The following is a 72,089-nucleotide window of genomic DNA, read 5'->3' on the forward strand; positions in this document are numbered from 1 at the left end:
CGTATCAGTTTTGGGATGCGACTCAGAGACTTCAGTGGCCTGAACTACAGCTGCAGTAAGAGATGTCAGACTCTCAACAGCCCCAGCAACTTATTAGCATTGAAACAAGTGTCATGAATCAGATAAACCTACCTTAAGTCAAAGTTGGTGCAATAGCCCCGCTGACCGCTGCACTTTTCACAGAATAATAGTTTGAAATATGATTGCACAAAACTGGAAAAAAATTTAGATACATGGAAAATTGTACAATTCAGCTCATTAAAATTTTACAGTATTTCTGGTTTCAAGAATAAATACAAAGCTTGACACACATTCATATGTGGTGATTTTTGAAGGGTAGATAGAAAGGGAATGGAGTTGCCTTCTACTGAGAGCAGCAGCAGAGCCTTTTACTTTCCCTGTGAAAAGCCACTTGAATTCTGCAGCTGAGATTGAAGCAGCTAGCAGGGGTTTGCATGTGGAAGGGCTTGATTTGTGAATTATGTAAGAATTCACAAAGTACTGGGCAGGTTCCAGATGTAACAGTGCCAGCTGATTTCCACCATTCTTTATAGTATCATACCTTCAGTGGTTAACAGGGGGTCACAGAACAGTGGGCTACTGTCAAATGTGGTTTTAAGAGTGTTTTGCCCTAAAAAGGCCTAATGAAGCATGAAGTGAGAGATTTGGGGGTAGTGAACAAAACCTACCTGCCCTGAATGAGTGAAAAAGTGTATTTTAAATGGCTTCTATTGGAAAAGATAAAAAGAGTTACATGTACATTCAAAAAAGATGTAGCACTCAGGACAAATGAACAAAAACTCAGCCACATGGCTGGGGTATGAACAAGATACCAAAGTTCTTTCTTGCTGCCATTAAAAAATTTCCTGTGTTTTAACTGAAAAGTTCTTTTGATTCATGACAAAGACATGACTAAAAGCTTGCCAGGGCTCATTGCAGTATTCCTTCACTTTCCATTAGCAGTCTCTTGAAGCACACGACATGGTGGTTTACAAGAGAAAAACATCAATGCACAGAATTTAGAATGAAGCCAGGCAGAAAAAAATCCATCTTTAAAAAGTGAACCCATAACTAGCCCAAACTGTATCCAGTAGGTTCTATGACTATGTAATTATCACCATATTATGATATCTAAGTGGTAAGAAATAATTGAAAAAATAATTCTCTTTGACCCAAGAGAAGGAATTTAAACAGCTAAACAAATTTTGTTAAAAATGAACTTTTCAAATTTTGATGGACGATGAAATAATGGGTAACTCAGGTAGACATTGTAAGAATATTTTTCAATGCTTAAAGAAACTGATTGAACTGAGTGTTTTGGGCAGTGTTCAGGTCATTAAGTTGTTAAAATGCCAAAGGAATTAGGGTCATATAATCAAAGTTTAACGAGAAGTTCAAATTAACACTTTTGATTATTGGTGCACTACCTGAAATGGTTTAGAAAATGTACTTTTTGGTGTTTCTTCGACACCACTTGAAATCTGTTCCAATACTTGCAATCTTGTTCTGTAAAGGATTAAAATGTGAAAAGAAGGAACAGTTGTTTTTCTGCTACTTTTATCTCCCCTTCACCATTTTCTTGGATGAAGAACCCCAATCTCCTTCCAGCATAAATGGAAGCAAACTAGGTTTAAACATTTGAAAAGATATAAAGGTTTATTAAATGAATCCAGATTTGACAGATATTACATTAAATTAAACAGCAATAAAGTTTTACTAGGGTTTATGTACAGATCACAGTGATTTTTCATTGTGCAATGAGGGCTGACTTTGTAAGTTGAACAGTACTTACACGTGAGCTACAACAAGCAACCAGCAACACACAACATTAGCCCAAGTGAACCTCGCAAGTCGAGCAGTCCAAACTGATTATGCAGCACACAAATGCCTGCTACCACTATCACTACTTTCTACACAACAGAGTATTTATAAAGCAGTCAAGGTTTGCCATAGAAAAGTGCAAAACATGGGAAGTCTGTACACAGTACAGTACAAGAAGGAATCATGCTACAGTCATTGAAAGCTGAAAAATAATTCTATAGCATAGGAAGCACTGCATCACAACTCTTCTGAATGGCAAGCAGATGGGCTGAGGAACAGCCATATCTTCATTGCTTTCAAAACTGTAAAATCCCTGTTTATCCATTTAAACATAGTTTAGATCCATAACAATGACTTTCTACAGTGGAAGATCACATGAGTTAAAGCTCAGTAGCACACATATTCATTGATCAAGCTCATTTACAGGAAAATCTACAGCATGTTCTTCATTTCAATCATGAAGCATTTATATCATTTGGTTACAAGGCAATTGAGTTTACAATTCACGTTTATCACTTAAAACCTCAGACTGGGCAATTAAAAATATATATATATAAAACTCAAAAATAAAGGTTGTTTCTTTAATGTTTAACATTCTTGTTCACTGATGTAGAATATCAAAGGCCTATGGGCTCTCTTGCAAGACAACAGTCCTTATGCAACAGTCTATATGGAACAGTACACATTAACAGAAAGAATCAAAATAAAATGAACTTCAGAGAACACCCTACTTGAATAGGAACTAAAAAAATCTTCTAGTCTTCTTTAAAAAAACCCATAAATCTAGAATTCCTAGTGCAGTGTTTACCTGCATGAGCACTCAGACAGAACTACGTTAGCGGGCCATGAAGTCCCAGTAAAGACTTAAAGCAGACTCACTTGTGCAAATAAATAAAACAGCCAGGTAATAACACCTCATTAAGCCCAGGACTGTAAAGAAAATAACTGATCGCTTAAAATAATGCTTAAAAAATGTTTTGGTTTTATTTTTTACTTCAGTATTTTAATTTTAAAAAACTGAAAGCAGTTTTGTACTAGAAAGCATGCTGACGAGGTCAGTAGTTAGGTGTATGTACACATGGCTCGGAAACAATGTAAAGTCAATGGATTACCATTATTAATAACATTGTACTCACTTCCTTAGTCTCCATCAGAATGAGTGTCAGTGCATCCACTGCCAGCAATGGATAAAAGTCATAAAAAGAAAATTCACTATCTCCTGTTGTTCAAGCATTCAAAACTTCTAACCGCCACTGTGGCAAATTACTCAATTTCAACTTAATTTCCTCAGATCTGAAGACTTAAACACAGAGCAGCTTTGAAATTTGAAGAAAAATCCTATGTTTAGCACACTTTCTTGAAGTATGTAAATTTCCTAATATGAAATTGATGTATGTATTCAGAGTCCATAAAATACCATACACTCACACATCAAGAAAACTCCCCAACTGCTTTTGCTCCCCCTTACACAAAGTAAGCTTTGTTTAATGTAATTCCGTTTTTTCAATTGATTTAGAATAACTAATTCCACAGATACAAACATAGTGAGCCAGATTCATTTTTCCAAGAGAATAAGGTACTTGCACTAGGTTAAAACTGTAATTTCCTATGGATTGTCCTGTATTTCATTACACATTCCTACACAATATTCACTGAGTGGCAGCTGCGGCCATCAACTTGCATAACATCAAGACAGCTTTGTGCTATTCCAGAATTTTCATTTTGAAATATCCTGATTTTGTTACACATTGTGCATTTTTGACAAGAATTATACAACCTCTTGTAGTAAGACTTGCTTTATGAAGAAATAATCTAATATCCTAGATGTTACAGGTTCTCAATAGCACTTCTGTACTGTTTAAACAAAAAAAATTGAGATCACTTTTCCACAAGGAGACTCCAGTAACAGATCTGCAATAAAATCATAAATATGGTAATTTCAGTAGCAATTACTAGAATGCCTACTTGGTAGGCATTCAGGATTTAGTTTAGAAAAACAAATCTTCGGCCTGCACTTACAGCTCTCAGATCAAAAATGTGGAGAGTAGTTTTTGAAAAACACTCTCTGTATGATCTAATCAAACAGTATTATGTAGAGCCATAAGTCATAGTAGTAGAACTTCAGAGAGCTGATGTGTTCTGAGAAAAAAAGAAGGTCCAAATATGGTAATTTCACTAGAAGTTATCTAAACTGACAACATCCTAAAAAAAGGTCATTGTGTTTTTTCTAATTGAAGCACCTCAAAATCAACTCCCTTATATTAAGACAAGCATCACCATATGTAACATGAAAAAAAACCCTAAAAAAGAGATTCTGCCTAGTATTCAATCTACCTTCATGTTTCTGTGCATTCATATATAGAGATACATACTTATGCACATACCGATATTTAGTGCTACTTAAAATTAAGCAATATTGCAAATACTTCTAAAAAAGTGTGCTCAAGCTGCTAGAAAGATGTTAACACAGGATGAAAAAAGAGACTGTGCATCTAAGGTTTGAACTCAGTACATATGAAATTGCTGGCAGCAGGGACTAGGACATTTTCAAAAACGGAGGAGGAGAAAAATAAGGCTGTAATAAATATTCTGTCTTCCCTCTGATATTCTGAAGTGTTCAGCATACAACAACAACTATTTTGCTAATGAAAAAGGTCTGTTATGGGTCATGCTTTACATTTGGAGAAGACAACAAACTTGTGAGTGAACAACTCCTGTCAGAGCCAGTTAAAGCCCTTTTATCAGGATGGACTGACTTGCATGTTTACAGTGAGTTTTCATGTGAGGAATCTCATTTCAGACAGTGTATTATCACTCAAAATTCTGGTTTTCAAAAAGTCATAATTGTAACAGAACTTCATAAATTAGCCATTAAGATACATCTTTAACAACAATAAAACGTGCCCTGGTCTTTCTGCTTTCAAGTACTATGGTTGTAAGTGTGAGGCATTGGAAATTTTAGGTACAAATCTTTTTTAAAACGTAATTATTTCTGTTTTTTACAAAGAATTATAAAAGGTATATAAGATGATGAAAAACTCATTTATCCTTTTTTAAGACTTTTATTCCTAAAGAACTTCTTGAAAAACATTGTTTGAAAAATAAAAATCATAGACTCTGCAAAGTACAAAAATTTACATCTTTGCACAATTCCTGTGCTTTAGTTGTACTGTATCCATTATATACATATATACTAATTTGTGCTTTTAATTACACAACTTTAGTATAAACTTATAAAATTAAGTCTATGAGTTAATTATGCAAAAAGGATCTGGGAATAGCAGGAAACTCAATTCAACCATAAGTTAAAAATAATCCTAAAAATATAATTTTAATCAGTCTACTTCAGAGCAGACTACCATTATTACAATTTAATAAACTAAGGTCAAATGTTTACAGCAAAAAATTATTCCTGCCTGCCTCCATATTTTCTGACATTTACTGATACACATATCTGAATGCAGCATCATTCTTAGCCACAAAGAAAATCTTCCTTTATATCTGAACTCCATTGTTCTTCAGACTTGCTCTTAGCACTTCAATTTCCTTCCAGTTTCTAAGACAAAAAAAGAGAACACAAAACTCAAGGTGGACTATTTGAACTCAGTAATAACTATCAACCTATCACATTTATAAGAGAGAATATTCAGGGTACAGAACTAATCTGACAATCTTATTCCTATAGAGTAGTAAAACCTTACAGTTAAAAACTATCACATTTCCTTATCAGTCAAATCATTCTAGGTGTTTCTTTTTACACACTATTTAAAAAAATTTAAGGACAGAAGGACTTAAATATTTGTAAGCAAATAAACCCTCATGAATGTAGAAAACCAAATCCTGTGAGGTGATTTTTGTCACCTCAAGCCGTTATAAATCAGAAAATGTAATTCTGCATATGGTTCTCACTCACAGGTCTGCAAGGCTTTCAAGGGCACTCCTGACACTTGGACATACCTTGTTGAGTGTAGACACTACACTCAGAAGTTCTTGAAAATTTCTAGATCTTTAGGAGGTACCGGAGGTGTTTTGTTCCAGTCATCTTCAGGATAAGCTTCAAAATTGGAAGTATCCCCATCATTGGATACTTTGGGCACTATGGGAGGCTGGTCAGAAGAAGTACAACAAAAACGTTAGTAGTTTCCTCAATGAGCTCCTCTCCATCATACTATTCTGTAAGAGATCTATTAAACAAATGCAGTACAGATTTACCTTCACCTGTTCCCTAATAATGAATGGCACCGAGAGAGAGAAACTTGCAGCAACACATACACTTTCCTACATTTTGTCAATTGCACACTTAAATAATGTGGCTAAAAGACACTTAGATAATTAATACACTTAACATAGATACCTATTTTATTGAGAGCACTAGCTTCTTTTCAACTAAGAATCTTCACATCAGCATGGGAATCTGCTACCATATTGAAGGTAGCCTCCTCTTCATTGCTTTCAAATAGATTGATTGCTTTTAAAGAGGTTGAAATTACTAACTTCTGTCTACCAACTGTGTTTTTTCCTAACCTAGCAATAAATTCAAGCAGGTAAAGAAATTGCTTCACCATAACTCATTTCAAAAGGATGGTTATAAAAGCATCTTAATTCAAATAGACTGTTTTTATGAAACTTGAAGGTGCCAAGTATCAGTTTTTGTTTATTTTTCACAGAGGATCCTTTTAAATTCTAGCATTGCTCATCAGCTTTACAGTACCTGTAGTTTTTACTTGTCTGAAATCTAACATTGAGAATGCACTGTGCTTCTGGCCACAGACTATGAGATAAAGATCCCTTCAGGAACATTTCATTAATTGCAGGCATTAATGAAGGGCAAACCCCTTTTCCTCTCTCAAGGGACATTCATGTCTCTATCCTCTTGTCAGCAACTGAGAGCTTAACTATCATGCTGAATCCAACAGAACACTTTAGAATGAGAAAACCCTATGGATGATCACTGAACTGGCTCCAATTTACACCCAAGACAGAATTATAAAGTATAGCAAAATGCTATTCCACATATCCTCAAAAAGATAAAAGTCTGGCTTCCACTAGCTCATGAGATCTTATTTGATCTTTTGGGCTTTTCAAAATGGTGTCATCATCAGTTGGTTTTCAATGGGAAAGACAAGTCCCTGTATGACAGTACCTCTAACCTTCAGCCAAAAGCAGAGTGCTAATTTTGTGTCTGGCAGTCACAGTAACACTGCCCAGATGCTGAGGAAAATGTGCAGAATCTGCTCTGCCCCTGAGAAATGTCTGCTCCACTGTGGGCAGTGCCTGGTATCCCTCCTCCCTGTAAGCATTTTGGCAGAAAAAAAGTTTTGTGAAGTGACATGTAGTAAGAAAAAAACAAGAGAGAAAGGATGATTAATGAAACAATTTTCTCCCTTTCAGCCATTGCTATTGTTTATATGATATTGATATTTAGGATCTTATTCAGACCATGATTCCATGCATAATCTATACAATAGACAAATTCGGGCTTTTTACTAGGAAAATAGAGCATTGTGTGCATTATTTCATATTTTCAATCTCTTCATCAGTATGAAATCATGAGAACAAATTCTATAGAGGCAGCTATAGTCTTCAAATAACCAAGTAAAATTCTGATCCACTTCACATCCCTACTCTAAAGTTTAATTAAATATCACTTCATCTTCCAAGACCTTAATAGTAATCTGAATGCTATGGTGACTCTTTTTTGATTAATTTTTAAAATAAAAATGCCACATAAAGGATGTTTGGACCTGAGACATTTGATTGTACATCTAATAATAATTTTTAGTACTATTTGTTTTTTATTGCTTAGGTTGCCATAAACATCTGAGTTTATATATTATTAAACAGGTTATCATCTAGTTTGTGTTCTTTGCAGGTTTGGTAAACAGAATTTAGAATAAATACCTAGAAAAATGTGACTTCATTACAATGCATATACATAAAAATATCAACTGGTTGCAGTAATGATTAAAAATAAAACAAACCCACACATTTAAAACACTGGAAACTTATTTTTCTTAAAGAGAAAAGCCATCTATAGCTTTGTATTAGATATTATTTACAAGAATACATCAAGAAGATTTTAATATTGTCTCTTTTTTTTTTTTTTGCAAGAACTCAAGGTATCTACCTGGAATTTAAGTGGAAGAAACTAGTGCAAAGAAAATAAAAACAAATGTTTAATTTGTACTTGACTGACTGCATGAGGTAACTCAGCCTCTGCTACAGAAAACCACTGCTGTAAGCAATTGTACAAGTTAGAACTTTGAGGAAGGAAAGAAAGAAAGCAGTTTTACTTCTAAAGTACTTTAAAAGTATTTTGTAGTGTTGGTAGCTTTTGCAAACATCTGCCCTCATATAATACTAGAATTCAGTGCTATAAAAGTCTGTTGGAATTACATTCATAAATCCTTCTCTTTCACCTTTCCTATTCCTCCTACTCCCATGTGCTCTACATTTTATTAAAACATTTACCTGAATTGAACTTGGTACAAAAATTTAAAGCCCAGAATAAAATGCCTCCATATATATAAGGACAAGGAAAAAAGAAAAACAAAATCAAACCAACAAATGAGCAATCCCCTCCACGTCCCCCAATAAAAAAACCACTTACAAGTAATCACTTAGAAAACCCTAAACCTGAAAACTAAACTCTGCATTAACAAATCATCTTCAGCAAACTAAAGCAGGGATTTTTTTAGACAGTTCGTATACAGACAAAAATGCAGCCCCTCATACAATGAACTCCACATTGCAAAAAGGCCAATATGCACTTAATTACTAAGTGTGCATATAGACATGTGCTTATACACACACAAACACACAGATGCAACAGCCAACAAACCTTCAACAGATCAGCTTAAATGAACAATGATTTCTCCTTGTGATGTCCTACACAGTATTTGCAGAATGTACCTTGAGTCTCCTTTGAGGTACAGCATCCCAGTCTATCGACCTGAACCATCGATGTCTCTTCACATCATCGGCTCCATTCTTTAAGGAAAGAAATCAAAATTACTATTTTTTAAGCTTACATGTATGCCAAACCATGTATTTCATTACAAGGACTGTAATAACAGGTCTATCCTTTTTTCTTTTTTTTCAGGTGATAATCATGAAAAGACTCTAAAGGATAAATTCACAGTGTTAATTCCCTAGTAGGTCCTGAGTTCCAGCAATAAAACCCAAGTAATTTTGATTTGGGTTTTTTTTAGCATTCTTCTGACACGATGGAGATCAAGAACAGGCTTTAAAGTACCCACAAAAGCATTAGTTACTGTCCTATTTACTGTTGTTTTCACCAACATTTTAGAGAATGCCTTATATTCAGATATACTTTCTAATCCTTGTGCTATAAAGAAATAACTGAGGGTTGATGGTGTTTTAAATAAAAATAATGTCTGGGAAGCGCATAGCTTTTTTAAATATTACAGGCATTTAATGCTGACAGCAAGAGGTTCTCAGTCCTGTTACAAAAGTAAATATATTAAAACATTTGTTTTCATTTTAGATATACAGCTAAAGGTGCATTTACCTTGTAATGATTATTCTCTCTGGGGTGCCTGTTTTATTTATGTGCAGAAGAAACAAAAATGTCTCTTTTTTTCATGATTAAGCTTGTTTCAAGCACAGACTTGTTCTTGAGGCATTAAGCACTGGGGAAAAACAGCTGGTTCCCTGTCTCAGGCCTGATCAAAGCACAGCACTCAAGACTGTAACACATACAGCTCCACAAAACCAAGCATTATCACACATTTAGGTTTTTTCAGATTTAGGTGGAGTGGAAATATCCATGCTCATATCCAATGAGGCATCAAGGAGAACAGTTCACGTAGTTCCCTCAAAAGCAGATCTGACTGAATGTTTCACCAGAAAATGTTTTGTGGGATTTACATATTTTTAAAACAATTATGACAATGGAAAAGGATCAGACACAAGTCTGACCTAGTGCTCTCACTCCAAAATCTGTTCTTAATTAGAACTGGTTTTGATTTAAGAATTTTAGTCAATTGTAGGGAAAGCCCCAAAACAAACCTAAGCAACCATGGACTAAAAAAATCCCCAGAAAACAGAAAACTCAGCCAAACACATTTGTTCAAAGCCTATGTTTGAACAAGTCAAGATTTGCTTTTATTTTTGTTTCCCTTCAAAACTGTCTAAAGATATAAAAGTTTTCACTGATAAATGAGTTGAAAAATTTTCAGCTTAAGAAATTCTCCTGAAAAAGACTACAAAGGATTCTGAAGGATAAGGAAAAACATTATGTTCTGTTTTTTCTTACCAGTCTAACTTTGTGCCATAAAAAAGCTCCAAAAGAAAACACCGGAGAGCTGGTTAAAGCATTTATATTAATATGTTAAGAAAACCCTGGATGATTGTGCACTTTTTACCATCTTCACCTATGTTTACCATTCAAGGTGCTTTGGGCCAAAAAGCAAACCTCTAACATCCCTTCCCCAGAGAAATAAAAATTTTAGATGTCTCCTAAGAGAAAGATTATACATGGTAATTTCAGTATCTATTGTCTTCATAAAACTGTTTGGATTAGGGTAAATAATTCTTCCTGGTGGAAGAGTATTTGACTGTGCTTAATCAGCACCACCAAGACAATGACCAGGTATCACTACAATCCTTATATTTTTAAAATAATTTTTAAACTTCAAGTTTGATTAGTGGCCCTTCTGGGATTATCACTGCCACAAAAAAGGAACCAAATGAGCTGGCACCATCCACTACAGGACTTAATATCATGTTTCTGGTCTAATCTAGGTTTTCACATTAATGAACAGGTGGTGGTGAGGAGAGAGGAAAACCACCATCAAGAGTAGCATTAATTCAAATAGTGGAATGATTTTCAGAAACACAGAAATACAGAGGTAAATTTGCATTTAGGATTGCATAACCTAAGTAATGTATGGGAAAATGTATGTGTTTCATGCTTCTCGAACCAAAAATTCTATGAAGAGCTGGTCTATATCTTTCCTACAGAATTCTTTCAACCTTGTGTGTTACACTAAGGATTTTACGCTGACCTTCATATTTCCAAGTCGTCTTGTTCTGTCAACCACAAGCAGCTTCTTAATAAGGTCTCTGAAGTAGAGAAAATATGTTCTCTGTTAAACAGAAGTAACTTATATTTGATTGTCAAGTGTTACAGAATACAGACATGCTTCCCTCTGACCATTCATTTCCTCATATTTTAGGACATTTAAGAGTAAGCAATAAAAAAGAATCTAACAGAATTCTTGCAGATTTCTTTTAGATTCTTCCAAGAAACAAAGGGAAAAAACCCTCTTCTTTCTCTTCCCCTGCCACTTGCCAAGTAGCACCATTTTGTTCTTTGTATTTTTTCATTTTGCTCAGCATGCCTAATCTCAAAACCTCAATGTTTTTTCTCCAACAGATCTCCAATCTGCCTGACAGAACTCAACACTAAAATGTATTAAAAAAGCAGATAAAGTTGCACCCTCATCTTTCTGCTAAATATCCAGGGAAACCATGGAAGAGCTAGTCATCTGCTTAAAACTAGTAACATCTATAATTTAACTGAAAACATAAAGTCTCACTGAGATACTGGCTCACTGAACAGTTCTACATAAAACTAAATCAACATTTTAAGCAACTAAAAGAAGTTTAGAGACAGAAAACTCTTCCATGTTAATAGCAAAGTACTTCAAATATTAAGCCCCAAACAACTATGACATAAACCAAAAGTATCATAATTTATGGAATTAGCTTCATTACTTGCGAGTTGAAAGAAAAATACGGCTTCATATTTCTATAAGCAGTTGCATTTTATCTCAAAGATTATTTTGCTATTTGATTTTAGAAAACTGGCATTCTGGACTAATTGCATGAAGTACCAAATATCAAGAAAGAACAAAAGTTTAACCATCCTTATTTCTATAATCTCAATTATTCCTGAGAGATGACATACAGCATGAAACGGAGATTAAGGAGTATGGCTAGTTCAAATTTTCAACAATATCAAAGGTTAAAAAAAGTCAACTGTTTTATTTACAGAAATTAACACAAACTTAATGACACACCTGCCTCTCTCCATCCCTACCTGTAATGTCTACTATGCCTCCCAAAAATAGCAGTGTCACCTATCCTTGATATCACAAAAGTGTGTGCAGAATGAACATATAAACTGAATATGCTAGACTGTTTGAAAAGCTGTTGCATTTGGCAGAAACACAATTCTAAAATTCAACTGGAAAAAAATTAAATCACCAGATATATGAATAAAAAAAGTCCATGGAGGAAGCAGTTTTTAAAACTCTCATGATTATTCCAGACAATCAATATTTCAATTAGATTAAATCATGTGACCAACTCCTTTCACAGTCACCTTTGCAGAAAGATCCCTTTCTACTTCAAAAAGACCATTCATCATGGAGGAGGACTATAAGCACACTTGAAAACAGAAGTAGGACTGAAAAGAAATACAGAAACCCAAAAAGAGATTCACAGAGTTTATGGGCAAAGACACTTTACCATTCCTATAAAACCAGAAAACATTTCATGGATCATTCTTGGCTTGCTTCAAAAATTCATCATAAAACAGGTAAGGGATGAGCTTACTTGCTGATACAGTATTGTTACTAAATATGATACTTGCTGCATTGACCAGTGAAATATCCATTGAATTGAAACCAATAATAGTTCCGTAGTTCTTTATTACATTGGTTCTAAATACTCATTTAAAAATTATGTTAAAATTAATTCGATAGATATGCTGGTGCATGTTTCTGAGAACCATATTCTACATGAAGGTCTCTGCAGAGCAATAGTCAGTAAAATGGTGTAACAGGGACATTTCGTTTGGAGGTTTCCAAAAGTGGCTTTGCAAAGAAAACCTTAAAAAAGCAGTAAGGAAAAGTGACATTCATGCATCAGGAGGGAAAGCAGAAGTGGTACAAATTCAGAAAATAAAGAGTACAGGAGGGTGATAAGGGATAGGTGAGTAAAAAATGTAAATGTCTGTAAGCTCAGGCAGTACATATCCCTAGGGAGAGAAGCGCTCTCAGAGTTCAGAAAGGGAAACAGTTTTGCTGCCTCAGAACAGAGAGTTAAAACTTTATATAGCACTAATACTTCAGACACAGTCTGGATCTGACAGGACCCAAGACAGTCTTCTTTCTGGCTGAAATACTGATTTATTGGAAGAAGAGAGAAAACAGATGGGTTAGAAGGTAAGAGAAGAAGACTGCCTTCATTAGACAAAATAATCTCGGCACTTGCTTTAAGGTAATGATGCAGAGATGTTCAAGGACTATCCAGTTCTGCATATTGTGGTTTAAAAGAAGGAAGAGGGGCTGACATCCAAGACACTGTGTTCACAATTCACTGCAGAAAGTAAGTGAAGCCACAAGAGTAGTGTGGCCAGCAGGACAGAACAGTGATTGGCCCCCTCTACTTGTCAGTGGTGAGACCACACTTCGTGTTTCTGCGTCCAGTTCTGGGCCACTCACTTGAAGAAGGACATTGAGATGCTGGTGTGAGTCCAGAGAAGGGCAATGGAGCTGGTGAAGGATCTGGAGGGTAAGTCCTACAAGGAGTGGCTGAGGGAGCTGGGATTGTTTAGCCAGGATAAAAGGAGGCTCATGGGTTATTAGTCTCTGTAACAGCTTTCACTATATTGGATGGGTTGTTAGAGATGATAACCGAATTTGAGGTGTTCCTCCTCCTGATCACAATATTACAGTTCAGTGCACAGAATACTAGAAGAGATAATAAATTTTCTTTCCCAGACCAATTGGATTAGGAAGACCGGATAAACTACACTAAACTGTAAACTGTGTGGAGCTACTGACAGAAAACTGTTACAAAGACACAAGTCAGCCTAAGGGGAAGCAGACATGCTTCATTCAGTGCACTCAGTGATTCAGTGGAAACTCAAAAACAAAACGAAACACAACACAACACTTTCTCAAATGATTAGTTTTGCTTGTATGTTTACCCAGTAGTGACAGTAAGCAAGTGCCTCTCTGAAGTCACCATCAAAACATCACAAGTGATTAACAAAGGAGTAGCTTCCTGTCTTCACTCCATCACTCACTCAGTTGTCACTTAGAAGAAACTTCATGTTTATAATCGCATTTCCTCATGTTCCAATGTTTACTAAAAATTATTTCAGTTATGGAATTTTCAAATAGGAAAAAAAAAACCTTATTTCATCTGCAATACACTTTCAGCAATTGCTAAATACTGAAAATTAAACCCACATTATATGTATATGTAATACTCCATATTGAACTGGGCCCCTGCTATCACAAATTTAAGTTGACTTTACACTAGAACTTCTGAAGTACCACAGTTCACTCAAGTAATTATGCTGAGAGTGATTTAAGTGGTATGTATCTATGGATAGAAACAGTTTTAGTGTCCTCTTCCTGCTCTCCTAATTTTTGCTCAGATTATCTCCTCATATTTCTCCTCTTGACCTTCTTACAGGACATGCCAATGGGTGGAAGGTGGAAAAGCATTTAATAACCCATAATAAACAGAAAAGATAGGCAGATACTATCTTACAACTGTATCACCACCTTGAAGTCTACAAAATATGTAAGCTTATTTGCACTGAAAGTGTAAATGTAATATCAAATATTTTCCAACATGATGTTTCAGAAAATCAGAATCTGAAATCAGGTCTTCTAAAAAGATTTTTAGAAATAGTGCTCAGCAGGTATTTAGAATAGAAAAGACAGTGTTGGGAGTCATGGACTTACTTTACATATAAATCCAAATGCCTCGGGAAATCTATTTTGCCAGCAAGAATCTTCTGATATATACCAAATGGATTGTCATCAAAAAATGGAGGAAACCTATTTTAATATAGAAAATTTTCAGAGGTTAGAAAAGAAGTTCTAAAAATTTTATAAGCAATATTATGTTATAGAAATTTCCCTCAGAAATAATTGATGAAGTTGTTCTTTTTGCTAGGACACTACCAATCAAGTACTATCTTGAAGAATAATTTAAGGCTGCCATTGTAAAACAGAAAACATTTTTGTATGCAACACACTGAATGCAGAATTAGAATTTAAATATAACAACAGAATAGAAAAATATAAAATTGCTACACAATTGCCATAAAAATATAACTTATGAAAAAAAAATTCAGTTCAAAAGTAGAAAATGCTTTGCTTTTATCTCTAAAACCCAGGGATATACTGTCCAAAAGAGCATTACCGTTTTTGATCTTGTCCTGTAACTGCCAGCACACCCTTATTTATCAGTTTCTCTCTAAAGTGTTAAAGGACCTTCACATGAATACATTATCCAGTTCAGTTATTTGTTGTACATCTTGAATTCAACTATGTGTTTTGCTAGATAAGGTTTTTCAAACAGTCAGACTGCTCACAACTCTCCAAGTGCAGCTGCCTTTCTGTGTGGGACAGATAAAGTTTTCATTTCAAAATCCTCCCCACGATGAATAGTAAACAACATGTAATTAAAATTCTACATTTATGTCTTCTATGAAGTTCTTCATGAAGTTATGAGCTAACAGAGAGACTACTTCTTGTCATACAGCTACAGTAAGAACTGAAAGTTTTCTGCTGTGCTTCCTTTACGAGTACAGCACATCCCTGATGGCTGCAAGAGGTGCATCAGTACAGCCAGGGCAGGCAGCTGAGCACAAGAGCTGACAGCTGTCCGAGAGTCACTCATGCTCTTGAAAGTTAAACAGGAACCCTTCTAAGGGAATGGAATGGCTCATTCAGTAATCTCAGTCCTGCTTTGCCCTCTGTAATATGACCAAAACAACCCTCTTACTATGCTTCTGCCTCAAAATCCCCACAGAATTAAAAAACCTGCAGCTTTTGAGTGCTGATCATATCAAAAACATCCAACCACTATTACAGTTTAATTTAAGTATTTTCACATCTCCCTAACATAATTACTTTCTCAGAGAACTTAACTCTGTGCATACGCACACAAATACAGTGCCTGTGGCTTTGGAAATCACTGATAGGATTGAAACTGAAGGATGAAAACAACATTTCTGCACTTCAGGCTCTTTTTTAAAATTTTATGGTAGTCAAACTACCTTGTTCTTCAGCAAGTAATATACATTATTTCCATTATGTTTTCAGAAATATTAATTTCTTCATTATACAGCTGATGATCAAGTGGATTAGCATTCCCTTTGAAATACTGTAAATTTCGGCCACAGGAATAATCAAATTCCATCAGAATAATTAAGTAAAAGTATTTGTAGGCTTATGGTGAAAAAAACATAATAATTCAAAGCACTGAAAAGCATGACTAAACTATCTGGTTAGGGAAAGACTAAAGGACATTTTTTGTCGGTTTTCACAAAGTCAGAGTACTTTATGAAAAACTACTTCCCAGCTAACTGAAAAGTGGAAGAATCTCAGGAATAATACTTGTGCTATTAAAAATTCGTGCTTTGACACTAAAGAACAAGGAAAACATGATTGCTATTTAGCATGCACGGGTTTTTTCACCACAAGAAAGACTATCATATAGTTTCTTTTTTAGTCAAGCAACATAAATATCATTCACATTCTCCACAGCAAGTTGACAAACCCAATTTTCTACTTACTACCTATTAGAATCTATAAATGCATAAAGAAATTAGAATATTTTTAACTATGTATTACAAAGCTACCAGCTGCAGTAAGCAGATTACTGTACATTACTGAGGTGTGAAATTAAGAAGAACAGAAGTACTTATATAATTTTTTTCATATTTATATTGCATTGTTTTAATTTGCTTTCCCACTTTAAAAATCCAAAATTACTATGTCTAGAGTTCTTGTGAAAAATTTAAATCACAGTTGGCTATATAATAATTTTATTGCAACAAAAGTGCATTTGAACTCTATGCAAAATGACAACAGCTTTGAAACACTGCAGTTTTCTCATGGACAAACCAAGTAACTTGATTTTGATGCTTTTTATAAATGTCAATCTTCAACACAGCACAGATTTTAAACAAAACAACACAAGTATTGTGCTGGAAGCTACTTAATAAATCAGCAAAAATCCCCCTGAGTTTCAGACTTTCTTCACACCACCAAACAGCTGCCTTTTCACCAACTGAAAAGAAGATACAAAAAATATCATCTCTGTAAATGGGAGAACAGCTGCAAACCATTCCTTTTGCTAACTGAAGCATAACAATGGCACGGACATAAGTTTCCAAGACAGTCTGAAGAGAGAAGTTGTAAAATCTCAAGGGAAAATATACAGGTCTGAGAATATGAAATTGCAGACAGGAACCATTAACCTACCTAAAATGCCAGACCACCACATCACACATGACAACCAAAACAAAAGTAAAACCACAAATCCATATTAATACACAAAATTCGTATTAGCTGCATATCTGATAACAGTACAATTACAACCTAACTTACCTAATGTTAAATAACAAGCATATTTTTCTTTCCATTAAATTGCAACAGAACTCATTTACTCAAAATAAATAGATGTTTTTGTATTGACAGTTTGCTTATCTTGTTTAGATTAACTCAATGAACTTGGTGTTATCCATCTGTTAAGTTTTCTTCTCACCCTTGCTTCTCCCTGTTCCTTCCCCCTTCTGTATCTTGCTATGTTAAACCTAAACAGACCTTGCCTCAAACCTAGTTTGTGCAGAAGAAGAATTCAATGGGCCTCCAGAGATTAAGTTAGGGAAACAAGACACTGTGGAACAGGAAGGTGTGGGTTTGTTTGTTTTTAGAGAGGCCATTTCCTTACACGCACACCTACCAATTCTTTTCAATTGCTTTTGGGCTTCAGGGAGACTAACTTCAGGAAATAACTATCAAATGTCTTACATTAATTTACTTGCAGACAATAACTTAGTCTTGAAGTCAGGTTTTGGTCACCTTCAAAATATTTTCAGATTTCTTACATCTTCTTTGAATTTTGAACTATAAAGTTAACTAGGACTGCTTCTGTAATAAAAGCCTTGATTTGATAGTAAATATCTAGCCAGATCTTGAGCTGGTGAGGAAAAGTGCTTCAAAACACTATTGCTAAGAACAGTAAAAAGTTTATAAAATGCTAAAAGCATACATTCATTGTGACAACCTTCCCATCTAAAGGAAACACATACAAGCCATAATCTCTATCCTTCTTTAATCCCCTAAAAAAACACCCTAAGAAAGTAGCATTTCTCCATTTTTAAAAAGTCCAAATCAAACAAAAAAAAACCCCAAAAAACAAGCCTCAAAACACAATCACCCCAAACATATAAGTTTGTATGGAGTCCCTATTCCAGCTTTGGAAAATGACTGAATGCTGCTGTGTTTAATTTTTTAGTCTTGGATGCAATCCCTATCCAAAGCAGCATTCAATCATTATAAAGAGCATGTCTATATAAGCACTGTAATAAAAAAACCTACGCAAATCACACACAACAGACAGCTGCTCTGTCAGTCAGCCTATATAAAACCTCACTTGACTGTCAGGACAGTGTAAGCTATCTCTATTGGTTAAAATTCTCTACAAGCCAAAGTGCTCATTTTAAGCCACCCACTCTGAAATCCAGGTCTCATTCCCTGAGCCAGACAGTGTCATGACACAGAAGATCCTACATAGAAACAACAGCAGCTGCTCCCATTTTTAATGAACAATATATACCAGTCATGTTTCAGTGGAACACACAGAAGCCATACTTAGCACCCTGCAGTCTTGAGGTCTCAATGACTCCAAATATCTTGTCTGATGGCCACCTGTAGTCTTTGTTAACTTTGTAAACTACATTTCTATTAGTGGTCTAGTGGAGAGAATCCTCCCAACATCTCTGTAAGGCATGCAAATAAATAAGGTCCAATATCCACTAACACTGAGACCACACAGACCTAACAGAGAGTGGCCACACTGAAACCCCTGGCAGGAAGGTAAATCACAGCTGGGTGGCTGCAGCACCTGAGCTCATATTACAGCCCAGACACTTTTATCTACAGTCTTCTTGCTGTCCAAGGCTAAGATTAGTGGCAACAAGCTTGCTGGGAATCTCTTTTTTCTTTCTGAGAAGGACTCTTTTGACCAACTTGGGCTGCTCACCTTGCAGGAAGCAATGGAAAAAAGGTGGAGCCTGGTCTCTGCAAATCAGCCTCCATAAATAACAACTTGGGCCAGCCAGCAACTATGTTTATTGCTTTTCTGTCTACAAATTGCCATAGATCCAAAGTCAATGCATATGTAAGCCTTCAGGACACTACGAAAGCAAGCAGTGGGGAGCAATGCTGTGCTAGGGAAAGTTGTGTTGCTATTGAGTGAACAGCAGTCCCCCACAATGGATTAGAGCTCTGAAGTGACCACCCTTTCATCAGGGGAGCTACTTGCTCAGGCAAAATTACAAGCTTGTCCAAACACTGGAAGAGTCAGCAAAGTCACTTTGAAATTACAGAAATACACAGATAAAAGGATGAATAAATCCAAGCAAGGACACTGTTCTCTTCATTCTACAAGGCTGCAAATTTATAAAGAAAGGCCACAGAGGACACCTGATGCACCTGGGGACCAAGAAGGTGTAGAGCGCAGAGCCAGGTACCAGGCAGAAGGTATGAAACTATGAAGAAGGTAGAACTATGAAATCAAACTGATAAAATACCCTATGTTTCTTCAGAAGCTATGAAAACCTTGCTTTCACCTGCATTTGTCCTATAGCACCCACCACGGCAAAGCCAATTGCTTTCAAAAATCCAAACCTTTCTTCAAGTACCCTCAAACAACACAGCCAAGACAAAACCAAGTAAGAGGAAAACCACAATAAGTAATGAACAGATTATTATATTAATGCCAGAAACCGTTTCTTCAGTTTGAATTTGTATCTTCTGAAAACATTGCTTTATCAAAAAAATTCCAGAACAGCAAAAGCAGCATTTGAGCAAACTGATTTCAAATAGACCTATAAAGCTTTTCACTATTCTTCTTCCTCTGGTTTAAAGAAAAGCAGTGCTCCATTATAATACAAATTGTATTAATAAAAGTCTTCCTACTTGCCACTGTGCATTTTTACAGACTAAAGCTCCCACTGTAACTAGGATTTCCCTATGTTGGAAATTAATTACAGAAGTAGTCCTGTTCTTGGCCCTTTAAATGTAAAGGGCCTCGTAAATAAAAATCTAAACTTCAGCAAAACCTGAATTTCCAAACACATAAGGAAAAGAGAAGCTGTTAAAGTATTAAGAAAAACAAAACAAAAAACCCAAACCAAACAGAAAACACAAACTCAAAACAAGAAACAAAACCAAAAAACTCAAAATCCTAAAACATTCCCACAACAAGTGATATCTGTAGTTTTGTAAAGCTTCCCAATTCCTTTCTTCAAAAGCAGAAATTAAACCAGTAAATCAATAATAAATTTGGCCCAAATTTGCTTATCCAAATATTGTAAACAGAACTAGCAAATAATTCTGTATTACATAATATTGCTGTGATATAGTAATTATCACTTACCCTGACAGCATCTCAAATATAAGAATTCCTAGGGCCCACCAATCCACAGCTCTTCCATGGCCTTTACTTTGTATGACTTCTGGTGCAAGGTACTCAGGAGTGCCACAGAGAGTCCACGTTCTGGTTGTAAAAGAAGGGAAAAAAAAGCACAAAACAAACAACAATAGCAGATCAAATTGAAACTGAAATAACAGTTACAGGAAAAACCAAACACACACGTAAGAACTACCCAACATATACCTACCTATGTATTTACAATACAAAGGAATAGAGAAATAAGAAAGGCCTGTACAAGATTTAAACAGACTACTTTGATGATGCTGTCCAATTCTCCTGGAACACAGATATGTGCAAATTAAGAAACCTCCTGTCTCAGAAAATACCTGTGCATAGAGTTTCCCAGGTGGTGCTGTGGTACTCTGCTCATTAAGACTCTACATTGTTTTGAATTATTAACAGTGTTTTTCATGGACTCCTTCTGACAGGCCCAGCAGAAGACAAGCTTAAACGGCTTTTTCCAGAAAAACAAAGTTTCATTTAGAAAAAGAAAAGAAGGGAGTTTTTAAAGCAGTCGTAGTTTAAATCAGTAAATAATAGCACATATATGAAGACTTGTTTTACAATCTAAGTAATGTTTTTCAAATAGTATTGAAATCTAACCTGTCATCACTTCCACAATATTCATTAAAGGGAAATATTTGTATTTTTAGTTATTTTAAATATTTACAAGGTGTAGTCAAGCAAGTATGAGATAAGTAGGCAATACTTTTTGATCTATTTTTAAGTCATTTTTAATTGTAGCTTTCTATGGTAAGGTCAAAATAAAACTCTTATATTGCTAACTAACTGAAGTTCAAGTTCTATAGAGAAAAGAAAAACTGAAGCTAAGCAATTATGTTTACAAAGACCAAATTACAATTGAAAATAAGAATATTCTGATGTAATTTCTTCCAGAAATGTGAACTTTTCATTGTAAAAATATCCATGTAGAATTTTCTTGGCTTCACTCCCTTGACTTAGGTTTAAATATACTTGAGAGAAAAAGGTCCTCTCATTTGAATAAATTACCCATCCCTGGCAAGTCAGAAGATAAAACTTTGAAAATGTGCTCACCTATTCAAGAGAAATTGAAATCCCAGCACAGAATAAGAAAGAAAACTGTACCAGATTTTAAAAGGAGCTCTAGTAAAATATGACAAAGACTATAATCACAAATGGTCACCACATGATTTCTAACTTGCACCAAAAAATTCTGAGTGTTTGTGAGAGGAAGAATTTCCTCCAATCAAACTGGTAACATGCTCCTGAACAAATGCATTAAGATGAACAGCAATCACCCTTAGAAGTAATACTAATTCAATTTCTTTTTTCTGAGAATGCAAGGAAGATGATTGTTCCACCCTACTCTGTGCTGATGCAGCCTCACCTTGAGCCTGCGTGCAGTTTTGGGCACCACAATGTAAAAAAGATTTTAAGCTACCAGACAGTGTCCCAAGGAGGGCAATGCAGATGGTGGAGGGTCTGGAGAAGCCTTATGAGGAGGGGCTGAGGGCACTTGGTCTGTTCAGACTGGAGGAGACTGAGGGGAGACCTCATTGTGGTCTTCAACATCCCCACAAGGGGAAGCAGAGGAGCAGGCACTGATCTCTTCACTCTTGTGCCCAGTGAGAGGACTCAAAGAAACATAAGGAAGCTGAGTCAGGGGAGGCTCAATTTGGACATCAGGAAAAGGTTTTTCACCCAGAGGGTGGCTGAGCACTGCAGCAGGCTCTCCAGGGAAGTGATCACAGCACCAGGCCTAAGAAAGTTCAAAAAGTGATTGGAAAATGCTCTCAGGCACAGGGTGGGACTCCTGGGGATGTCCTAGGCCAGGCCAGGAGTTGGATTTGAGGATTCTGATGGGTCCCTTCCAACTCAGCATATTCTATGACTCCTTGCAATATTTTAAAGGGAGCTTTTGTTTCTGGGTTTTTTTTTTCAGTTGGTTGGTTTTTTTAAGCCTTGAACATTTGATTCATAAAATTAAGATAAAGGAAGGGAAGCTGTACAGTCAGTTAAAGCTTTAGCTGAAGAATTATAACTTGAATTTCTTTAAGTTTCAGTTTACTAAGGCAAAAGCCAAAATTATTCCAGCTAAACTGTCAGAAGTGTTAGGCACATTTTGCATCCAATGCACTTCAAGGTTCTTGAAATGACATTTTTAAGTGTAAATAATACATTTTTATCATGAATTTATCAAAAAAATATGAACTCTCATTTTCCAAATCAAGGATACTGAATTTTTACATACAGTGCTGCTTTACACTACTGCCATCTAGCAGCTACCTAGATCAGGACTATGGAATTAAGACTAACATCTTTTAAAACAAAGTACTTCTCCCTCTCCCAAATTTAAAAAGCTGTATCTGTCATGTGACTTAATCACACTGATTTAGGCAAATGCCTAAATGAAATCAGCTGACTGCAAATAAATTAGCTGACAGTTTTACCATGTTTTTATTCAACCAAGAGGAAAATTGTGAATGTAACTTGCCAATGCAATTTGAAGTTTCCTAGCTGCACTAGGAAATAAAATTTATTACTACCACATTAACTACTTCCTTAATTTCAATCAAGAAATGTATGTTTACTAATTACACAAAAACTTGGAACTCGTGTTCTTTTTTAAGATATGCATTTGTGCCGTAAGATCGCGACTTGTGTTTCCTCTTTTGTTGGCCATGAAACATACTATTTAGTATTTTGGAAAACACATCAAGTAGATGCTACAAAAAGATAATATGTTAAATTATTTTTTTAATCATTACTGTTTTATGGCTACTGCATATTTATCTGAAGTTCCAGATAACTTATTTGAAGATAAATTACAATGAAAAAGGTAAGAATAGACTGTTCCCTTCAAATGGCTACAAAATATTCACTCTTCTGAATTTTCAAGATAAAAGCTGAAATACAAGAAAGTGGTAATTCATAAGCTTGAATATGTAATTTTAAAACATGAAATATAGAATCTACTCTGGTTAAAAAGGTAAGCTACATAATAATTTTGTGAAACTGCTGAAGGGTACTGTGTGAAGAAGTTCAGTCTCAATGGTTAATGTGTTTCAGCATTCTACACCATTCAGCATCCATCTGTGTACCTGAAAGCTTTTTGCATATGAGACAGATTTGTTTTGGTATTCTGGCAGTTTCTCTATAATTATATTTAACAAAGATTGTTTTGCAGCCAACAAATATTTATTCTGCAAGACATTCTTGCTTGCTTCCACAGTGACAGAAGATACACTTTGCAAACTAGACTTACTATGTCTTACATAGCCTTTCTCTCTTTAGTCCACTGTGTGGAACAGTCATGAGGCACATCCAGCCCATGCAACAATGCAGAACTGTCCCCAATATGTTTAAGATTAATCACTTCAACTTTCTAGAAAGACTCATGGGTAAATTTCTTTTTTAGGAATGTAAACTGAATAAACTCAAATTAACAGTGAATAACATTCCAGAAAAAAGAAAAAAGATCACTCGAGTCTTATTTTTACCTGTCTTATTTAAATCTGTCCATAAAAAACCCCATAAAATTCCATGCAGATTAGCCTTGTGCTTCTCTGAAAGAACATGGGAATTAAACGCCAACCCTCCAAAAATTCCCAAAAAACACTAAACACCCAAATGAAAAAAATAAACCAACCAAAAACCACACAAAAAAAAAGGAAATCAGAACAGAAAAACATTTCAATAAAAGTACTATACCCAAAAAGTGGTATATGCATTTCAGAAAGAGAAAGGGCTACAGTTGTAAAGTTCAAAGGAAATTCTTTTTACAGCCTTCAGGTAACAGTAATTTATAAAAACCCCCTCCCCAACTTCCTTCCTGACATTGCCCTTTTTTAGAAGTAGTGGCACATCTATTTTATATGAATGTACTTACAAGAAACTGAAAAGGTTATTAAGTCTTCAGTTAAGCAACATCAAGGTGGAAAAGAGAAGAAATAAACAGCAGCTGAGGCAAAGACACACTGTTTTGGAGAAAAATTCAGAGTTTTTAAACATAAACTATGAGTGAAAAGGGAGGAACAAGGATAAACAGAAGGACATACCAACAAGGAACAGAAGGAGCAAAGAAAACCTCCTCTGTCTCTCTAAAAAAAAACATTAAGAGTCTAGCCCTTCAGAAATTGTAGTAACAAGAAGGTACAGGTGCAGGCTCCTTTCCACAGTGGGAACGTGAGCTATGAGCCAAACCTTCTTTCTGAAGAGCAGCTTAACTCTAGAGGGACATGGTGAAAATTTCATCCCTTTACACACAGCAGTGTGTAAGAAAGGAAAACGTCTACAGAAAAACCCCAATTAAGCAGCTACAGAATCATTTGGTGAAGTATTATGTATCTGGAATGTGAGATCGTATCCCAAGTCTTCTGCAGACCATGTTTTCATTTATGTAAAGTGTCCTCTTTCTAGGGATGTCTCTGCTGATCCTGAGAGCAGGTTACCTCACAATGTTTAAAGAACACAAATACTTCAGGTCTTCTTCTTGCCATTCATGTATGCTGTGTATATGCTCACATCTATACACTCACTGACACCCATACACATAAGATTCATTAGTACAGATATCTGCCATGCATAAAAATGACAACATCTCCTATAATTTTGATCAAATAGGCTATGCCATAAAGAAAAGCACCTACTGGAGGGCACTAGTGAATAAAGGGTTTATAACTGTATATTTTTACAGTGACAAAACCAACATTGTGAAAATGACTTCAGCTAGTGGGGAGAATACCATGTAGTTTCAAAAAAAAAAAAAAAAAACCAAAACCCAATAACACAAAAAAATTAACCAGATTTGCATAGGTGCAACCTGTGCAGTCTTTGCCACCTGCGCTCTAACTGATAATGTTTTTGCTTATTTCAATTTTATGTTCTGCACTCATGTTACCTGTTGTACATTTGAAGGAAGATCAGCTATGAATACAAAACTACTATACTCTTCTATGATTCAACAAAAACTGATCAACTCCACTGCCCCCAAGCAATATGGAGAACACAAACCCAATTAAAACCAGTAGCAATAATCAAGTTTGATATCCTAAAATATATTTGAACAAATTTACTCCTAGAGATTCATCTACCAGGTTGAAAAATATACTCTGATATGAACCTTATTTAATGAAAGGTTACTTCTCTTGTGCCTTAAACCCACAGAAGCACAAAACAAGAATTACCACCAGGCGGCAGTATATACATATAAAGAGCAAGTTGTGAGTACTTGTATGAAAATGTCTTATAAAGAGATTCTACTACTTTCTTACATGGAATATGTTAGCTCTTCCTGCAAAAAGTTTTTTTGCTTTAAAAACAAAGTATTAAAATGAAAGGCCAGAATTTGTAGGCCTTTTTACTTGCCCAGTGAAAACTTATTAATATACTCCTAATAAAAATCTATGGTATTAAAACAGATTTTCAGACCTTAAAGGTTAATAGAACTTTTGATTCTATTTTGAGATATCATTGCTCTCATCTGACTTTTACTTCATAATGGATGCATTAAGCAGCTTCTTGTTACTGATAAGTAAAACCTTACAAAAGGAAGGCCTTGTAAAATCATGGCTCAGGCCTGTAACTTTGGTTCAAACTAGAAAAGGACTGTGGGAAGGAGACTCAGCTGAATTAGGGGTAGAAAAACAAGTTATGTAACCATGGTGTGTTCACATCATGGTGTATGGCGGCTGAATTATGTTTGCTATGATTTAAAAGTATGTAGCTGCTAAAGCAGCATCAAACAGGTTGATGAGTGAAGAGGATGAGCACCCATGTAGCACCTAACTCAGCACCGTGCTGCCTCAATCTGAACAGTCAAATAGAGTCTCCCTCAAGAGATGACTCAAAGGCATAACATCAAGCCTTGTCACACCACTCTTCTGATACAACAGGCTGGTTTTCACCTCCCTTTTCTTGAATCCCAATGCTTTTGTTTACTTTTAAAAGCATGTATTATGGTCTTGAAAGAGTAGTCCAAACAGAGAGAACAGAGAAATCACTGGAGGGGAGCCTCTGCATCACCAAAACTCACATATGTAACTAAAGCTAACAGTAATACAGAAGCTAGATTTAAATAAATCAGTGCTGCTGAAGCTGGCCTTATGGTTTCTGTCTAGGCTTTCACAGTTTCATTTTTGCCACAGGCTAGTGAAAACACTGTATCTAGTTTTAAAATCACTCTTCAAAAATCTCTAAAAGGAAACTAGAAGGAAACCTGAGTTATAAAACATATTCAGTATGTATGGAGGATTAATTTGTGTATCTTCGTATTGGTTCATATTATTTTCCTTAACTCCCTTTTTCCAACATGACTGCTGAAAACTTAAATATACAAAACCAGCCATATAAAAATATTTTCCTGTCATTGCTTATGTGTGATATTGCTCCTGGTGATACCTAAGGGATAATACTGCTTTCCATTCAGCCATTTAAAGATTATCATTTCCCTCATATTAAGGGATTTGATACGTGTGAACCACATGGAGTGTTAAATCAAATGCTGAGCACCTGAAATCAAACATTTTTTCTAACTGTTTAGCATGCAAAATGTAATTACCAGAACAAAACTCGACCTACCTGTCCACCAGTTTTTTTGCAAATCCGAAGTCAGTAAGCTTGATATGTCCTTCTTTGTCTAGTAATATATTTTCAGGTTTTAAGTCTCTGTAAACTATTTCTTTGGAGTGCAGGTATTCTATTGCACAAATAATTTCCGTCGAGTAAAACAGTCCTGTGCTGTTGTTGAAACGCCCCATGTTGCGCAGGTAACTAAAAAGTTCTCCTCCTGGCACGTATTCCATTAGCATATATAAAAAACGTTCATCGTGGTTGGTCCAAAATCTGTAACAAAAGTATTGTTTTAGTGAATAAAGAAATTATGTCTTTGATTTGCTTTACGAGTAAATGTCTGTAAAATGGCCTCTGCTACCTCAACTGTGTACATAACTAATTTCTGATTCCTTGTCTGCAAACATTAAAACCTCCAAGAATCCAGCAGGATTATGTAATACACTTGAGTAACGACCTTAAACTACACTACAAAACCAGATAGCTGAGGGTAAGTACAGCACAGGAAAAACTCTAATTGATAGATTCTGTTTCATCATGCCAAACAGGTCTCTTCAAAGCACCAAATAACTGACCCGATATAAAGACCAGATATTTTTTACACACCTTGCATTTTATATTATCAAGCATTACCAAAGTGATGGGGGTAAGCAGAATCTGCTTTTGTAAAGACTTTCATGACAATATGTTCAAAACCAGACATTAAAGAGTTCTCCTCCTGTCCTATGCCTTCCTCCCTGGAGATACACAATCCCAACTAAAGCATCAGATGACAACCCTTGATCTTTCACAATAACAAAAATGATAGCAGAACAAGATTCATTTCTGTACCTCAGAATTAATCCAAGGATAGGTACCTTCCATTCCTCAGACTACAACCTTTAGTTTAAGAGCTATTTCTGGGGTAGCTAGAGAAACATAAAGAACAGGTATAGAGGAAAGAAAATAGTTATATGTGGCTTTAAAATGTTTCATTACAGAATATAGGAATCTTCTCTTCTACATTGCCCTAAATTATCTTTTATTTCATCTATCTACATTAAACAAGTCACCTTACCCCTAAATGTAGCTCAACAGTTAAGAAGAAAACAAATAGGTGGTAATATCTTGAAGAACACTGCCATTTAAAACAAAGAACTATCCCTAATTCCATAATAAAAGATAGAGAACACTGTATCCTTACCTACTTATTGGTACAGTGATACAAGAACAGAAGCTACCTCAGCCTCTAGTCAGTGCTTCTGCAGTACCACAAGTACCTCATGGTTAATCAGGGCACAGAGCCTCAGGAAAGGTGAGCAGGAACTGAGCTCCACAACACATGAATGACTTTTAGTCCAGAAGATTTTATTTTTCACAGTAGCACTGAGGCAACCAAGGAAACAAGACAGACTAACAGACATGAGCTACTGCTCTTTGATTCCCTCAGTGAAGGAGAAAGCAGAGCCCAAGTTTGTCTTCTGCTTTTATGGAACTTCTTCCCTATCACAGTCATCAACATCATTAATTGGCTATTGATGATGTTCACAGCATCTTTATAGACTACACAAAAACACTCTGAAAATGTATTTTACGCAATTAGGCAAAGCTATACCTACAATAAACAATGAAAGAAGAGCAGAAATGGGTGAAAAAAGCAAAACACCTATATATAGTAGAGGAAGAGCAAAATCTGACAATACAGAGGGGAAAAAATGGAACTTCTGCATCATTAGGCACAGAATTTTTTACAAGAATTAATTTATTAAAAAGCTGACTCTTAGAGGTTTGTCTATCCACAGAAAAATGGACACATTATTTGGTATACATGAAAAAGAGCAAAATTAAGAATTTCTGTACTTGCAATTCAGACTGCTTTAAATGGTAATGTAATACTAAAAGAAAAAAAAATCACAGAAGCTGTGATTAGAATAACATGTGGTGTCATTAACTCTACAATTCAGCTTGCTACATAAACTTGAGATGCCACTGTGAAATCCTACAGACTAACAACCTGCTTCAGCTTATACAGCTAAAAGACACAGTTGATTTTTATTAATTCTTCCTCTCTTCAAAAACATGTCAACATTACATCTCACTAAGAAGACTTGCGCCACAGTGAATATGACACATTACTCAATTGTCAGTAAAGATTGCCTAGGAATCTCCAGTGATCAGTTGTTGCAGAAGCACTTAGGAAGTGTTTAGAAAAAAATTGTTTAAAAAATACATAGATAAATAACGCCAGTGTCTACAGAAAAACTGTACCTCACTATATTTAGAATAGGTATTTGTCAAAAGTAACAGGTAAAGGAAAAAAAACCCCATTCTTTACATATAGGAAAACTTATGGAATTTCCAAACACCAGCATACAATTATGTGCAGCATTACTTTATAATTTTTCATCATAAAATCCTGAAATACTATGCTGCACTGACACCAAAGGAAAATGCTATCTGTGTTAAAGATGGTGAAGCTAACTGAAAAGATAAAAACCAGACCATGTAGATCACATACTTTAAAGGCATTAAAGCTGAACTATATAGTTTTTCCCCGTTTTTGTTAAACACTTACAGTAAAATAATAACAGATAAAAACCAAACAAATTGGGCAGGAGGTGGCTGAAAAAATCTTTTAGTCACACAAAAAGCTGCAGAAAGTGTTATTTGTCATACCATCTAGTGATAATCATTCACAAACGTTTGTTTAACCTAAAGCACATAAGTATCTTTGTGACTTAAATTTTAACTACCTCACTTCAGCTATGTTGCTTGGAGTCTCCTCTGACAAGGGAAAAAGACATCACATGGACAATTATATGAACATAGCTGCTGATGCAACATACCATTGGACATGTCAACAGAAAAAGCAGGGCTCTAGAAGACATGAAAGATGTTTTCTTTGCATACAAAGAGAACTATTTGAATTGTGTCCTTTGGCAACTTGAAAAATCTGATATTTTGTAAATAAGGTGTGAATGAAATCCAGGAAAACTCCCCTAGTTTGGATTTTTAATCACTTCTGTATGAACATGAATCCTCCCTGTCTCTGACATGTCACCCAAATTTCTCTACTCCCACTGTTCCTGACACACAGACCTACTGGGATGGGGTTTGTCTGGGAATTTGTTCGTTGTGTTAGGTAGGGTTTTCCTTTCAAGAAATTCAAGATGTACACAGATACATATACAAAATCCTGTTCCCCCCATTCCATCCATACTTCAACCAGTCTAACCAGATGTACTCAGCTTCTCCATCTTGCTTTCTTCCATGAATCTCAATCTCTACATATTCTAGAACTTGTCTTACTGATACTATGCCACATACAGGATTTCTGAACACTAGCTGGAAACTAACAGCATCATGATGCTGGGAAAGCCAACACCACACCAGGGAAAAAGCCTCCTCCTGCAGGGCTCATTCCATCTTCTGAATGATGACCATGCTGTTCCCTTCTTCTTCTTCTCCCTCTGATACTTGCCTAACCCTGGCAGGAAGCTGCACTCCCTGCAGCTAGATTAACTAATGCTAATTTTGTCTAATTCTATGTAAAACTGATTAAGGCAGGTAAATGGAAACAAATCTTAGTTAATAGCCGGCCATGTATCCGTGCATGAGAAAACATAAATGGAAATTAACCTGCAATTACCAGAGGTTTAGTAATGCCATTAATAGATACAGACTCAGATACACAAGAAGCACTGTGGTGCTGTGAACAGCAAAGTATGAGAAAAGTTCTCCATTTAACAATGGGACCACTGGGATCATTAGAGTTACCTCAATTCCACTAAAAAAGAAGTATTCTTCATGAACTGAAATGCTTCTCAATAGGTTCCATCACTTAACTTCAAATACAGGAAAGTGCAAGAAATGCTGCAGTTATTTAAACTCATTAAAAATAAAGTTTGCAGAAGTTCATTTAAGTTTTTAAAAACTTGCTATTAAGTCTGGGAATATCTTTAGCTATTTACCAATATCTACAGCACATACACGTAGAAATACTTTCATCACAATTCTAACATCAAGAATCATTCTAGAAGTTATTTTGATGAGCCAAAGCTAACAATTCTTCATTAGTATTTTCCTCTCACTTTCAAAAATGTCTCTTTAGCAGTGCGAAGATGAGAAAACACCTTATAATAAATTGTTTCAATGTTTAAATAATGCCTCTTTATTTTAAATTCTTGATTCTTCTAAAATATGTATTTCATTCCAAAGTCCATTTTAATCTAGATTACATATGAGAAATTAAATACTCTGTGTCATTAAAGTACCTAAGAACTTGCAATGAGATTCTGGAGTACTTTAACTTCACTTCCTGTATGAGTGAAATGAATTAAAAAAATAAAACAACTTACAATCTGATCAAAAAAGGGTGGTTGACTTCTTTCAAGACAGACTTTTCATTGTGCACATGTTGCTCTTGCTTCAGTCGAATGACATCAGGAATGCTCATTACTTTCAGTGCAAAGTAACGCTTGGCCATTTTCTCCTTCACCAGGTGAACACGTCCAAAGGTACCTGTGCCTGAAAAGTTGGAGAAGAAACATCAACTTAGCATAAAAAGGGAAAAAGAACAAAGATAATTTGCTAAATTAAAACCTACAAGAACTGCAGTTATTCAGGTGCGGAGATTATAAGATTATAAACTTAAATGTGCACAAAGAGGCAAAGCGATTCAGTAGGACAAGGAAGTGATGGGAAAAAATACATAATATTTGCTGATCCTTCTAAAAATTAATACATTTTTAAAAATCTGCTTATAGTGCTCAGTGCTATATCACTTGGAAACAGCAGCTGTCTGGCACCCCTTTTTTTTTTTTACAGTAATGTACTCCTTTTTGAACTCTAAAAAATAAAGAAGGAAAATAAAAACGTAGTGAATTTTAAATAAAGCATTAGGCATTTCTCTATTCAACAGTCATTAAAGTTCCTTTTAAGTGCATTGCACTCAAGACAATCATATAACTGAACTGAGTATCTCTTAGCTTGAAATCAAAGTTAAAACTGGCACATTTAGCCAGACTGCTATTTGTTGCGCAGCAGTTTTACACATTTGAAGACCAACACAAATTTCAGCTCATTAGGTGATTGCTTACTGTTTTTCTGCTCATTAAACAATGACACAAAGGTTCCATTACAACAGTGCACCTGATCTTTTGAATCCCATTCTCAGACAGCAATATGTACCACTATAAAGGACACCTGGCATTAAAACCAAGCACCTAACTTGTGAAAGGTCCCTCTCTCCAGAAAAGTCAAAAGCTTAATACTTCAGCTCACTATCATCCCCTTACTTGCACACACCCTTGGAAAGGCAGCACACAGACCTGCTGCAGTATTATTAACTGGTTTGTTACTTGATTTCAGATTGTGTTGATCAGTTATGACCAATTTATAGTAAAGACAATTTCCTAAGATGTGCAATAGGTACAGGGAAAGGAGTGCGTACGTGAAAGGAAATACATTTTTGAGAGATAGGTAGGAGCAAGAAACCAACAAATGAACTTCTAAAATTGCATTATTGGGGAGATGAGAAAAAATAAGGGAATTTTCGCCTCTGCTAGCTTCAATTTATGCTTGAAGTATTTGTTTTCTGTATGTGGATTCTCAGCTAAAATATTTTGTTATTTAACAGTTTTTCTTTCCAATCACTTAAAATGTTGTTTAAGACAGCATTTACTAAAAACCACTAAAAACTACTAACTCCAGCAATCCAGTTTTATGGAATTTGCAGCTCCACTACCAATACAGATTTCAAAGCCAGTTTTCAAGATAAAAGTTCTCACTACACAAACACATCAAGCATTACCATTGTCCAAGCACAAAAGATTCTATCAAAGAAGTTTTACATTCCCACCTGTCCTGAATTACAGTTCTTTAACCATGAAAACTACATCTCAGAAAAAGCCTGCTTTTATAGCAAAGTAAACCATCAGGTTACCCTGGAAAATTTATCATGCAATGAAATCCTTTAACAATGTACTCATATTACATGACTGTATCTGCAAACAACTTTATTTGCTCAGGGACAGGCTTCTGCAGTAAAAAAATCCCAAACAAATAACATAAACCCAACAAACACCAAAAATGGCCCAAAAGTTTCCAAACAGACACATCTGTTCAAACTACTTGAAATACGGATTACTTACATTTACACTGCATATCATTACAGACAAAAAAAAAAAAAAAAGAAAATTAACTCAGTTATTTCTGAATTAGGAGCTGAAATTTAAATTCTGAGTAAAAACATTGTGAAAAATAATGATAGTCATATGGCACACTAAAACTAGAAACCATCTTTGATTTTTGAGACTTCCAAATGTGGACTCAGGGAAATTAACAATACTAACCCCCCATAAGCAAATGTGGTTTTACATGCATTTTGATACTTGTACAAACAAAGTGCTTCCACAGACATATCCAACATGAAAGTCAAAAGTGAACACATATCTAATTGTTCCTAGATCTCTAGTGATTACATGCTTGAGGACTTGTTCTACTTGTTTAAGAAATTTTTATTTTAGAATGCTTTACTTTTCCTTATGCTAATAATTTCTCTTTACAAACCACTGGTCAAAAATAACAACAATAATAACAGAAATCCCAAGTTCCACCTAATTTCAGAGAAGAACCTGTCAGAGTTAGTAATAGTTCTACTTAGCAATAGTTCTGACTTTGGAAACACTTTCTCTGTAAAAACACCTCTGCCAGGAACAGCAAAGCCTGGCAGGCTATTCCAGAATAGTGGCAAGGCCTAATCTACAAAGCCTCTGGGAAAACCAGACGACCACACAGACAGGTGAGAACACAGAACCTCCCTAACCAGTTTTATTGCTGAACTGATCCCAGGCAGGCTATTTTAAACATCTTGAGCACACTTGCCAGCAACTATGAAAATCAAGACCATACAGACCGAGAAGCCATCTAACACTTGTTTTGAGACGTCTTCTCAAAATATGCATTTTCTCCCCATCAAGTCTTCTCAGAAAATCCATTAAGCCTGCATTAGCTGGCAGTACCCACACACTCACCACTCTTCCATGAGACTAATTGCTATGCTTTTTTCTTGTTTTGTTTTATGCTTAGCCAGTCTTCAAATAACCAGGTAAAATTTGCATAAATTATTGCAATTAAAAATCTCACTTCAAACCTGCTCATACTTTTTAGCCATTTCTGCTAACATTCTTTAGGTGTTCCTTCTTGCAATTGATAGGGAAGGTAGGAGGCTGCAACAAGATGTTATTGTGGTTGTTTAGCATAGGCAAGTATATCTGTTCTATAAGAACAGGTTGTTGTGTTGTGAGTAGATGGAAATTCTGCCCCTCAGATTCATAAAAAGAAAACTAAAAACCTGAAGCAGTAAGTGGCACTGAGCAAGACAAAGGCCCAGTTCCATAAATTTGAGGGAAGATTTTTGGCAGCAAAAAGGCAGTGTTATTAGTCTTCCATCAAAGCCCCACTCCAGGTGAGAAGACACCTAAATCATGGAACAATTTCTGTTAATCCCTATGAAAGAACTGTTCAACATTTTCCCCTGATCACCTCAGAGTTCATCTGTGTGAACCAAATGAAGTTGACCTCTTGTGACAGATAAGTAAATATTCCTTATATTTACCTTAAAATGGAAATATTCTACACTTGTCTGTAAGAATTAAGGGAAGCAGTGTTCACAGATTTGCACTTTAGTCTACTCATGTTTATTTCATATTTAGTTCAAACCAAGAGAACTCGAGGGACATGGTACCATTCTGGATTAGCCCTGGGATCTACCAAATACTATCCTGCTGAAGGAAGAGCAATGCTTCATACACTTCCTACACATATACCCCTATCTGTCTGTTTAATTTAGTGCATGTTACCAGAGTTTCAGAGCAAAACAAAGCACCTACATGATAAGATCATACCACAAGAAAACAGCTGTTCTTACCAAGTCTGAAGGCAGAGTTGCAGTTTATTTGCACAGGCCCCTTCTCCCTGCTAAGGCATATGGTAAGTGAAGGTCTCTGGCCACCAGTAACAACAGCAAGAATGGTGCCTGTGCTGTTAGCAACAAAATTCAGGATTTTCAGGACTAAATGGGCAAACAGAATAAAATATGCAAAATGCTAAACACTAATCCAGTATAATCTGTTTACAACAGAAACAAAATTCTTGGATCCCATTGCAAATTTTATGTGTTTGCAGAGCTTGAAGGAATACCTGCAATCTTCTCCACTAGGTAACCTTCTCATGTTAAACACAAAGAGATGAGGCCAAAATCTGCAGAGGACCAACTTGGGCTATGTATCAAAGACAAGTAGGGTATTTTCAGTCTTACAAAACAAGCTGGATTCGCTAATACCATTCAAAAACACCATGGCCAGTTTCCATTTTGTTCTCTTTGAAGCCTGGCAGAAAAGAATAAAGAATGTGGGAACATTTCTGATGCAATTTCAGATACTTTTGATGCTAGGTAAAACAATTCTACAACTTTTGATCCGCTAAAACAATTTAGTGAGTAGTCATGAAGTGACTATTTTGCTATTGATGTAGATGACTAATTTAATGCTTAGATTGCCTCTTTACTTGCTCCCATTAATCAGACCCAGCTGTTTTAATCCCCAGCTCTTTCTTAAAACCAAGTTTGCCTTGCTCAGATAGATACCATCTGTTTTAATGAGGAATAAACTAGGTCATGTGAGCTCTGTGACCCTGGGGGCTGCTTTCTGAGTCCCAGAAGGGTTGGCCCTGACTTCAACAGATGCCTACAAAAATCATCAGATGCATTCACTTTTATTTACAGTTAGAAGAAACATTTCCTACTATGACACAATTGTTTCAAGAAAATGAAGTGTTGCAGTTTGCTCTGGATTCCTACTCAGGACAAATTTCGGTAGCGCGGCCCGCTCACAAATTGTTCGAACAAGATGTTCAATTTACTTTAAAATTGAGAAGTGCTCTAAGTAGGAGACCTTTACAAAAGGCTCTGACTGTCTTTACAGATGCATCCGGGAGGTCCCACAAGTCCGTTATGACTTGGAAGGATGCTCAAACCCAGCAGTGGGAGACAGACATTGCTGAGGTGGAAGGTTCACCTCAGGTTGCTGAATTGGCTGCGGTTGTTAGGGCCTTTGAAAGGTTCTCAGAACCATTTCATCTGATTACAGACTCTGCATACGTGGCAGGAGTAGTATCCAGGGCAGACCAAGCAATACTGCAAGAAGTGTCTAACATCGCACTTTTCGAATTGCTCTCAAAACTGGTAAAGTTAGTCACTCACCGAGAGCAACCTTTTTATGTGATGCATGTCAGGTCACACATTGACTTGCCAGGGTTTATCGCTGAAGGCAACAGAAGGGCAGATGCTCTTGCTGCACCTGCAGTGATGGCCACTCTCCCAAATGTTTTTGAACAGGCAAAAATCAGCCACCAGCTTTTCCACCAAAATGCACCTGGCCTGGTTCGTCAGTTTAACATCACTCGAGAACAGGCCAAAGCGATTGTGGCCACATGCCCAAATTGCCAACAACATGCACTCCCTACAGTGAGTACGGGAGCAAACCCAAGGGGACTGAACAGTTGTGAACTGTGGCAAACAGACGTAACACACATACAGTCTTTTGGACGGCAGAAATATGTTCACGTTAGTGTAGATACCTTTTCTGGAGCGGTCTATGCTTCTGCTCACACAGGAGAATCATCTATCAATGCTATTAAGCACCTCTTATAGGCTTTTTCTTTCATGGGCATCCCCAAGGAGCTGAAAACTGATAATAGGCCTGCTTATAAATCCAAGGAATTTGGGAGCTTCCTGCAGCAATGGGGAGTAGAGCACAAAACTGGCATCCCCTACTCCACTACAGGTCAAGCCATTGTAGAAAGAACTCACCGTGCTATTAAAAGGGTCCTGGACCAGCAACAACAGGTTCTGAAGGTAGAACCTCCCCACATCCGGTTATCCAAGGCGCTATTCACAATCAATTTTCTGAATTGTTCTTTTGACAGCCTGAACCCACCCATCCTATGCCACTTTGGGGGGAGCAGTCATAGGTTGATGAAAGAAAAACCTCCAGTTTTAGTAAAGGACACTGAGACTTGGAAAATGGTGGGACCTTACAAATTGGTTACTTGGGGACATGGATACGCCTGTGTGTCCACCCCCTCTGGTTTAAGGTGGGTTCCTTCCAAATGGGTAAAGCCCTATGTTCCCAAGGTCTCAGAAATCTACAAGAAGCACCCCAGGTTGCTCATGCTGCCTGGAGAAGAAAATGCCGTACGCGTTCTCTGGAGGAAATTCCATTTAAGCCTCCTATCTGGAATAGTTTGTAATATATGTTTGTCTCAAGTTCTTGTACCAGTTTAGATCCCACGGTTCGTGTGTAGCCTCGAGACACCCTGAGACTGAGCCTGCTTCTCGTCCTACTCGTGATCATCCCACCTGCGATCTCCTGCATAGTCCCTCAGCCCAAACCACATATGGACTACCTTGACAAAGGCTCTCGGACATCAACAGAGATACTGACAACTGGCTGAATGGACTGTTCAAAGGCTGGGGACTCTCGGGCTGGTTGGGATCTATTCTGAAAACTGTGGTTTTAGTGCTGTTTATTTTAGTTATAGTTATTGTAGTTTTTAGCATTGTTTTTTCACTAATCAAACACATGGTTCTCAAGTTAATTTCAAGCTCATCCCCCCCTCCTGAGGTCTACCATTTGGAAGCCCTCAGTGCTCCAATGGATGACCTGGAAGCCTCTGTGGAAAACACTGACCCTCCTGTAAAGAAGAACCGATTTACCAACCATGGTTTGGCAAGCATTCTGCACCACAAACACAGTCCTCTTCTTTTTAAACAAAACTAGGGGGAAAAGGTATAGGCACACCTGGGAGGTGACCTGGAAGTCTAACATGGGACATTACAGCACACCGCAACATGACACATTAGTCTTTACTAATAGTCACAACACAACAGACTTTATTCTGTTAAATATCAGACATTAAGTGATATGTATCAGATTGCAAACTAAATACTAAATATCAAATATTGTCTGCCATTTAATCACTGTCTTATTTTGTGATTTAACTTCAACAGACTAGACTAGGAAATGGGGGTTGTCAGCTCTTGACAAAAAAGTGGAAAAGTGGCACAGCAAAGGAAAACCAGCCTGCCCAAACAGACTGGTAATCAGAAGATTAACACTTGGGAGAATGATTTAGGGAAACCACAAGGCACAGGCAACTGTGGGCTTCTACAACAAAAGATGTGGCTGGCAAATGAATAGGACAACTCAAAATGAGGACCATGATGATTTTGGACATCAAAGTAGTGAAGTTTAGATTTTCATTCATGTGTCAACCCATTACCCAATGTCACTGAAAATGCCAAATACAGTGTCTTCACTGTTCTGCAAGCCAGCTGTGGATTGTTCACTGTAAATCTTAGATCACTGCTTTTATAGATCTTTATTACTTTAGAGGGTTCAGATTTAACATTGAAAAACAGTGAAAATCAGAGAAATAACAAGTTAGAGGAGGTTTTATAGGATGCCTTTTTTTTGCCTAGAACTGGGCATCTCATACTGCTGAATCAACAAAAGAAATATCTGATCACAATTTTTGTAAAGTTTTTGTATCCTTCAACACACTGAAATCAGAAAGTGTCTGATTAAGACCTTAACAGCACAGAAAACAGAGATGCATGTGTATGTTCACCATGGGCAGCCCTGCCAGATGAGCTTGCTTTGATGCTTCTCATTCATTTGTTGTGCTGTGATTCCATTTCCACCAAGTACCCCTTCAAGAAAGAAAATGACTTTCTATTTAGCAATAACGTGAGAAAGTGCACAGCAAGAACTATGCCCATCACATTCCAGGCGAGATCATTGGATTACCTGTTCCACAAATTTTATTGGCACTGGCATACCACTGGTTTTCTCTTTTGTTTTGCATGATAGCCATACCTGTTATCAAATCAATTGAAAGCTCAGTATCATTAATTCTTTACCCCACCTCAGTTGAACTTAAAAAGAAAATAGCAATGCATGTTCAAAGTACAGCCTAGCTTCTGACTCAAAGGGGATGCTGCAAAAAATTTCCAAAGATCCCAAAGCCCTGGCAATTTTTAGGTTCTTTCTTACTTGGTATACTGTAACAACACACCACTAAAACTACATTTAACTGCCTGGAATTCAGCTTAGTCTCTTTTCAGTTTCATGCAAGATTCACACAAGTATGCCAGAGAATACCAAGAAGTTGTGTCAACAACTCTTGTTGTTTACCCACTCATTTAAATCCGACTGAACTACAATCCTTAAGAACTAAGGACATGGGAATCACCAAGCTAATTAACACCCATCAGTCAAGTTTCCTGTTTTTCCACATAGTTCAGAGACATTTCTGATTTCCAGAAAGTGCCAATCAACTGAACATCAATGATGCAAGTTCCTCTATAATGTCAGGTTTTTGATTTTTTTTATTCACAAATTATTGTCTCTCTACAAAAATACTGTAAACATCAGGGTGCCCTGCCCTTAAGCAAAACACTCAGAATTCTTGAAAGTTTCTTCAGTCTCTTCATTCTTTCTTTTCTAATTTATTTTGAAATACTAGGGACCAATGAAACCAGAAAGTAACCAGAGTGCTGATTATGATAGCCATAAATCCCCTCAATTTCTAAGCAGCTTTTAGAACACTGATTCTAAATGCATTTCCCTTCTCAAAACTTTTAATATCCACAATCTTCAGAACAATTCTAATAAAATTAGTATTTCCCTACTTGGTTCTTCAATGGTATTTTTACAGCTCTTTCTATAGTCTTCCAAAACCTGCAATTCATGACAATGACCAAGAAAAAAGAACATTGATAAAAAGAAGATGAACACATGAGTGGATGATAAAGCTTTTCTTTCATAGTGAAACTAGGACATTGCAAAATCATTATTTCTCCTACTTTAACCTACTTAAATATTACACTTGAAGTACAGATAGATCACAACTTCAAAACTGGGTTTTTTATAAAAACTGCTGAAATAGAAACCTTTAATGATGAAATCCTTTTTCATCTAGAAACTAAGTTTTATACTATTTCCTCAACTAAATAAAGGAGGCCTATTCAAACAGCTTATTTTAAATGATACCAAACACTTGCTAGAAGTGAAGCATATCAATCTGTATTAATATAATTTTTAAAAACTTGGTCTACCATGTTTTAAAAGACAAGTATATTTAAGCTAAGAATCATGCACCTGTCTAGCTAGTAACACTTGCCAAGCCAAACACTGATACTCAGAGAATCATTATATTCTCTCTTCCATCTGATGAGAATTTCAGGTAATTAAAGCATTATCAAAAAGTGTCACATTTTAATGGCTGGAGAAAAATCTGTAAATTGGAAATTATACAAGAAGAAAAGATCTTTTCTGGATTTTAAAAAGTTGTAGCATTCAAATCCTATTCATAGAATTGATTCTTTCAGGTAGGGAGAGGTTAAAACAAGCATATGAACTACTTCTCGGAATGTAAATATTAAAGGGAAGAATTTTTAACCTATTGGTTTTTTTCCAAATAATTTCTCAAACAACAAAAGCCAGGCAGGCAAATCCCACACCTAGCCTCCTGTACATTGACTGATGCTTAAAATTCCCATCAAGTTTTGAGTAATTCAGGACTCTGGCTAAACAAATGTGTTCAAAGTGAATCTTTTCCAGTGGTGTTAATTATCTTTAAGTGTTTAAACCCACTATGAAACAGTTTCCTTAAAATGAAAACTAACACAAACAGACATTTAGCACTAAAGTTACTCCACTTAATTCAAGTGTGTTACACTTCCAGTTACCACAAACAAAATTAGATACAAAATAACCCAGACTCCAGCAAAGAAGGAAAATCAACAAGAGGAGCGAAGAACACCACCAGGTATCGTAAAACCCCAAATTTTAGTCTACAAGATTTGTCTTGATTGTTTAATAGAAGTAATAAAAAATGTTATGACAGATACATTTTCCAATACAATTCAAAGTAATGAATCCTGATCTTTCTTCAGATGCTCTTTGATTTTGTGTCTGTGAACAGATGTGAGTTGTGATACACAGCTCTGGCTTCTTGAGCTGGGATTAGAAGTACACCCAGTATTTTGAACTGGATGTCCCAGAACCAGTCTAAGCCAAAAGGCTTCTCATTTTCTGCAAGGATGAATAACTTGCAGTTTACCTCTGTAGTACATAAAGAATCAATTCAAGCAAATAATTAACACACCATTTTACATGTGTTCTGTTCAGTTAATGAGAAGTGTTTCCCAGTATTTTTCCCCTTCCAAAAAAGGTAAGTAAGAAAAAAAAAAAAAAAACTGAACAGGGACAGCTCATATTGGAAAAAAAAAATAAAAAAAGCTCAGTTTCTAAGTTTTATCCTCATAATCAAATTTTTACCCACAAGGAGAGTAAAGCTCTCTCTCATAATTTATCAGCAGTTCTATCTTCATCTTCAATTTCCCTGGTGACAGGAAGTGTTTACAGAACTGTTTTAGCTGGTTTACTCAAATTCAGCATAAAGAAATTTAGTTTGTTTTGAACAAAAAAAAAATTAAAATCTGCAAAACAAAATAAAACATCCAAACCTGAATAAATTGCCATGTCATAGCAATAACAAGTTTCAGCAGAATAAAATCCTTTTCAGGTACTTTAACTAAAAGAAGCAGCCAATAAGGTCTTCTAAGTTTAAAACAGAACCTCTGGAGGAGATACACAACTGTTCAGGTACTTGAAATATTGTTCCAACATATTTTGCTCTTTCAGATGCAACAGCTGAACTTATGAGGTTGCATATATGACCACCAAAGAATTATACACATCACCACTGTAAGCTTACAATTACCCCCAAAGAAAAAAGAAAACCTTAAAATAAAAGTGGCCAGCCAAACAAGTACAAAACACAGCTCAAAACTCACATTTACATCCCAGAAAAATAAATAAAAAATAAAATTTTGATGACTAAGAAGCAAATGTAACAATGTAATGTTAACCAATATTAACTAATGTAATAATCCATACAGGATTTAGAAGCATTTTGTTCCAAAGAAGTTCATGTTACATAGAGTCTGATAAAAATCAAATCCATGCAAGAGCACAGATAGAAACTTTAGCAACCCCCTCTGAACTTGGTAAGTCTAAATAGGGGTATTTGGTATATGATTAAAACCTTTCTTTTCAACCCAGAAATATTTGTATCTACCTACTTGTATGATTTTTACACAATCATCGTCTTTTGGTTTGTCCTGAAACTCAGCTTTTCCTAAACAGTTGCTTGCGGCAAGTCAGTCCCATGTTAATGCAAAGAAAGCATGAGCTTAATACCCTTGATAGTGTCCTTTTAAAAAGCAAACAATAGAGTCTTGTGAAGTACAAAGGTTTATTATTGCTGACCCAAGGTAATAAAAGCCACATTGTTTGTACTTGACCGATTTCCTCCTTCACCAGTGCTGGACAGAAGCTTTTGAGGGACTAGTTCCTCTTAGAATACATTCCTTTCAATTACATTTCACTTCCATCTTCACCAAAAGCAGCGCTAAACCAGATACAAATCAAGAGGAGGGATTCCACACAGTGCACAAAAACTGTATTTTTAAACACTTTTCAAACAGATTGTCTATTTATTACTTAGCATGTCCTACAATGATTGTAAAGTATAAGACTGGAATTAGGTTGAAGAGCTTCTGCTTGAAGACAAGTAAGGCATTTAAGACCTAAAGTCCTGCACTCAGGACATTTTATTTCTCTCGTGTGTTTCAGGAAATGAGTAAACAGACAACTAATAGAATAGTGTTCCAGGATTCCTATCCCCTGCTATTATCTGTGTTACCACACAGAAGGCCCTAATCCAGAAACATACAGACACAATTGAGAAAGCTGGAAAGGCCAGGTTGAAAACCTGATACAGTAATATTAAGAAAGCAAAATGAAATCAAAGTTCAGCCGTGGTCAACAACTATTTTTCAATACTTTTTTCCAATCAAACTTTTCACTTTCATTTTTAAATTTAAAACTGATGTAGAGCTAATTCAGGATAAGCAAAAACAAAACAAACAAAACCTCTGGACATTCCCACAGAAGACAAAGCCTGACCATTGAGTAGTAGTTAAAGACCTCAATTAATCAGAAAGCTCAGTCTTCATATTATATCTTAAAACCTTAGGACTGGTATTTTTGAAAACTGGAGTAAAACTTCCACTTTCAAAGACAGATTACCACAAAGCACCATGTAACTCATACCATATTCTTCATGGTTGCACATTAAAATACACAGTAAGCATATGTTTTGAAAGAAATACCATTATTCCGGGCCTGTTCCAATTTATGGTAGAAACTTATAAAAACTCTTTGCACAATACAAAAAAAATTAAAGTTGCAAAGTTGCAGGCTATGAGTATGCAAGCTGTTATTGCATATATATGCAACCCAAACAAAAGGTGAGAGACACATTTTCTCCCATCTTTTAGGCAAAGAATCAACAGTCTCTGCACTCAGAGCTGGAATGTCTTCACTTATTACACAGCTTAACTTTGGACCAGCCAAGTGGAATTCCCTGCAATTTAACAGAAGAGGAAAAAGGCACTTCTGTATTCAATAGAGTGGTTTTACACACTCAGTTTATGAACACAGAAGTACCTATTTCCCCCTGCTGACTCGACACACATAGGTTTGTTAGTTGTTTACAATGCATAAGTCTACATTCAGACAGAAGAGACCACCTCAAAGTTACATGGCCTGATAAGTGCATGACACTTATGGCACAGAAACTACTTAAACAGAATATGCTAATCTGTGTAAGGAAGTATGCAAATTTGCAAGACTTGAAAAAGAATTGCTGACAACTCAATGAATTCTTCAGGCTCCATGTCATGAAATCTGCACCAAATGATATCACAATGTACAGCACAGGTCGCAGTTGAGAGGGCCACAGAGCACCACCACAGAATTTTAGAAGGCTCCAACCCATACAAAGTAACACCACACCACTACAGAAGACTTCAGGAACCTGCCCTTCTTGTTCTTCAGCCCAACCTTTTATACCCCTCATATTCATGCATTGCACCTGTGTGCCCTCTGTTCCCTTCCATGACTGGTCAGTGCACCTGGGCCCTTCATGTCTCTTTGCTTCCAATGTTTGCAAGGCTCATTGCTGTCAGTGCTGCTCGCCTGCTTTTCACAGCTGTAGCCCATTGGGGATGAGGCTCACCTGCAGCCCCACCCCAAATTACCACAAACTGTGTGCCTACAAAATGATACCTATACTTCCTTATAATCTTCAGTACTATTACCTAACTTACTGACCCAGTGTCACAAATGTGGTATTCACAATGTCAGTTCATTCACCTGGCATTTTTTTTCAAAATATTGATATAGTTTAACATTGCACACAGGAAAGGATATCTTGTATACAAATAATCATGGTTCAAACCACATCCGATTTGCAAGCTTGAATTTATCTCTGTAGTCTGTAATGTTACATATGTTATTCAAGTTTATATAGCACAATAGTCTTAGAAGGTATTTAAAACACTACTCTCAAACTTGAGCTATTATACTGACAGAGAAAAATATTTCTGATTTAACTATGACCATTTCTAAAAAATCTATTTTGTTAGATCTTTGTTTTAAATGGATTGTAGTGAGTACTAGAGATTTCATTATTATATGCACAAATGACTCAGCACTGTAACCACAGCAAAAGGAAAGCCTTTCCAAAAGACCCAAATAATTGCTGCAGTGCAACTACAACCCTGCATTCTATCTTCTGTAAATGAGATTATACAAAAAAACTACAAGCCCACAAGAATTTTGTCCTAAAACACAATCTCAATCTGGAAGAAGTATTGCAAATATACTTTTATTTGGTTAAATGTTAATACACTGAGAACCCATGAGTGGAACAAAACATTCCTCAAAGGGAAGGCTTTGTTTATATTCAGAAGGCAGTATCAGTTGATATTCCTAAGAGACTAAAGAATAACAATGCCTTAGGTATCTAGAATTTACTTCATGTGTTCCATTACCTTTCCAAATTCTCACATAGTATACCTTACAAAATTAGTGTAACTCTGTACAAGATAAGGTGATGAAATCACCATTGTTTGGCACTAGAATGAATATCACCATATTCTCCACATAAAGAGCTATTATCCAAGAAAGAGGAAATAAGTCTAGAATATCCAAATAAAGTTGTATTTGATATGGAACTGGAACAAAAGCCCTAACACAAATATTAAGTTTCAAAATCCCAGTCTCCAAATTGCATTCTCAAATGTCAATTAAACATATTGGGAAAAATCTTGATAGTGTCCAAGAATTACATTACTAATGGAATAAAGACTGAAAATATCACTTGTATTAATACCTAATGTTACTGAAGACATGCCAATGCCAATTTAACATTTAAATACCCTATCAGAAAAGGACTATGGTCTGAATTTTTCATACTATTCAGGACTGTATGGACCAGCCACTGTTTTTTCTTTACAATGCAGAAAAGTAAGGCTAAACTTAAATTCTGTTCTAACTTCATATAAGCCAACTATGTGACTGAAACACAGAATGGATGTAGTAGTTTTTTCTATTTTTACTGTGCAGTTCCTTAAGAGGAAAGAAAAGCCACTCCACCAATCTCCCAGTTTCACCTTCCCCCAAGTTTTATGCACACACTTTCCATTCCTTCTTGTTTCAAAACTGGGATCCAATCTCTCTCTGTTATTACACCTATCCATACCATGCACAAGGAACCCATCCAAATCAATAAATAAGACTTTAAATAGAACACTGTACATAACTGACATTATTTAAATGGACCATTATTTAAATGAGAACATTTGGGAATTTATGAGAAAGTACACCAAAACACGCTACAAGTAAATTCCTTTCACAAAACAACCCTGATTTTCCAAACTACTCTTAAGAAAGCAACTCCACAAGAAAAAAGAAATCAAGTCAATATTAGAGTAAGTTTCAGAGGCCATGGCATATATTGTAACAGTATCATTCATTTTGCAACAGTAAGGAAAGATATTTTGGCCAGTAACCGGATAGCATTTCTGTGCTGGACACTGTTTCTGTACAATCTTTCCTTTTGTTTTTCTTTAAGCATAACATCATGTGAGGTCCAATATTTATTTTTAAAAAAATTGTTTGCAGCAGTTTTTAAAAAAACTTTGCAAATTTCATACATCTGAAGAGACAGGTGGAAAGATGTAACATGTCACAAAGAGGCGAGGCTAGAAGTGAACTCGCTACACAATACCTTATTTTCCACACAAAAGGAAGATTGACATACAAGATTACAGAATAAAGCTCATTTGCAATGACTAGCTGCCCTGAACAAATATATTTAAAGAGTAAATATATGTGATTAAACAAGAATTTATCAGATTTGAAATTATTAACAAGAAATGCATGCTTGCAGCCCAGAAGGTCAACCACATCCCAGGCTGCATCACAAGCAGTGTGGGTGAGCAGGTCCAGGGAGGGGATCCTGCCCCTCTAAGAGCCCACTTGAGTACCCAGCTCTGGGGCTCTCAGCACAAGAGACACAGACCTGTTAGAGCAGGGCCAAAGGAGGGACACAAAGGTCATGAGAGGGCTGCAGCTCCTCTCTTGTAATGACAGGCTGAGAGAGCTGGGTTGCTCAGCCTGGAGAAAGCAAGGATCAGGGGAGATCTTACTGAGGCTTTTTGGCAGTTAAAGAGGGCTTAAAAAACCAAAATAAAATGCTACTTTTTACATGGGCAGATAGTGACAGAACAGGGGCAACGGCTTCAAACTGAAAGAGGGTAGGTTTAGGCCAGACGTTGGGTTGGATTACCCAGGCTGCCCAGGGAAGTTCGGAACGCCTCATCTCTGGAAGTGTTTGACACCAGCTTGGATGGGGCTTTCAGCAACCTAGTGAAGAAAGCTGCCCAGAGATGACAGGTTGGAACTAGATGGTCTTTAAGGTCCCCTTCAATCATTTCAAAGCATTCTCTGATTTTATGACTACTCAAATCTTGAAAATAAAACCAAGGCCACTTCTACCCTAAGAATCAACATTTCCTTTCATATTTTCTGTTATTTGACTCTGCTATTTCACTCTTCATCCTAGGCATGTCTTCATCATACATGGAATTTCTCAGGTAAGCAACAGACATATACACATGCACCCATTTATCAAAACTGAGGTTAATTTATTCTGTTGTTTACTGCCATAGTTGCTTCTTACTTCTACTCTACAATTCTCTCACCCCAAACAACCTCACAATTAGCTGCACCTCATCTGATACACTTAAAACAAGACCACAGCCAGTAGTAAAGGAAGTAATGAATAGCAAATCCAACACCACTTTGATAGGACAGATTCAATTACAGCTAATTGAATTCATGAGCTATAGTTCACACACCAAGAGTACTTGATATGCCCTTGGTAGACTGTGTTTCTCCAAAATTGAAACATCATTGCTGAGGGTCACTCACTACTATAGCTGACACAGCACACAGCTCAACAGAAATATATTTGTTTTCAATTTAAAGAACAAACAGTTCAATATAATTTATAATTCAGAATCTACATTTAAGGAAACAGAACACAAACTCAGAGCTGCTAAACTTAGAAGGCAGGGACAGAATTTAAGATCAGAAATAAACACAAATCTATCTGGGCCTGCTCACCAGCTCATATTTAAATCAATTGTAACTGAAAGCTACTGGTGATCTGATGGTGATTATATTATTATCCATTAACACTTTTTACAAAAGGTGAAGCATGTTAAGTTTTTGGTAGCAAAGCTAAAAGGCATATTTCTTCCCTGAAGACAGATGAAATAGCCAAACAAGAAACTTTATCAGGCAAATTAGGTATTTACTGTCACTAGAGCTTGTTTCAGATGCTTGCAGATTTCCTAGGAACAAGTCTCAGGAGACAGAAGAGAGACTGATGAAATGATTGCGTCATACAAACGAGGTCCTCATACATCGCTAATGGAAGAAACCTGCACTGCACTATTAAAATACACCTCCTCACAAGGTACCAGAGGAAAGCTCCGACAATGACTAATAAAATTTCAAACTTCTTGACATAAAACCTAAATGTTATCCTTTGTAGGACATGCCAGTACACAAGCTAAGTATAAGCAATGCTTAAACAGCTAAGCACCTGTTTTCACCATAGTGTCCTTTTAAGTCAAGTTTACTTTCAGTCTTTAAAATGAGGTCTGTGCACAACATACAACACTCCTTAGAGATGACTGCACTTTATGGCAAATTATTAAATAGTTTCCACCTTTTCCCTCCCACCAAAAAAAAAATATAATTGTCTGCTTATAAAACTTACATAACTATGCTGTGGAAGGCTCTCCAAAGTGAAGTGATCAAACACAGTATGGCTTTTCTCCTTCCCTCAAGTGGCCTTATTTCTAGGTGGCTTTTTTTTTCCTGTCCTATTATTATAATCAGTGTTTAATTCTATATCAAGATTCACATTTCAGAGAAGCAGAGGAGGCCAAGCAACAAAATTGTGTTTGTTCTCAAACAATGCAGCTCCTAACATTTCTACCAAAAATGATAGCAAATCAGACTAGAAATCTCAACTATCATGGGAGGATCTGGAGTTCTGAATCTCGCCATAGGTATTACACCCAACTGCTAACAGGAGATTTTTCTCCCTTGTAGAAATATTTTAAATGACAAAACACACAAAGATTAGAGAGAAGCTTATCAATATATTTTATTACAGGACATAAATCATCCACATTTCACTCAGGAGAGCCCAACTTGAACATATCAGAAAATCTATAAAAAAGCACCACAGCTCAGTTCCACATGAATAGATGACACTGCACTCACAGTATGACCTAGCAAAAGCTACACATTCAGACTCACTTATCAAATCTAGAACTGGTGACATCAGTTTCTTCACTTACAATCATCTAGAATATCCAACTGTGCTTCTAGCCACACTCTCACGCAGTTGTACTGGTTTTGCTCTGAAAAGAAGCAATTATCCAGGAAATACAAGCCCACCTAAACAAAATGAAAGTGTCTCAAAACAGCATTAAGCCCCCTTCTCCCTTCTTTTTCCAAAATCATTTTTAGTAGGAATTTGAACATTCTGTACCAAAGGTATAGCTTCAGATATGCATTCATCTCCACTGCCTGCCAACCTTCTCTTATTATTAATTTATTTTGCTAAGTCCCCATTTCACCAAGAACCCTCTTTTCTAAAATGCAAATAGCAACCACACAAAGTCAGTAAAATTCTAAAAGAATATTTAACACAGAAGTGTAAACCCTGTCTCTAAATACTATGCCAAAGCATTTCAATTGCAATTCAAAGATAAAATTAACTGTATTACAAGCTTTTATCACCCAGGTACACTCACAGGAAACTCTTAAAGCAATGTGAAACAGGTAGACACTAAGCTATGAAATTAATAATTATGAAACCAACTCCTGACTTATCCTTAAGATAGCTGGGTTTACCTGCAAACGTGTCAGGATAAAAAAAAAAAAAAAAAAAAGAAAAAAAAAGACTGCTTGCTGAGACACTGATTAATAGTCACAAAACCAGTTGTCCTCCTCATTTATCATTTCACAGTGTTGCCTCTCTTCCTATAATTACTGTGTATTGCAAGCTCTTCTCGACAGATCAAGAATTCACTGATCATAAACATCCCTTGTAGACAGCAAAATCCTATGTATTTCATGTTCAAAATTGTTTTAAAAAATTGTTTTCACATAATTGTGCCAAATCAAACAAACTGGGCTGTACTCTGTCTAACCCTCAACCAACAGCAGTCTAGGAGCACTGAAAAATTTAGGTCTGCCTAAGAACCGAGGCAGCAAAAAATTATCACCACTGCCACCACAATACATCTTTTACTTTACAGTAAGTCAGGTGTTGCAGATAAAGGAGTTAAGATAAATCTAGAAACTCTTCACTTATTAGAACAAAGACTAAAATTTATTTTCCTAAAATACTTGAAATTGATAGATGTCATAAGCTTTACAGCATCAAGACTGGATGTACCCCAATTTGTATCTATTTTTCAACTCATGAATGTATAAAACCTGAATGAATGTGTAAAACTGAAATGAAAAAAAAATTACAAAACCTCTTTTTTCCCCCCAGCAGAAATATATCTTCATGTAATTGAAGATATTTTGCACCAACTGTTAGGGGTTTTTTTCAGATTCTTTCCAATTCTCTTCCCAGTTACTTTTGCTTTTCTTTCTAATGGTTCTTTAATGGTTCTTTCTTGTAGGACACACTCTTTCTCACAGCTTCTTCCCAGCTGGCATTTGTAGCAAAAAAAAAAAAAAAAAAAAAAAAACAAAACAACCAGAACAAAACAAACCCAACTTTAACCAAGAAAAACTTTCCATAAACAAATCCAAGGAACCACAGCTACTCACTGTAAAAGGTAAAAGTACTACAATAGATGTATAAAAGCTTTCAAACAAAATAATTTTAATTAAGGTGCAATAATGGGAAAATTTTAGAAATGTTTTTTACATTTATTATAACCCAAATTCCACTATTTCCAAATATATGAAAGACTGAACAATTTCTACAAATATGGGAATTAAAATGTGTTGATTACTAAAAAAAGGAGGAAAAAAACCATTGCTGATCACCATAAATTCTAAATTCACCACTTCAGAGTGTGACAGCTGGGTGGTTTAAATAAAGACATACTGCCAAAGTTTTTAAAGGCCTTTGAGAGTCACAGAAGTCAGGGAGAATTTAATGGCCTCAGGACACAAACTCAACATAGTGACATGCAACTTGAAAAATTTTCATGAAAGAGGGGACAATAATCCCAATTTAGAAACAGACTGACTACCATTGTTCTCACTGTTCTCCGGGGACAGACAACAAGTTACCCACTAATTTTCCTGAAAACAAAGAAAAATTTTACAATGTATACTCTGAAGTTACTTTTGGCAGGCCATGCAAATTGAAACTGCACAGGCTTTCATCTCCTACACCCAAGAGCTGCAGGAAGCCAGTCCAAGGTGGCAGGGAAGAGCTCTGAGGCTCCAAGTCTGTCATCAGTTTTGGGGCAGGGGGCACAAGGAGTCTGCTGTTATAGCACCCAAAGTTGAATATGAACACAGTCAGCCACCAGCCCCTCCAAATCCTTCTATTTGCCACACATACAGCTATTACAGGGCATCCTCATTAGCACATCAGCAAAGTAAAAATCTTATACCAGTTTAGCCTGTTTCTGGAAGAGTCTGTAGAGGGACAGTTCCCTTAACATCTACCTAAAGCATTTCAGAGCATTTAATTTACTGACTGGAGTAATACCTGAGAGGCATAAAGGGCAGTACTAACTAGACATTTTGTTTCCATCCAGAGAGCACCCTGCACCTTCAACAATAATGGCAGGGTCATTTCTATTAATATTTCAAATTGCTCTGAGTCACCATATTCCCCTAAAGAAACATAACAACACTTGAACAAATACCAAGAATGCTCTGTAAGAAGTTACATTTTAGCAAAGAACAAGTCCAAAACTCATAAAAACCACAGCATAATGGCCAACTCAAACTGTCATTTTACAGGATTTTGGTAATCAGCCCTTACCTCTCTGGAAAGAATCATGAAAAATAATGAAGAAATAAACAAACAAGAAACCAACCAAACAGAAAACAAAACACAACAAAAAAATCCCACACCTTGGCACCTTCACCTGATTTCCTCTTGTATTAGACAATGTCAGAGGTTCTATAATTGCATTTTCCAGGCAAAATTATTTACCATATTGTTAGATTTAATGCTTTTAAAAATATGCCTTAGACAACATCGAGACTATATACAAAAATCAACAAATCTAAGTCACAGGTCACAACTGCTGATAATTGTTTTTATTATATAGCTCTTCTGCTTTGAGTTCCCTTTCTCCAGCACTCCAATAAACACAAAATATAAATAATTACACCTGAATATACAAATTGCATATTAGAATCAAATTAACAAATAATAGGTACATGATCTTTCATGCAAAATTAGCTCAGAACCAATCCTTTAAGGAAGTAAAAAATATACCAGCTTAAAAATTAAATAAAAAACCTGCTACTACATATTTTAGGTACTGTATTTGAATAGTTTCCAGAAACAAATATCTGGTGTGAGAGCCATTTAGAAGCTCAAATATGCTGACAGAAAATGAGCAGAAGAATTACATATTCTCACTCTTCCTCTATCAAGCTGCAGAATAGTAAAACTTAAAATTTATGAGTTTGTGTAAACTTAAATAGATATACATATTTACATACATAACGTATATAGGTATATATCCAATACAGAAAGCTGTGGGTGATACTCAAACCAAATATCCAGGAAAGAAACAAGAGCAAAGATTTCCCATAAAAATTAGTCTCTTGATATACAGACAAGATAAGGGCTGGCATAAGGGCTATGAAATACTCTCCCTAACAAACAAACAATCACAAGACTAGAAAATCAGATACCATAGGAATGGTTTCACTGGCCAGATCAACCCAGCAGAAAGTCTCACATTCCATCACCACCAGTAGCACACAGAAATAGGTTGCACCATACAGCTCAGTGACATGAAAAGGATGCTTCCTTCATTTATATTTAATGTGCATCAGTTAGCAATAAATAACACACACACGATTTGTCTGATTTGAAACGTGTCGAAGCAGACCAATTGATTCCCTGAAGAAAAAAGACAACACATTTCCACAAAAGTTACAGTCAATCAACAGACCAGCCAGCAACTGCTCCAAGCTGGGATGTGAGTGAAGAAACAGGCCAGAAGAAAAAGGGCAGCCAAGTGAAAAGTTTTCATGACCAAATTCTACAGATCACCATCTTTGATTCACTCCAATATTAAAAATAAGGGTTAAAAAAATCCATATTTTATACAAGAAAACGAACCAGTGCTTTAATGTGAAGTGCAAACAGTGCGGCTGACAAACTGAATATTATTAGCAAAAAATGTTGTATCATATATCTCTCCCTTCTTTATTTTCTAAACAAAGAAATCAACACTTGTTCAGTCATTTGGAAGACAGTCTTTCTATGGGAAAGCATGAATAGTCTAATTTTGAGAATTGTTCTACCCTAAATATCCCAGGTGCACACTAACACACAGTATTCAGAAAATTTTATGTACCAGTTTGAAGCTGCTAAAAAACCCTCTAAAATACTGCAGATTTTAAAGGATGCTTTCCCAAGCAAACATAACATGTTAAATTACTCCTGAGTAGTACAGGCTAATACTGAAAATGTTCTACACTGCTAAGTGTCAACAGTAGGGGAATTACACTGAGCTAAATAATTTGGTTAAAAACAGCTTATGCCCAGACAAGACCTTGGAAGGTAAACACAGGCTCCTATCTTAACAAAAAATCACTCTTCACTGCTGTATACACCTCTATGTCTCTCATAATAAACAAAACAGTATATAAATTTCACCACACTTGTCTTTTTTTGTCTAGTTATACTGACTATCACCTTTAAAAGTGGACCAAACCAGGATTAAACACACTTTGGGAAGGGATTTGTTTTGCTAAGTTTTCATTACATGAAAGCCAAAATACCAATGCAGTCATCTCCAAAAGGCTGCTCTCTCTGTCCTCTACAAGCAGTCCAGACTTGCATGCTCAAGAAGCTAAACATAGAAAAAAATTGAGTCAAGCCCTAAGAGCCTACATGCTTTCAACCCCTAGCACTTTAAAGTTCCTGTTTCTTCCCACTGAAAAAGGAAAACTAAAAAAAAAAAAAAAAAAATAAAATCTCCATTTCTCTGCAGGTTTCTTATCTTCAGTTTGGGCTAAGACAACACTTAACAGAGTTTTCCCAAAGTATTTTCACCTGGAAAATCAGGGTTTTTTTAAGCGTAAACTTGGCAGGGGAAAGGTATGGTGTTGGGTGCTTTTGATTTTGTGGGTGAGTTTTGCATGCTTCTTATTTCTGAAATATTAATACCAGTTGTGTCCCAGATTATCTGATTATTTGCATTGCAAAAAGCACTTCTGGGCATCTCCGGGCTATTTATAGGACTTTACAAATCACTCATCTTTAAGAAGCATATTTGAGTGTTGAAGCCTATTCTATGACACACTGTCAAATTCACAACATCAGATAAAGAATGCTTTCTGCAATCAATTAAATATCTAAACTAGATTCAGACAAAAGAAACAGGTGACAGGCAAACACTAACAATTTACCTCAAGACTGATTTTAAACACTGCAGATAGAAAAGCAGAAATGTGAACTTTGAATTTTCACATGTTCAGACTTCTTCCACACACTCTCACTTTTCTGACCTCTCTGAAAGATAAAAGAGAATACTTGTTTCAATCCATTTTTTTTTCCATCCTAAAGAGAACAAGAAACTTATGGGAAAGAACCTGTTGCTGCCTAAACTACAATAAACATTATGGTATTGAAATTCACCTCAGCAGTGGATAACAGGAAAAGCAAAGGAAGAAAGCTGAGTCTCACACCTGGTCATTTCTCTCTAGACAGCAGCTATAATAATAATGATTTATTTTGGGACAAGTGTCATTTTGTAGGAGGGAAAAATGAAGTAAGAAATACAGAGACTGAAAACAAAATTCAAGTCATTTAGCTTTATGACTAAAGCCTCAAAGATGTACAAACGTAATGGTGAATTCAGGTCACCATTACAGTCACAACATTCAGACCATGTTTTCTTTCAAAACTTGTGGTATTCAAGAACATTGCCAAGTAAAATAATGGATTATTATTTATCATCTCAGTATCAAGAAAATGTGACAAAACACGGAAAAAATGCTCATACATCCCTTAGAAAATTTAAAATAGGTGACAACCTTGGTAGTGAAACCAAAAATAACACTTGGTAAGAAAGTGAACTAAATTAAGCCTCCAAGAAAAGGAAAAAGCCACCAGTGTTCTTTTCAAGTAAAGAACTTAGCTACTCTGGGGCACACTTTCTTACTTAGACAATTCCCTGGCATTAGACTACAGTTGTGTACCTACTGTCATGCTGATACAATGCCACTTGAAATATATTTGGCTAGTATATTTTCTGTGCGAACATAGAGAAATTAAGTATTTGAAAATATGTAGCACCTCATTTTTCCCATGAACTTTTTAAAATTTTCCCACGTGCATAAAAATGAAAATACTGCTATGCCCAATTTTTATTCTGCATTTGTTCAGTGTAAAGCACTTAATGGGAAAAGTAGTTTAAACAATCTTTTTGCATAAAAATACTCTAATTAAAATATTTCAATCAATTGAACAGATTCACAACTCCAAACTTACATTTACATAGTCTGCTATGGAATTCACTGCACTTTGAAAAATGGACAAGAAACAGATCTCAAAGGAGAGAGGGTAAGAAAAAATTTGTCATCTTTCTCCTCCTGGTGTTCTCTTCCTTCTCCCTTTTCCATCACTATGCATTTCAATTGGGAATGTAACACTTTTCCCATCTTTATGTACCCAAAAATGAAGAAGTACCTTCTGGTTTCCCTCTATTACTTACTCTAGTTTACCCGAATTACTTTTTCATTATGGCACAATTAAAAATTTAGTGTCTCTATTTCAAGATACGTGTCAGGTGTCCAACTGCAGGCACTCTGGCTTCTGGAACAGGAAGGCTGCCCATGTTAAATGCCCATCACAACAAAGGATGATTCAGAAACTCTGCCATTAGTGCTCAGTCTCCCCTTTTCACTGACTTACAAGAAGTTTGAAATAGGTTCAGGTGAGCACAGGTCATGAACTTTGAATGAACATGGTGGTCATGGCATATAATTGTTTTTGTTTCTGTCCAGCACAGAACTACCTCAATCTTGGCACAGGTGAGTGCATAGATTCACTGAGATTCACAGAGTATTCAGCCTGGCCTGAACAGCAGTTTCTGAGTGTGCTGAGCAAACATTTGTATTTCAACCTCCTTTGAAAGGAAAATTAATTCAAAACAAGATGAGGATAACCAAGCACCTTCAATGGCTCCAGAGCAGAGTGTTCAACTTTCATACAAGGAGACTAGTTAAAAAACCCATATACTTCAAAGGTTCAAAGCCACATGTTCAACCCCTCAGGAAGTACCTTCAAAGAAATATTTTTCCTGTTTAACTTCTCTTAGTGCCAGAAACCAGTATGTGTCCCAATCCTGTGCCCTCCCTAAAGCCCCAACTTCACTTTATCAACTAAGTATTAAAGCACTTCCCTCCAAAGCAAACTTGTATTCCAGACTCTGCTGCAATTGCCTTTTAACAAAGAGCCCACAAACACCCAAACAAAGGCTGAGTCCTGGGATGTTTGGGGGAGATAAATGTCCTCTGACTCATTACACTAAACTGTACTTCCCTTTTGCTCTTCCCACCTTTACATGAAGTTCTTTGCTAAACCAGGCACAACATCCCAACAGAAATCACAGAAAACACATGCCACAGAAAATCCAGCCTGCATTATGGTGGTCAGGTTAACAGAGAGATTTTAATCCTCTGAGACTATGAAGGATACTTAAAACAGTAGCTGCTATATTCAAAGCAGGTATTGCAGTCAACTTTTTTTTTTTACATTGATTTCATTCCATCCTCAGAGAGAAGTTGCTTAAAGTCATAGATGACTACAATCTCACAGACACCAACAGAATTCTGTTACCTTAAATATTAATCATAAACAGCTCCCACAGCATGGAACTTACCTCCCTGTTTTGACTTTCAACTTTCTCAAGTTGATAGTTTCCATGGCCATAACTATTTCTAAGCCTGGGAATATCTATAAGCAATGATTCTAGTAAAAAGGAGATACCCAAAAATTACATAACAGGAAGTTCTGGTATTTCCCCTCCCATCCCCAAACATCTCCAATTATCTCAGAGCATACAGCTTTCAAGAACATCAGCAGAAAGAAAATGGTTATCCTTATCAGAGCAGTCAAACTGCAGACTACTCTAAATTGCTGTAGTGAAACTGATGACATGAATGCCATCTATTTGTGCAGGGAGATCAAAATGGAGGATAAGGTAATACTGACTTAAACCGCTGCTAAAAAGAACTGCATAAAGAGATATACTCTTTCAGTACATGTGATATAAACCTACAGTGTGCTTAACTAACTTAATTTAAAAAGGTCAAAGCCAAGCAAAAAAGTTTCTCAAGCTAAAAAACAAATCCACTCTACTACCCTGCAGTATTTTGCACTGATTTAACTTGCAGCCCGTTTAAATCAGGTCTCCAATGCTTCATGCTAGCAGGTGCACACAGAGCTGCCCAGCCTCAGGCAGACTCAGATCTGACTCAGAGCCCTGACTAGTGCACTACAGAGGCATTAGAGGGGCACTGCATCTTTTATAAACTCGGCCACTCAGAGCAGGTACTCACGTGCTCAGTTTCAGTATCACTTTAAGGCTGCAACATTGCTTCCTAGTCAGGAGCGAGATACACAGGCATGTCACAAATTCATTTTTCAACCAACTTAAAATAAGCCAGCTCTGTTTCTTTGGCAATGTAAGGCCTTATGTATTTATCTGTGCACAGTTTTATACCTTTCCAGTTTTCTCTTTTTTTATCTTTATTTTCCCTATTAAATGACCAATGACACAGTTCAAAAGAGATGCAAGTTATCTTTGTTATCTTTGGAGACAGAGTTATTTGAGAAAAAAAGAAAAAAAAAAATCAAGCTGGGGAAGACAGAGAATGAAGGGACACTACAGATTCTGTCAGTGTCTTGACAGGTAGCTATCTGCTCCTTTTCCCTTTTATTTCTTTCTCTGTTTCTTCGTAACAGGCAGTGTCTCACTTTTTTTAAGTCTCTCTTTAAATCCTATGGCATCACAATTTTCCCTTTCCTCAGCCTCTAAAGAGCATCTTAAAGGACACTCTAATAAAGGTATACTGTTTAAGGTTGACACCAGGATTTCTTCATTGGCTGCAGAAATATTTCCATGACTACCCTGCCTTCTTTAAAAATTACTCTTTTTCTGCAATCTGTGTTTCACTCGAAGTCTTAATCCTCACTGATGACTACTGTATCCACATGGTCATGATGTAATGAAGAAAAGCAACCACTTCTGGAGGGAAAAAAAAATTACAAACCTTTCAAGAAGTCTCTTAATAATCTCAAATAATTTATCGGTAAAATGTCTGCCCACATTTCAAATTGGAACACTATCTCAAAACACAACGTATTTCAAGAGAAGATAATGCATTCTTCATTAACAACAACACTCCTGGGCCTTTCCAATTCCATGTTTAAAGCCATTACCTTCACTAAAAAAGGGCTTACATCACACCTTTTTGGCTGAAGAGAGCTTAGGGGAAATTAAGATTTACATTACATTACTTACTAAAATAAATCTATCCAAAATAATTTCACAGTCCTATAATGAAAAAGTGAACAAAACTTCCATATAGTTGAACACACAACTTGAAGCTTTCAAACCAGGTGCAAAAACATATGCAACTATCAGTATGTATGTTCAAATACAATACAGAGATACAGCACACATGAACACCATGAACATCACGGATGTCTGACACGTCTATTAGGCACACTTACTCTGCAATGCCACCGATTACAGGCAGCTTTAGTAAGCGTGGTACTTGTGAGATGAGACCTTACCTTCTACCAAAATTCTACACACGCAAAATATCTGTGCATCAATATTCAGGGCAACAGCGTGTCGGGGGTTTGACATACACTCACCTGCATTCGGTTAACCTGTTTGATCTCTTCCCTGGCCCGACAGCTAATTTAAATGATGAATTTTTTATCATGATGCAGGTAAATGAAGTTAAACCAGATAAACCAGGTTTTATACTAAAAGGTCTTTCAGCTTCAGCAGTGGCAGTACTCATCCCAGAGACAAGCCAAACCCAGGCCCGGGTGCAGGCTCGCTCCGCTGCAGATCCCGCAGCCGGGGCCGTGCAATGCCCACAGCATCCCGCAGCCGAAGCCGGTGACACGGCAGCACCGGGGCGTACAATGCCCACAGCATCCCGGAGCCGGAGCCGGTGACACGGCAGCACCGGGGCGTACAATGCCCACAGCCTCCCGCAGCCCGGCTCCCGAACCGCGCGGAGGCTGCGGCGCGTCCCCGCCAGCCGCCCACAGGCACCTACAGCCACCGCAGGCAGCCCAGCTGCCCTCACACTGGCCAGCGGCGGCGCGGCGGGAGAAAAGCCAGCGGAGAGGGAGGGGGAGGCGGAGAGAAATTAAAAAAAAAAAAAAAAAAAAAAAAAAAAACACAAAAAAAAACCAAAAAAAACCACAAAAAAAAGAGGGCGCTGGGGAAGGGGGCAGCCAGCCGTTCGGGCACCTCCTCTCGCCGGGCACGGTCGCAGACAGGCACCTCGAAAATTCCTTTGTTCCCCTCCTTCCCGCACTCACCCACGGTGGCCAGGGTCTCCAGGTCCTCCAGCTTGAAGGCAGCGGGCTCGAGCGCGCCGGGCGAGCCGGGACCGGCGGGGCTGGGGGCCGGCACGGCGGGCTGAGGCGCGGCCACTCCTGCCGCCGCCGCCTCGCCGCCGCTCTTCGCCCCCATCTTGGCCTTGGCAGCGCTGAAGGCGTCCATAGGGCCGAGCGGGCGTCCCGCGGCCGCTCAGCGCATGGAGAAGGGCGAGAGGAAGAGGGAGGAGAGGGAGCGGCGGGGACGCAAAGTTTCAGTCTTCAGCAGGCGGGGTGGCTGCTCCCCAGGGCTGGAGCCCGCTGCCGCGTCTGAGGGGGCGCGCAGCCCTTCAGCATCGCGGCCACAAGCGCCGCGCCGCCCGCCGGTGCCCGCAGCAGGCAAGGACCGCCGCACAGACAATGGCGAGGGTGCGCCCAGCCGCGCCACACGCGGGGCGGAGGGCGGGGTTTGCCGCTGCCGCTGCGGCACCGTCCCGCTGAGGGCTGGCGGGGCGGGGAGGGGCCGGGGGAAGCGCGGCCCCGCCACACAGCGGGAGCGCGGCCCTCGCCCCTCGCCGCGGGCACGGCCCGGAACCGTGTGACAGCCCCGGTGCTCTCTGCTTCTCCTTCCCCACCCTGCGTCCCACCCGAGGGGCTGCGCGGCTCGGCGGCGGGGAGCGGGGTGCAGGGAAGTGCCGGCGGCTGCCGCGCCTGCCCCGCGCTCCCTCAGCGTTGCAGGGACACCTGGGACGGTCCCGTGCGCTCCCCGCAGAAAGTTAAAAATGAGCGGTGAGGTCCCCTCGGCTGCACAGTAACAGCCCTGGGAGGAGCTGGTCCTTCCCCACGCGTGGGAGCGCGCTCGAGTAGCTCCCCCCGCATGTCCCAAAGGGTTTGTCACGCCTTATTTTACTCCCCGTTTCCGAGCAGGTGTGGATTCTGCACCGGTCACAGCGCGTCCTGCTCCAGCCTGCCGTGTGTTCGTGTTGCTGGGGCTGGCTGGGGGTAGTGCTGGGCTGCGCTCGGCCGAGGCGAGCACACACCCGCCCCATGCAGCAGCAGCAGAGTACCGAATATAGCTCCTTCAGAGCAGCCAAGAAGCTGTTGACGATTATGCTGAAAGACAAGGCAAATTGGTGTGTGAACCAAGTTACTGTAAAGCGTACACATCAAAACTGGGAGGGAAATCCTAATATTTTCCATGCCTTTTTCTGGCCCAGTTTTGCTCAATTTACAGCTACTACCCTCTGCTCCTGTGAGCAGGGTGTCTGCAAAGCTGAGTGTAAATGAAGTCACGGGGGTGGCATTTGGCATCTCCTTTTTATTAAATGCGACATCATGAGAATATAAGGCTTATTAGTTTCTGTGTGGAGTAGGTTCAATAATATTGAGAAATAATTGTGTGTATATTAAATGAGTACAAATATATAAATTATTAATAATAATTACAAATATATGTACATTTATCCTGAATTTTAAGGTATCCTTAGAGTCCAGTTTATAGTCATAATATCAGAGGATATAAAATGCATTTTTATCTTGTAGCTTGTTGACATGAAGGGCTGCTATGACTAACTCAAAAAATCATTAGGTCATCTCTGCTTCCTGTCAGCCTTTGAAAAGTCACCAGTCAACGAGGATTACATCACTTTTCCTCCAAAATTTCAGATTTCATCTGTTAACTCTTTGGAATGCAAGTTTTGCCCTTCTATATTACTTTACTACTTTACTGTTTTACTTCCCTTTCTGCTTCTTTACTGCAAGGTTGACTGAGCACTAGAGCAGGTCACCCAGAGAGGTTGTGGAATCTCCCTCACAAGAGATATGCAGAAACCATCTGGATGCAATGCTGTGCCATGTGCTCTGGGATGACCCTGCTTGAGCAGGGAGGTTGAACCAGGTGACCCACTGTGGTCCTTTCCCATCTTACCCAGTCTGCGACTATGTTCTGTACATTCTATACCAGATTTACCATGGTTTAGGCCTTGAATAATGTATTTTGAAGATTCCTTAAACTGGAAATTGTAAGTGTTCTGGCAAGCTGTAAATTTAATTTCTCTTTGGTCTAAAGGCAAGCAAGCCAACAAAGCTCCTTTAACAATGACTGATTTTTTTTTAAGATAGCAATTTGAAAAATACACATCAAAACATTTTAAAAATCTTAGTATGTCTAAAAATCTAAGTTTGTTTTACTAGCCAAATAATTGCAAATTGAGAAAAAAGATATAAGCTGTATTGTGCTAATTATTTTCAAGAGAGAGTTCTTTACCTTCAATCTAGCCAAGAATATTGATATTTGATCTTCCTGAAACCTTTTCTTTTCGATTAAAACTAAGAAATCATTCACTTCTCAGATGTTAAAAAGGGCATAAAGTATTTTACTTCAGGTATTGATTATCTTCAACTGATATTTCCATTTATGCTACAAATTTGACCTAAAGTTTAAATTACTTGCATGCAGGACCATAAAACTTTCTTGTAAAGAGCCTCCTACTGCCATGCTTCAGCAGTTGGGGGCCTGTATGACAGCACCCATTCAAATCACCCGGCTGTGATTCAGCAAGGGTGCTAAGCACAGGATTAGTTCCATTTGATGCAGTCTCTGTTCTTAAGATTTAAGTTTGCTTCCTTCCTCTGTGTGCAAGGCATTTCCTAGTTGTAGTTGTAACAACATAATTGTAATGTTTATATTTAGAATGTCAACATATTATTAGTGTGCTTTGCCACCTCTCTATAACCATCTGAGAGTTTATCTTGCAGATACTGATTATTATCCACAATACTTCAGGGAAAGAAAATGTCATTCTTTCTACATACAATGAGGTTGAGAATCAAAGCTCCTAACTTTATAAATTGCAAGTGGAAGTAGAGCTGACCACTAGATTGCAATAGTGGATATGAAACAGAGTTTCTTGCTCAATTTGGGCATAATTCATAGAGAAGCCTGCAGCCCTATATTCCTCTTTTCTTTCTTCTTTGCCTTTAACTTAAAATGTCACCTTTTGGTCTCAGGTACTTTTTGAATAATCTTGGCTTTTCCCTTGCTCTCAATAATTCATAGTTTTCAGTTTTTTACTTTCCCCACACATGCATTAGGTGCCTAATGCCAGATTTCTTCATCTTAAAATAATTTGCCTCCTTTTTGTTTCTAGTCCTTTACCTTACAGGTGCTTACACCAAGGGTTAGTTCTATTTTCATTGTCTCTTAAAATTACCAGATGTTAGAAATGAATTTTTCCAAAGACAATTAAGATCTTTTTAAAAGAGATTTTATTTAGAAAAAGACCCCCCCAAACCAGAGAATAGTAGTATTAATAGTTTTCTCAATTCATTATTTTAGTGAGGGCTTATTCTTCTATTTCAGTTGCAAAAATTTCTGTGTACTTGTATTCCTTTGTAAACTCAGAATTTTCAGGGACCAGAAGGGTTCCAGGTGTACATTTGGTTGTTCCCTGTGGCCTTTCATATATGTGCATTTGCCAAACTTCAGCACATAAAACCTCACTGTTAGTTAAATGTTTATTTGGGTCCTAAATTACTAACTTTCCTCTCATTCCTTCCTTATGGTTTGTAGGTTTTCTTTTAATTTTCCCCCAGGAAACCTTTCGTTAACAACATAAACCAATGGAAAGGATAACAAAACTTACTACCTATCCATGAGTTGATATAGCAGATCTTTTTTCTTTCATTTTGGGGGAACATTGTGGTACACATTCCGTGCAAGTGGAATATGATTTAAGCACCTAACTCTCTGGGAAAGGAATCAGTCATTTAAATGTCTCCATGGCTGCAGACAAAAGTGTCTTTCCTGTAGTCTGAGGAGGTTTACGTTTGTCTTCCTGAAAGCCGCCTTCTTTCTTCCCTGCAAATATATAATTTTCCTTACAAATCTTGTTAAAGCATATATTTACCATCACCATCACAGTAAAACTACTACAACAAGTTTGCAGGAGAACCTGTTCAAACCTGTAGGGAGGAAATGGAGAAGTCCTTCAGTGGTGGTTATTACTAATAAATAGCTCCATATCATCTCCTTTAGTCACATTACATACGGTGCCTAAAAACGTGGGACTGCTCTGAGGAGGAAGAATAACTAGTAAAGATAATTAGTACTGGTATGTGTTTTTCATTTGTTTTGTTTTGCTAAAGAAGTTCATGATCAGGCAAGTCCTGTGATGTAAACCAGCACCCTTTCGTGCAAAAAACCCGGCCTGTGACAAAGGAAGGGGGAAATTATTCCACCCATCTGAAGCAGTTCCTTCATAGTATGGAAATAAGCCTATCTGTATAATGAGCAATCACACAGCATGTGAATGTACCTACACCTTCATACAGCAACTATTGCACTTTTATTTGAATATGATTATGTTTAACATTTTTTTGAAAGCATTTAAATTATGATGAGCATAGTGGCAGTATCCAAATGAGAATTTGAACACAAAGAATTTAACGTTGTTGCCTACATCCAAAACTGTGTTTCTGATGAATCTTGCTGAGTTGATTCCTTGCTTTGGAAATGCATTGGTGTAGCCAGTTCAAACATGGAAATGCTGTTACTAGGGTGTCTAGACTTTCTGCCCAGTCTGAGCAAGTTTGTGTCTAGCTTCTACCAAAACTAGATTGAGATCTGGAAACAAGATGTTGCTTTGCCTATGATTGCTGAGGAACTTGTTCTGTTAAACATTCTGAAGGTATATCTCACATACATGCAAAACTGCTACCCTCACAAAAGTGAGTTGTGGCAAATTTTTATAAAAAAAAAAATGTTATAGGAACATTGTCTTAGCTGATAGAAGATCCTGAAGCGTCAGCATGCTGGACAAGTTCTTTGAAGTCAAGTGGTGATATTTGCTTCAGTTCAAAGACAGAATAAAGTACCAATGCACTAGGACATCTTTTTGTTCATTCTTTTCCCCAGACGAGTAGTTCTGTCCATTGACACTGGCATTATCTCATTTTGAATACTCAGGATAGTATGCTGCTTATAGCGGTCACCCAGAAAATGGGAAATCCAGAATTTTTGCTCTGAATTGTATGAGAAGAGCTCTCATTCTAGCCTCCCTTGTTTAAGCTACTGAATGCAGTTGTAGGACCTATTCTCCCGTACTGTGCATTACTACTTCACAAATACTCCATATTTACTGTGTCAATGAAAGAACGTGTTTGCTACATTGCTGTGTGGAATTCTGCAAAAGTTGAATATCAAATATAATTCTATTCACATTTATTTATACAATTTATGGTATGTATCTGTAGTGTATTTTTACAAATTTTACCACATTTCTGCAAAAATTAGTATAAAATAATAAATTCCACAAACAAGTAAATTGGTTTGAGCTTTTGAGCTCTTTTTTGCTTTTTTTTTTCTCCCTAGCAAGATGTATAATGTGAACTTTATAGCTTTCAGGGTAGTCAGACAGAATAATAAACTCTATCTGTTGCTGCCAGCTGTGGGGAATTAAACTATCTCAACAATGAGTTCTCATTTAGGTAAATGTAAAATTTCTGTGACAAAATATTTTTCCCCTGTATTTAGCATAATTAAAAGCCTTTTAAATGAAATTGCATGTGTCTTTTTAAAGGCATGTTTATCTAATGCATGAATAGAATAAACCTTTTAATTCAACATTTTAAAAATTTTATTTGGTTTCATATTGTTATCTTCATGTACAAGACTAAGGATTTGGTGAGAAAAAAGAAACAGCTAAAATCTTCCTCTAGTCATAGGCATCAAGGTGAGAATGTTGTCTGGCCTCAGAGTGCATTGTATCTGCATGGATTTAGCATCAAATTTTCCCCATGTCACAATTTATGTGGGCTTCAGGTGTGGTTCATTTTAACCTGATCCAAATGCAGGCTGCCACAGCTCTGTTGTTCTCCTCCCTCTCTCGCATCAGCACCCACGCCCTTGCTTTTGCTTTTGACACTCAGGGAGCTTCCTGGTGAGCCAGTTCAGGAATTAGTTCAGGGAATCATTTATTAAAAAAAGTTATTGGGGTTTCTGGCCAAATCACTTTCCCAAACCCTCACCATGCACAAGGTTTTAGGGCATTTACAGCTGTAGGGAATCCTGAGCCAGACTGCATTTCTATCAAGCTGGTTCAGCTTTTTACACTTTCTTTTGCTTATCCCTTTACTGTTTCACACACTGACCCTTGAAAAAAATAAATCAGCACTTTAAACACTTCATAGATATACATGGCTGCAGCTGAGGTTCCCGTTAATAGTTTTTAAAGATACCCTCATTCATAAATCTTTTGCAAACTAAATGATTTTATGCTATGCATGACTAAATCACTTCACAGTGTTGTTGAAACTGGCCATAAAATCAGAGGAAAGAGATGGGCACCTCATTTAGATTGTCAGATGGTAGGTGGTATTCTGGATTCCTTTCTTTGAGTAGCTCTATCAGAAAAAAAGCAGTTAGATTTAACTCACATGGGTTCCAGATGAGAATGTCATTCTCTTTTACATCTGTAGCATTTAAAATCAGCTAAGGAAAATCTATTTACTTCCAGCTTAGACAACTCTTTTCAGATCTTTGCAGTTTATCTCTAAAACAAAGATAAAATCAGAGCCCCCAAACTTTTACAAATTGTATACAAAAATGTTCTATAAATATTTATATTCATGGGTAAATGTAAGCAATTCTTGTTTTTTTTTTTTAATTGAAGGAAAAATGCTTGATTGCATGATAGCTACATCTATATCTACAGCTATATTTTTATTATTTGTAACTAGTATCTTCTGTTGTGAAGTAATATATTCTTAATCTGGTCTTAATGTAATTAAAGTACTAAAAAGAATAAATTCGTTCTGTATTGTCATGCTTACCACTTTAACACTTCAAGCTGACCTAATTTATACTTTTATTGTCAATTAATATCCTCATAGAAACATGGGCTAAAGCAGATAGAAAAGCCTTTCAAGTATTTCTACTTAAACTCTTACAATCTGATTACTACCAAAGCTGAAGAAATAGATTTTAGATTTCTTAGAATTCATTTTTGTACACTTACATGTGAAATAAAATTTTTTCATTATATTCAAACTCTTTTTCTGCTAAGCAAATATGTTTTACTGAACAATTGCAAAGTGATATTAGCTGTGATTCATTCATCTGTTTACAGTTCAGTTCATGAACTGTTCAGTACATGAGAGCCATTGCAGACTCATTAAGCAAAGTATTTAAGCACCTACTTAATTTCTGTTAGTTTTATGCAAGTGCCTAGATTCTGTTAAAGCCAATGGAATTAGTCATAAGGTGTAGTGATTCAATAACTGCTGTTGAGTTACATGCATGGTTAAAGTCATGCAGACACTTACATGCTCTATGAATGGGAGCATAAACCAAAAGCATCAAACTGCTCAAGCACTGAAGCTGAGAAGGAATCATATGTCAAATATACAATGAAAATAGAATAAAATGAAATTTCTTAGGCATCATGCTCATTTAAGTATGACCTTCAGCCAAAATAATAAAAGCATTGTGGCATTTAGGAAGTGTCAAGGGTCGATTTAATATAGGATCATTATAGATCTGTGAAAATCTAGGTTATGTCCAAGCATATATGCTACATAGCTGGTCACAATAACTCCTGAAGAAGAAGGGCAATGTCATAAATTTACGTATGAATTCATTTAATGATCTCACTTTTTTTTTCTCCTTTATGGTACATTTTATTTTTTTCCATTGCCTATTACTTTGATGTTGTATAAAACCTGCAAAGTAGTCAACATAAATATTAAATATTACGAATGTTGAGCAATACAGAATATGAATGCAGCTGACTTCAGCAGCAGATGAGCTACCCAATTGTTCATTGATCTTGCAAAACAACTAATTACATAACTTTCCTACTATACTTAGCAGCTGATCTCTGGCCTTTGAGTCAACTTTGTGTGTGTTAGAAGGAAATGGATAAATACTTTACATAGCTGGAATAGATCACTCATTCATAGTTCTATGAAGGATCAAAACTTTTATGAAGCCACGATTTGTCACACAGGCATTCTTCTTTTCAGGTTTCAGACTTAAATAGTTTTACAAGTTTTATACAGATGAAATTAGGATTATTTAATTAAATGTAAAATCCAAGAATTCAAATTTGAGCCAATAGCATTTCAGGTGATAGCTTACTGCATTAATTGATACAGTGTCAGTGCAGTTCCCTGCAAGTCTGAGGGGAATGAGGAAGACAGTGTCTTGAATCGGAGGAAATATTGATTTAGGAAGAAAAGATGCTTTAAGTAATCTAAAAATAATTGCAAGCATTATTTTCCAGCTTTGTTTTTAGCATATCTAGAAATCATATCTCATCATTAATAAATTCACTTTATTAAAATTTTTACCCAGTGTTTTGCAAAATTTCTCAATATGTTTATCTGTTTTTGCAGTGATTATTTTTCATCATCCATTCATCTACTTTTCATAGTCACAGGAATGTTTCCGTGATGACAGAGGCTTTGCATCAGGTTTAATCTGCATACACTTGGGATTGGTTGGTTTGTTTGTTGTGATTAGTTCAGAGAGACATACTTGAAGTATTGGAAAAATGCTTGCTTAGATGCTGATTCCAACCTAGCAGAAATTAACAGGAATCATGCACTTACTGATGTCTGAGATTAGTGGATAATATATCAAAAATATATATTAATTTTGTAAAAGAATATTTAATTTCGGAGAGTTTCAGATTACAGGAAAAAGATCTTAGTTGGTATTTCCCTCCAGTTCTAGTTTTTCTTTCTCTCTATTTGAAAGTCAGATATATATAATTTATTTTACTCAAATATCTCTGGTATATATTTTTATTAAAAAGAAAAATAACTCAGTTTTTAACTTGGTCTGCATTTAACTACTTGGTAGGGCCTGTAACAGGTGATAGAGTTTTGATCTTTATTTTGTTACTCCTTTTTTGTGACTGTTACTATTCAGATTCTTGACTCCCTTAACTATTTTATCAGTGGTGCTGCTTTCATGAGTATAAGAGTTGTGTTTATGTATTGTGGGTTTCTTGTCTTTTTCTATTTTTAGAAATTTTTTTATCAGGCAGGCAAGCAATCTTTTTGCTTTCAACAATGTTCATATCTCCCAATGACACCTGTACAGTTGCAAAGGTTACTACTCAAAAATTAATAGAAAACTCTGCCAGATGTCTTCACCTTTCTCATATTCTCCATTACAAACGGTTCCCAAATTCATTATAAGAGACTCCAATACATGAAAAATGAAATATGTAAAGAATAAGTAATACCAGACATATAGGCCAAGGAGAAAGAATGTTTTCTATTGAAAAAGTGAGTGCCATATGGGGTGGGCAGGATAGTGGGGATTGGAGCAGCACTTCCAGATGTCATGGCTAAGGAGTAAATCCACTGGGGGCTTCTGAGCCTTGGGGAAAACTTTTTGAAAGAGAGTGTTTGTAGAGTTTCCTTTTTCAGCTTCCTTCTGAACTTCTAGTGGGGAACAGCAGATTTATTTACATTTCACTGGGGACTGAGAAACCCAATCTGTAGAAACCACTGAAGACAGAAATTGGATTTGATCATACCATGGCTCATGCCATGACTTTCCTGGACAGCTCTGTCCTTTTCCAGTCCCTTAGGAGAAATGGGTAATAAATGCACATGTGGTAGTGCATAACTATACACATCTCTTTCTAAATCCAATGGGGAAAAAATGAAGTTCTTTAGCAATGATCTAGCTAGCTTCATCAGTTGTTTTTAGTATCTGCATTTGAACAGATGGAACTTGGACAGTATTGAAAGGAAGAAAATTATTTTAATGCAGAAAGAAATGTGGGTAAAGTGATATAGGGATTTCACATAGAAATAATGAAGAGATTAAAGTTCTTCCCTAAAAATACCAAGGTGCAAGTTTTAGGGTACAGATGACTGTAACACTGGTGAGGTGTTTCTGACTGAGCATATGCTCTTTAGTTTGGACAGCTGATCACCTCATTTTTCTATCTAGTAGTAATTCTTCTATTACTAGATAGTAAACTACTATCTAGTAATTTTTGACTGCCCCAACCTGTGCCCCCAGGGACTGTTATGTAGGAAGAATGAGGAATTTAATGAAGGTGCATGCATGAGGTTTTCAGAAGTTAGGAATTTAAAAGCTGAAAATGTGAGAATTATATTGTGACAGTGTTAGAGATAGTGGAGTAAAGAGGTTAACTGGGACGATAGAGACATCAAATGTTTCTGCAGGTTTACTCAGTACTGTTCTATTCTGTAACTTGGGATGGAGTGAAAGTTACATTACTGTTGGTACCTTTTACACTCATTATAAATATTCAAGATCTTTACTAGTGTAGTGGGCTGTTCTGTTAAGATTTACATTTTAGTGTTTGATTGTGGAAAATAAAAAGCCCAAAGATGACTTGCACATTTGAGAGAAATGTGAAAATACTTGATAATATTATTTTCAAGATTCAGTGAGAAGTGGTTTTCACTAAATGATTTGAAGAGTACAGGTAGCATTTATTTGGCAATATTACAAATACTGCATATCTTAATCTCATTACATTACAAAGGATTTTTATTTCTTCAAATCAGTAGTTATTTTGCTGAACATAATATGAAAACTTTGATAATTGTTCAAAGTTTTTTGAGAGAAAGATTTTAACTTTAGATCAGGTTCAAAGGTTGAAAATTTTATCTCCCCAGCCATACCCAGGGACTTTAAGAAGGAAAAATCTTTAATTAATTGTAATATAATCAGATCACAGCTTTTCTTGGATAAATCCATTTAAAGTGTGTTTCACAGTTTGGTCTTGTTTTATGAAATCAATTATATACATTTTCTGTTTAAACTCGTGTATGATTTGGAGTCAGTAGGAACAAAAGAAACCTTAAAGCGCTTTGTTGACTAACAAAAAGTTAAGCTCATTCTTAACAGTAAGTGCTTTACTAAATTGAAACTCTGTGGGAGTGATTCAGGCAGAAATCAGTAGTGAATTAGCCCTGGCTGACCATGCAGAAGGCATCAACTTAAGGCCTTAAGAAGCAGAATGCTAAGAAAGAAAACATCTAGATAAGTTATGGTGAGACGCACAGGATTATGGGTTACGTTAATATAGGTTAAGTCATAGTTTCTATACAAGGTTATGTGTTAATGATTGATTCATTGGTTTTCTGTATAGAGTCACGTTGTTGTTCATAGGTCCTTCATTCTGTTACCAAGGTTGTATAATGTTCTGTTCCCTGTAATATTGGTCTTCTGTTGGCTGCCCCCCACAAGGTGTTACCTCCTAGGGCTACTGTGTTCAGCTTCTGTTTTTGTTATCTGCCTTAATAAATTACCTTTTGGGCAACTGCAGTCGTACCCCCTCCTTTTACTGCACCGGTAGGCGCAGTGCTGCCCTGGCAATGCTCATCTTGGTTGAGCCGGCGATCCAGCGCTATCGCCAGACTGTGATAAAGCGCCAACCCTGAATCAGGGTGAACCCTGCTCCTCAAATTGGGTCAACCGGACCGTGACAAAACTCCTCTAATTTTTTTTCCAGTTGCGATGAGACTAGAGTGAAAGAAGAAAAAAAATTACCTTTGATCTCACTGAACCATTAAAAAAAGAGGTATGGCTCTCCAGGAACCTATTGTACCAAATCAGGCCAATTCAGCAGAATGAAGCTTCAAACCACAGATTCTTATTACACATAGCACTAATTTCACTGGGTGTGAAATTGTTTTTTTGCTAATCCAAAAAGCATGAAATAAGCACTTAGCAGGGAATATCTCATAGAAATTAAGTGCCACAGTGATGGCTTTTGACAGCAAGTAATGATTAAGGAGAGGGAAAAGGTCTTCTCATGACACAGGATTGCTGCAAACTAAAAAATTCATTTTGCACCTCTCCAGTTTATTATTTTCCAAAGGAGTACTAAATCTTGATTTTACAAAGCAGTAAAAAAAGTCAAACAATTGATGCAAAGTAAATATGATATTAGAAATCTGTATTTTTGTGGGTTTATAGATTTGCTGAAAATAGGAATAAATGTCTTGCCAAATGAACTTTACAGTGCAGTGATGAGAGTAGAGTGATGAGAGTACCATCCTACCCATCCTCATACTAACATTCTCCACCTGCGAAGTAGGCTCAGGGCTGGCCCTACTAGTAGCCTCAACCCGAACCCACGGCTCCCATCACCTACAAAACTTCAACCTCCTACAATGCTACAAATCATCGCCCCAACTGCAATTCTCCTCCCCTTAACCCTCCTCTCCTCACGCAAACACCTATGAGCTAACATCACATTATACAGCCTACTGATGGCCACTGTCAGCCTCCAATGACTCATACCAACATATTACCCAAACAAAGGCCTAACCCCCTGAACATCCATTGACCAAATCTCCTCCCCCCTGCTAGTCCTTTCATGCTGGCTCCTCCCCCTCATAATTATAGCGAGCCAAAACCACCTAGAAAAAGAACCCATCAACCACAAACGAATCTTTGCCACAAGCTAGTAATCCTAGCTCAACTATTCACTTACAGTGCAGTGCAGAAATAAAATGCTGGCAAATGATGCATCACTGGCACATGTAGATCTCCGTGTTAAGGCCTCCCAAATATTTCCTATTAGTTCACACATCAATATAATCTAAAGGAACTGGGTTCCTTCTCATTACATATATAACGTAATTTGTCACTGGAAGTGACTATGCATCAAGTATCTCAAAATAAAATAGCAGTGATAAAAATATCCTGAAAAAATTCTTTGCATGAGATGGAGGTCAGCCTCAATTCTGAGAATTCTCAGTGTTTCTGCTGAAGCTGTGACAATCTGTCAAGGCCATGAGAATACCTACTCTGTGATAAAGCCTCATAAATTCGTAGAAGGGAATTATTTTAAGGTGGGGAAAACTATGACCTC

At 36.8% G+C, this 72,089-nt stretch overlaps 1 protein-coding gene across 2 annotated transcripts; it reads right to left on the bottom strand.

The window, feature by feature from the left end:
* Window positions 1-1,629: 1,629 nt before the first annotated feature.
* On the bottom strand, window positions 1,630-59,487 carry PRKX (protein kinase cAMP-dependent X-linked catalytic subunit). 2 transcript variants are annotated; one of them, XM_059466283.1, is made up of 9 exons: window positions 59,218-59,487; window positions 31,212-31,380; window positions 26,884-27,147; window positions 20,266-20,385; window positions 14,553-14,648; window positions 10,851-10,908; window positions 8,734-8,811; window positions 5,779-5,927; window positions 1,630-5,377 (listed from the first exon to the last, which is right to left on the bottom strand). In XM_059466283.1, exons 1-8 carry the CDS (start codon window positions 59,399-59,401, stop codon window positions 5,802-5,804), a joined length of 1,095 nt encoding a protein of 364 aa, XP_059322266.1. In that variant the 5' UTR covers window positions 59,402-59,487; the 3' UTR covers window positions 1,630-5,377; window positions 5,779-5,801. The 2 variants fall into 2 exon arrangements, with proteins under 2 accessions (XP_059322266.1, XP_059322267.1); XM_059466284.1 differs by lacking the exon at window positions 14,553-14,648.
* Window positions 59,488-72,089: the final 12,602 nt, after the last annotated feature.

Source organism: Ammospiza nelsoni, chromosome 2 (assembly GCF_027579445.1).
Source record: "Ammospiza nelsoni isolate bAmmNel1 chromosome 2, bAmmNel1.pri, whole genome shotgun sequence".
NCBI lineage: Eukaryota > Metazoa > Chordata > Aves > Passeriformes > Passerellidae > Ammospiza > Ammospiza nelsoni.

What these genes read in the sequence shown, in the direction of transcription:
- PRKX (XM_059466283.1), bottom strand. Translation starts at nt 59,401, where the DNA reads ATGGACGCCTTCAGCGCTGCCAAGGCCAAGATGGGGGCGAAGAGCGGC. An exon ending in CATTTGGATTTATATGTAAA is followed by an intron (nt 10,909 to 14,552) that starts GTAAGTCCATGA and finishes TCTCTACTTCAG; the next exon opens with AGACCTTATTAAGAAGCTGC. An exon ending in TACCTCAAAGGAGACTCAAG is followed by an intron (nt 5,928 to 8,733) that starts GTACATTCTGCA and finishes TCTTCTGACCAG; the next exon opens with CCTCCCATAGTGCCCAAAGT.